The 72,089-nt window shown below is 39.0% G+C and overlaps 1 protein-coding gene across 1 annotated transcript; it reads right to left on the bottom strand.

The window, feature by feature from the left end:
- Positions 1–22,614: 22,614 nt before the first annotated feature.
- On the bottom strand, positions 22,615–67,339 carry insyn1 (inhibitory synaptic factor 1). Its single transcript, XM_080884659.1, has 3 exons — positions 66,806–67,339; positions 65,885–66,260; positions 22,615–23,549 (listed from the first exon to the last, which is right to left on the bottom strand). Exons 2-3 carry the CDS (start codon positions 66,026–66,028, stop codon positions 22,731–22,733), a joined length of 963 nt encoding a protein of 320 aa, XP_080740785.1. The 5' UTR covers positions 66,029–66,260; positions 66,806–67,339; the 3' UTR covers positions 22,615–22,730.
- Between the last annotated feature and the right edge of the window lie 4,750 nt (positions 67,340–72,089).

Raw genomic sequence — 72,089 nt, 5'->3', positions numbered from 1 at the left:
GTGCCAGGTGGCTATAGAGGGAATCTTTGGGGATGTGACTGTTGTCCATGTGGTGGACATGACTAAGCCAGCATCTGTGTTGCCTGAGCAGCCTGTACAGGCTGGTGTGGGACAGAGCCCGAGATGCAATGGAGGCAGTAGAAATGGAAGGTGTTGAGCCTGGTGCCACCATTCAATAGTGTGCTGATGTTGCAAGTGCAGTAGACTTTCATCAGAGAACCATCATAAGAGTACCCATATGGAAAAGATATATATAAATCTTATAAAGTTTGTATCTGTCTTGTGTGAAACTTGTATGAAAAGCATGTAAGAGTGAAAACAGATATAAGATCCCTTGAAAAATTATATAATGAAACGTGTATGTTTTGGATACTTACTAAAACAATGTATGAAAGTAATGAGAAAGTGGCCACTTTCATGAGTAAATCATGTAAGCCTTATATGATTTATATGGCCACTTTCATGAGTAATCACATATAAGTTTTTACTATTTCTTTTCCATATGGGTATGCACAGGGAGAACATGCAAAGTTGACTAAGAAGCTCTAGCTGGAGCTTTCCTGTTGTGAGGTGATCCATGCATCCATATGCCACGCTCACCCCTGTATATGAAGAACGATATTAATACTACTCAACTGATTATTTTTGTTTTTAGCATCATTGCAGTATGAAAATATACAATAAAATTTAGTGAAATGCACTGAACAGCAAAATTAAATGTAACGTGTGCTAACATTTATCTTTAAGTAGGTGTAGAGCAGACATTTTGACTTGTGATATTAATTAATGTACTTGTTTTTTATCTATATACACTGTCAAGTGTCTTCTTTGAAAAATGTAGTCTGTTGAAGCTTTCTTTATTCGCTTACCCAATTCCATTTTGCAATCAATGGTGCCCTTGTTTATTCATAATTTCAGCGCACCCTTTCCTTTACTGCAGTGCACTTTTTCTCTTCCATAAAAGCTCAGAGCCATCGCTCTCCATCTAGCTGTTTGCTGTGTAGTTTAACTCAATGTTAGCAAGAGAGGTAAACCATTTAAGGTGTTAAGAAACATGTTGTTTTAAAGGATTTTAACTAGGAAGGACAAATGGTTTGGATTACCAGATGTCTTAAAATGTTATTTTTACATTCGGTGCATGCCTGATTTTCCAAATTCAGCAAGTAACAGGATTACATATTTGTAATCTCAAGTTTGGACAAAATAATCAGTTATAAGTATATATTTCCATAAGAAAGCATACATAACTGCAGATCCTGTGATGACAATTGTAGGTGCCTTGAACCTTTTTGCTGCATCGGATGTTCTTTTCTGAATTTACTGACTGCTTGAAATGTACACCACCCCCTGATGATATCTCTTATACTAATATGACTGATCTCAAATTGTCTGAAGATCTTTTTAACTCCTTTGGAAGACTCATAGTACCCAAAGTATTTGTTATGCAAGGCCTCAGAGAACTTGGAGAACACTATACAGTGGAAAACAGAACCACAGACACTTTTAGAGGTTTAAATAAAAAAAAGTTCTACTTGACTCTCCTGAGATTCTTAACAGTCTCAACTAATCTCAAACACCTCATTCAACTTTTATGTTTTCTTTTTCATTTAATTACTCATTGTTTGTTATTTAAAAGATGGAAATAAATACAATTATAAATTGCTGTCATTAGATTAAGAATATTAAGTTCATAGATATTTTTTGTTTCCAAGATGATTATCTGGAAAAAAAAAACATGAAATGCATTTTTGTGAAACAATAACTGTATGTATCTGTGCATTGCTAATATATATATATTTTTGTAATATATCAATTCCTAAAGCACTTTCTGGATGGATGCAAACTGCATTTCATTGCCTCGTAGAGCAGGGCGATATGGCCAAAAATATTTATCACGATATATATTTGAAAATTTGCGATAACGATATAACTGACGATATAATTGATGCGAGACAAAATACAACTCCACAACATTACTAGCGCAAAAAGACAACCTTCCATTTATTTTCACTTAAACAAGAAACTGGTTTTTATGTACATTAAAGCTTTATAAAAATGCAACAGTGCAAATGCAAATTCCTTGCTGAAAGTTTAACCAAAAGGCATTTCCAGTAGAAATGGGCTGACATATCCTGAGCATAACCATGTATAATATCCACTGAAGTTAAAAAGAGGTGCTTTGCAACATTAAAATGCAGTGTGCAGTATGTATTTTTCGGACCATAAGGTGCACGGGATTATAAGGCACATTAAGCGAAACAAAGCAGTCAGATAAATCAAACTTTATTAAACTCATTCTTCTTGCTTCCTCCACTTCTGTACCATTGATTTATTAATGTTGAATTCTCTGGCAGCTGTTCTATTCCCATGTTGTTGCAGTATATTAATGACTAACCTTGTATTGTGGATGGATTATCTCAGTTGTTCTCCTGACTGAAGTTTGGTGTTTACAGCATCCTGCCATGCGATTGCATTTGTCTCTAACCATGAGGAACCTTCACGTTAACTTTTATAAGTGGAAAAGTGTTAGTGTTCGTCCTCCAGCTTCACTGTTTATGTTATGCTAACATAGCTGTGTCGCTAGCGATCACGTAGCACATCATACCAGCTAGCCCAACTTCAGTAACCCTACAAACGTCACTGCTGTTTAGTTTCCTGTCTTCATTTATGTTGGAAGTGATAGCAGAGCTGTACGTTTGAATTTTTTCAGAAATCTCTCAGTCAGAACATGCTATATCATGCTTAGGTAACTAGCGAAACTAGCGAGCTAACTTCCGCTAGCTTGCTGCTAACTTCTAACTCCGTTAAATGTAATAAATTTTGTTTTCATGGATGCCTGGAAGTTAAACTTCATAGTTACACCTGGTAAAGCAGCAATGCTGATCGTTTTATTAAAGATGAAAGAATTTAGACAGTTTTTAACTCTCAGTGATGCTGCAGTGTTGTTTGACCTGAAATATACGGAGTTTTAGACCCAGATTACTCCCAGATTTAAGAGCATCTTAGTCCGACAATAACGACGGCCGCTTGCATGTTCTGCAAAAAAATGTGCTTTGTCGTGTATCTGACGGACAAACACCAAAACAGTTCCACATCACTGAAGTTGCACAATTTTTACAAACCAATTCTGGTTCATCTGTTTCACTCAACAATCGGCCATGTGCGTATGAAAACAAAGGCACTGCGCATGCGCGTTTTACTCATACTCTATCGCGATATTTCATTTTCCTATCGTTGCCTAACATTATACCGGTATTACCGTGAACGGTATAATATGGCCCAGCCCTATTGCCTCGTACTTGTGACATATGCAATTACAATAAATAAAGTTGAATTCTTAATGTTGCATTAAGGAAAACCAATAGTTTGCTTCATTTATTCAATAGAAGTAGTGTAATTTGTTTGTTTTCAAGTGTCAAAGAGGAAACTGCAGTCCCCGATCACATATAGTTTGGGACTCTGAAACAAATTATGTTCATTAAGTAAGAAAATGATTACAACCCATTAGTGAGGCTGCTAATCAGCCCACTACTGTAACCTGCAGCTGTGCCTGCCTGTCTGAGCTGCTCTTTGCCATTCAAACCGTTTCCCCATTCAGGTTTATACATACACCATTTCTACTGTGGAAAAATATAGCACTGTCAACACTATATATGTTTCATTATTTATGTTTGTGTCCTGGACGTCGTAATGAGAAGATTATTGGTATTAATATATTTATCCCATATTTATCCCTGTGACCTGCTATGTATACAGTGTAATCTCCTATAAAATTTAAATATGACTGTCCACAGACATTTAAACATTTTAATGCAATAAAACTTCAGCAATACTCTCCTGTTTAAAAAAAAAAAAAGGCATACCAACATTCTTCTTCTTCTTACCCCTCTACTTTTGGAAATGAACACCTTTAACACCTAGAGCACGCAAACTAAACATAATTATCATAACTACCTGAGATTGCTCTCACAGTGCTCTCCTTTTTAAAATTCAGATTTGCAGCTGTGGCAAATGTGTTATTTTTTCCTTGTAATTTGTGACATCATTTTTTAAATATAATTTCACTTTTTTAAGTGTTATTAAAGGTAAATAATAGTTTAAAAACTTTGTTGATTTGACCTTTAACAGCTTTGTATTTATATAGAAGGTCAGTATTTGTTTGAACCAGTCTGTTGAGGGTAGGGCTGGGCCATATCATACCGTTCAGGGTAATACTGGTATAATGTTGGGCAACGATAAGAAAATGAAATATCGTGATAGAATATGGGTAAAACGTGCATGCGCAGTGCCTTTGTTTTCATACACACATGGCGGAAAAAGCATGACGGCAACGGAGAATGAAAAGGGCGAAAACGGATCGTTGAATTAAACGGATGAACCAGAATTGGTTTGTAAAAATGCTGCAACTTCAGCGGTTCACTGGTTTAGCTTTTGTCCATCAGATACACAACAAAGCACTATTTCTGGTATCGCATGCTAGCGGACCGTCGTTATTACCGTGTTTTTGGGAAAATACGGCACATTTAAAATCAATCCTTTGATTTTTCTGAAAATCGACAGTAGCCCTTATAATCCCGTGTGCCTTATGTATGAATTCTGGTTGTGTTTACTGACCTCGAAACAACTTTATGTGATACACGGCGCTCGAAAATCTGTCACATTTTAGTACGACTTTGCTACGCTACGAACCCGCACCGCTTGATGGATTGTCGGAGCATTACGGCTATCGTAGGCAGGAGCCTCGCGGAGTGATACGTACTGTACAGTACGTACGTAATATTATGGCTCCGGTAATATTATGTTGAAGCACGTGCTTCAACATAATATTACTATGTTGTATGTGTATAACCTCTTTTTTTTAAGTTTTGTGGATATTATACATGGTTATGCTGAGGATGTGTCGGCCAATTTCCACTGGAAATGCCTTTTGGTTAAACTATCATCAAGGAATTTGCATTTGCACTGTTAATTTTTTATATAACTTTAATGCACATAAAAAACAGCTGCTTGTTTAAGTGAAAATACATTGATGGTTTTTTTTCTTTTTTGCACTAATAAAGTTTTGGAGTTCTAAAGTATTTTGTCTAGTGTCAATTATATCGTCAGTTATATCGTTATCGCAAATTTTCAAATGTATATGGTGATAAATATTTTTGGCCATATCGCCCTGCTCTATTTGAGGGTAATTTAACCCTGCTGTTGTTAAGAGCAGAGATGGGCAGTAATGCGTTACTGTAATCCGATTACTTTTTTCAAGTAACGAGTAAAGTAAGGGATTACTATTGCTAAAAAGGTAATGCGATTACTGTTACTTTCCCGTAAGCATGCCGCATTACTGTGTTACTAAAACCGTGATTTTTTTTTTTTTTTTGCGAGAGCGTCTCATGACAATGACGTGTGTTTTATGTGCATCTATTTAAAAGAGTGAGTAAACACAAAAAACTATTTTATTTTATATGCTGGAATATGCAGAAAATAGGTTTAAATGTTAAACAAATTTCTTCCGGTCAGAGAATGTTGCATATAATTTAATGTTTGCTTGATGCATAAAGTTACAAGATTGTTTTAAAACTTTTTTCATTTGATTACATTTTGTATGATGGATTATGCAGAAAAAAATAGAATTGGGCTAAAAGATCTATTGCTTTATTACCTATTCAGGTTGTAAATCATTTTTTTAAAAGTAACTAAGTAACTAATAACTTTTTGAAAATAAGTAATCGATAAAGTAACGGGATTACTTTTTTTGGGGGGGGGGGGGAAGTAATCAGTAATTAGTTACTGATTACTTTTTTCAAGTAACTTGACCAGCACTGGTTAAGAGACATGTCAAAAAGGGTTTGATAGATTCAGTGAAGTATGGGAATCCTGGTTCATGGTTATGTTTACTCACACACCGGAAATGCACGGTCAGCATTAATGTTGTTCATTGTGCTTTTCCTGTCTGCCATGAGAAAGAGGTCTATTAGGTGTTTAAAGGTTAACGATGAGTATAGCGCCATAGATGCTTTTGTGGACACACCACCTGCTGTACACTGTTCGTCATGGTCACTGATTTGTAGACAAATGTCATGGAGAGCTGTGGACAAATGGAAAACCTAGTTGCTGAAAAATTACAGGTAGTGTGAAATGTATGAATCATACATGAATGTATGATTGGCTCACAGATTATCTCAATGTCTGAGGGGTTAATAATTTATGGTCTAAGTTAAAAGTTATATATACACTGATTATTTTTATGTATTTATTTATTTTTCATTTCTTAACATAATGAAACTGCCTGGCTTGCATGGTCTTTACCGAGGTTACCAAGTTTTGCTTCTGGGTGGATAAGGTAAAAATCACATATGAACGGTTCTGCTCTATGGAATATTTTATAACCTTTATCAGTATTCTAAATGTGTGCACATAATTTGTAAATCTCCTATTTTTAGAGATGGCTGTGAAGATGTGGGCTTTTAATTATTTAGCTGCTAAAGCTTATTATCAGGGCTGTTTAATGAATCAGAATCAGAATCAGAAACTTTATTGTCATTGTCATGAGAACAACGAAATTAAGAATGGTCCCCGATCATTGCATCATCCCTAGCAATATCAAAATATAAATAAAACAATAAAATTCAATAAATAAAATAGATAGAATACTTAAAATACTAATAAGATGTAACAGTAAAACATTCACATACATTCCCACACACATGCTTCAGACCGTGCATAGATTAACACAAGAGTGGCGTGATGGACATTTTTTTGTAGTATTCAGATGTGTTATTGCAGTTGGATAACAGCTGTGTTTGAGTCTATTAGTCCTTGCTCTGATTGCCCTGTACCGTCTGCCTGAGGGCAACAGTTCGAACAGGGAGTGGCCAGGATGTGAGGTGTCTTTTATGATGTTTTGGGCCTTTTTAAAACAGTGGGCGTTGTGTAGAACTTCCAGTGTGGGGAGAGGGCAGCCAGTGATCTTTTGGGCGGTGTTAATGATCCCTTGGAGTGCTTTCCTCTGAGCCCCTGTGCAGCTAGTGTACCAGATGCATATGCAGTAAGTTAGAACACTCTCAATGGTGGCTCTGTAGAAGGACACCAGCAGTCTGTGTGATGTTATTCCTCCTGAGAATTCTCAGGAAGTACAGTCTCTGTTGGGCCTATAATGGGGTATTAAAGTATTAGTCTGTTCTTTAAGAAAAATAATATTTTGTCCTGCTCCTGAAAACATTTTTTTGTAAATCTTAACAGAACCATTATTGAAGTTATATTTCCACCTGGGCAGTGGGTGGCTCTCGCCATTTAAATTATTTTAATTTCCCAACCATTCGAATGTCACGAATATGGTCTTCCGCTTTGGGATTGGCTGCCTGCAACAGCTAGCACAAGCTGGTAGTCTGTGTGCCATAGCTGATTGTGCCCGGGCTCCCACTCCTTTTTTTTATTCTCCTTTTCATATTGAGGAAAACTGTTTCTACATTATACCACTTCCCTCTAGCAGCCTTCTATTGAGGAAATGCAAGCTGATCTCCAGTGCTATCAGAAGCAGGTGTTTGGATCTGCAGGAAAGGACTACCTTGGTGTGTTCATCTCATCAGAGAGCAGGACTTGCTTAATGACAGACTGGCTGAGAAGAAACAAAATGACTTTATCTAGTGAGGTAGGGAGCTGTGAAGAGGGCGTGGGATAGGGAAGGTGGCTAGTGGTATGACACTTCAGGGAGCACACCCCATCCCGGACATGCCCATAAAATGTATGAAAAATGATTAGGCTGTGACTAATTACCCGTTTAGTGTCGCCGAAAGTTGTTAAACAGACCATTGCCTTTTAATACCTAAAGTAAGGAATGGGATTAATTAAGCAGAAATGTATTCTTCTACTCTGCCAAGTCTCTTTCTCACAGTCTGTAAAAACACTATGTGATGGGGTTTGCACCTCAGGGAAATAGCTGGTAATGGCCTGAGAAAGGGATCTCCTTTTCTCAATTCAGTACTTTTTTTTGGGTGACTGAATGAATGAATAAGTGCATGAGCAGCTGCCTCTATAAAATGGAGGGCATAGGGAAAAAAATTAAGTTTCTAAGGCATAGGATTTATGACTGCACAACTGTTCCCCTCAAATCTATGACTACTGAATAAAAAATCCATAATGGCTTATAATGTATTATATCATAATATACAGTGTACTAGACATATAAATGATTAGGGCACTGAAATAATACAAATTGTTTAAAAAACAACAACAACAAAATAAAACAAAACAGTGTGCTGTTATAATATAATAATACACATGGGGTCCTTCTGCATTATTTTAAGGTCCTTACCTCACAATATAAAGTGCTTCGAGGCCACTGTTGTTTTGATTTACATACATAAATAAAATTGAGTTGAACTGAACCTGTCTAGTCACATGACGGCCACGTACTGTCACATGAGTGAGTGGTATTCACGCTTCATACCAACAGCAAGCATTTCATAATCACAGCACTAGATGCACCATCACCCCTATTTTAGGGTGAATTATGAAACACTACAGATGCTTGTTTAAAATGCTTTAAGACCTAAATAGTGTTTGAACTTGAGGCTACTAGGGTTCTCAGTTATTTATACTGTTTGAATGATATAGCCTAAAAAGGTTATTTAACCTCCTAAGACCCAAACTCTTCCACGGCATGCATTTTTAATTTCTCTTTGATTATTGGGCACATTAGGGCCCGATGAATGTAAAAACAAAGAATTACCAGATTTTTTTTTTTTGCCTGATTTTTTTGTTTCTAAGAGAAATGAGAGCAACATATAAGGATATTTGTTTGAAATTGCGATAGAACAGTAGCATTATAATGTCCTTGTAAGTGGATATCAGGCCCTTGTAGAGCAAAATTGAGTATTGTGGTCTAAATAACCCAGAATGTGATGTCCACATATGTGGACGCCAGGTCCTAGGAGGTTAAACACACACATATGTACACAAGACCATATTGTATGGTGTAACCTCTGTGTACTTTATCAATTTATAAATTCAACTAAAAGAATTGTAAAGAAATAAGCTACATATGTTTCCTTAAGATGCTCTGATCACCAAGAGCCCAGTTAGTGAGTTACCTGTCAGTCTGGATGAGTTCATGTTATTTACACCTTATTTGTGGCTTAAAGGTTAGTGTGACAGTTAAGTGTTGCACTAAATTAATGTAACTCTACCCACTATAATGCTAATTGTAACAAAACTGTGGGAAATGTTCTTACCGTATGGTAAAGAATTATCCAGCCTACCATAATCTATAATGGAATCTGTAGTGGAAATAAGAAGATCAATATCAGCTGAACAGGTGAAAAAAGTATGAAGGTACAATACTTGACACCTTTTTAAAACTACTTTAAAAACTTCTTTGGAGTTTTTCAAGCAGTTTGTTTTATTTTTTGTTTATTTGTTTGTTTTGAAATGTCTAAAACAGCTGCTAGCAAAGAAAAAAAAAAGAGTTCAGCTTTCACTGCTCTTTTTCAAAACTTTTACTATAAGTCAGAGCAGTGGGAATATATTTTCCCCTAAAGATTTCTATCAAATAAATTGATAACGAGTAGAGTATCTAGATGTTCAAGGTCTGTATTGGCTAACCGCGTTAACACTGAAGTATGCCAGTATGTGTGTAAGAAACAAAATCAAGATGAGTGTTGTGTGTGTATCATACTGTGAATAATTTGTCTGCCCCTCATTAAAAGTTAGCAGCTACCACATTCATTATTTGACAGTTTCTCATACAGTGCCTGGAGCATTGTGTTTTTAATTGCAATACTAATAGGCCAATGGCTGTGACAAACATGATGTGGTGCAACATTATCAACACAATCGGCTGTCATATAAATCCTGTAATTAATGAAAGTTGTTGCTTTTAAAAGTCATGTAACATAAAAAGTACAAATTTTGGTCAGTGTTGTTTCCCAGAATAGCTACATATTTAGCATGTAAAGTTTAGTGGCTGTAATCTGCTTTGTATGAGGAAAGATATTATGCACTCGGTGGCATAGCTGAGTTCGATTTTGATCTAGTTCTCCATTGTTATTGGTTCAGTTTTTGTTTGTATGAAAATGAGCTGTAGCTGGATGCGCCTTAAATTTCTTGTTCAGGAGTATGTCTTCCTGTGCCTATTATGATGACAACATAAGTTATAGCTATATATAGTATACAGTTTAATGTTTGCTTGACGATAATTCAGTGTGGAGTGAATTACCAGTTAAACAGCGCTTCTATTCCATCCTGTGCATATTAAGACAACATAACATTGATCTGGTACAGGTGTTGATTAAACTCTCCACACAAGAGCAAAACTCATTTGATAGCTGTTTGCTATTTGGAAGTTTTCAGCTATCAATGAAACAGTATAATAAGGTCCATAAGTATTTGGACATCTACAGACTGTACGCCACCACATTGACTTTTAAATGCTGTTTCATCACATATTGACTGTTTAAAATCCAGTGTAGTCATGTACAGAGGCAACATTACCATTCAGACTAGAACTTTTGTCTTCATGGAAGACTTTTCTTATGCACACTTGCTGAGCTGTAGTATTGGGGGTAGAAATCTTTGACAGTTATTACTGCATAACTGACTATTTAGTTAATTAAGCTTATAGTTGAAACTGATTAGCTAAGGAGCTGTATTGAAGTGATTTATTATAGTGCAATGCACGTATTCAACTGTGAATGGTATGGACAAGATAACAGGACTCATGGAACAGAAAAAAAGACCTCTGAACCGGTTTTGGAGTAGGGTCAATGTAAAACTATTTGTTAGCACCAGCATTTGCATATCATATCTGGCCAGGCCACTTATGCCCTATGTATTGCAGTAGGAAGTGTAGTAGTTCCTTCAGTAGTCTCAGGATGCTTATTATGTCAGGATTTGTGCTACAAAAGTTGCGATACTCAGCAGGAATTGCATAATAACAACACATTTCAGATCAGGAGACTCTGTAAATCAGATTCTTCAATTAATGTTAAACCACCTTGGATGAAGCTGGAACACAAATTAGGCTATACTAGCCAAGGGATCATCAAATAAGGCTTTATCTTGTTCATCTATAGCAACGAGTGAACATACGTGAACTAATATCAGCTGAGCAGTGCATAAAACCAATCAGTATCTTAGCTTTTACTTTTTCTCTTTACTCTTATTTATTTATTTATTTATTTATTTATTTATTGCCACTATATACCCTGGTGAAATGTCATTTAGATATGAATGTATGAAAAATATAGATAGTGCTCAAACTTACAGAGCACCCACTACTAGCGTATGCAAAAAGGTATTCATAATTCGTACATTTCCCTTGGGAATAAGATGTTGATACAGCTAGCTTTTTATAGCTCTGTGCAAGGTGGTAAATTCAGTCTGGAGACAGCAGAGATAAGTCTGTCAGCTGCAAGATTTACATTTTACATGCTCTTAATGTCCTGGTTTGACTGCAAGGATGCCAGAAACTCTTGCCAGATTGCCAAACACCAGGCCAGAAAAGGGCCCACACAGCTACTTTACAGCTGGCCTTCTAGGCTTTATAGTCCATGGTGATGCACTGAGGACACAAGCAAAAGAGAACATTGATTGGCCAGCTGGACAAGGCCAAGATGCCATAACTTCAAACTTCCGACTGATTGATTTTTATCCAAGTTGCATTACAAGCCTATTGCTTCCTTAGGATCAATTTTAATAGAAAAGCAGTAGATCTTTGTTTATAATGCAGCTTGGCAGGTCACCAGTTGTGCTACATCACTTATTCCGCTTTATTTAACATTTTTTTTTAAATGTATAAAATTTAAATTATTTAATAATTTCAAATTAGTATCTATAAAGAGGGCCAGATGTATTTTCAACATAACAAATTTTTGTATTGATTTTGACTCTGTACATTAGCAATCATACAATCAGGTTTGATTGAAATGCAGACTTTGCTCTTTAATTCAGCAGGTTTAACTAAAGATTTGCATTAACTGCTTTGGAATTGGAGCCATTTTACAAGGCTCAAAAATAATAGGACATTTGACTGACAAGCAATTTTATGGCCAGGTGAATCATATTCTATTATAATTCAGAGTTCATTCTAAGTTTTGAACTTGCACATGGTAGCTGTTGACTGGAATTCTGAAAATGACATCCAAAAAAGATGCTAATGCAAGTGATCGCAAGTGGTTGTCACTGGTCTAAAATTAAAATGAAACCTATCAGAGCTATAGCAAAAACATTAGGATTGGTTAAATCAGTTAAGAGAGGGAATGCACTCGTCAGCTTATTAACAACAACATACCCGAAAAAGCGCAGGAGACAGCTAAAATGGATTGCAGAATTCTGTCCTTGGTCAAGAAAAATCCTTCTCGAAATCTAGTCAAGACAAAAAAAATTATCAAGAAGATACGCGTTTCATTGTCACAGTCTGCAATCAAGAGAAGCCTTCATTTATGTAAGTGCAAAGGGTTTACAAGTTGCAAACCACTGGTTAGACTCGAGAACAGGAAGGGCAGATTAGACTTTGCTAAGAGGGGATCTTTGTACAGATGAAACCAAGATCAACTTGTACCCAAATGATATGGATAGAAAAGTATGAAGAAACTGAAAGGGTTAGAGTTTGGAACAGTTTGTGATCTGAAGTACAACCTCATAACATAAAACCTCGTCATTAAACATGGGGGAGGCAATGTTATGGCATGTATTGCTGCCACTGGAACCGGCTCAGTGGTGTTTATTGATAATGTAACTTACTGATAGAAGTAGCAGGATGAACTGGAATTCTGAATATGACATCCAAAAAACATGCTAATGCAAATGATTGCAAGTGGTTATCAATTAAAATGAAACTTATCAGAGCTATAGCAAAAACATTAGGACTGGCTAAATCAGCAATCTGATGATGTGACTTGCTGATAGAAGTAGCCCGATGAATGCTAAGACCCATCCAATTTTACAGCTCAAGAAACGTTGGTAAAAACATTTTTACTGTTTTGTGTGTTTTATTCACCTTTGTAATCTAACAGTAACTAGTTTTTTTGTCCAGTAAATATAACAATAATTGCATGGTATTATAAGAGTAGTAATGAGCTTTAATGAGTTATGACTGTAAAGTATGGCAGGCCAACAAAATAATTGGCTAAGCCTAAAAAAAAATCAAAAAAAAAAATCTGTGTGCTTAATTATGGACTAAACTTACACGAAAGCACTGAAGTTGTAATTAATTTTGTTTATTCCTTCAGTTTCCTTCTAGCACCTTATTTAATAAAATCCCTCAGCTATTAATCTTTTGACATACCTCTGAGCTACTTTGTGCACTCATGGTGGCTCACTGACAAACCAAGCCTGACATTTGACTAATTGCAGTCATTTCAGAGTGATCACTGCTATAATGTATTGGAAATGCACAGCAGCGTAACACAACATGCAGGCACTTCTCTCTGTCTGGTGACCCACTTTATAGTTTGAGTAAAGGGGAAGCTGTTAAAATGCTAAAAGATTCTTCTCATTAAGTACAGTTGTAATTATTGCAATCAGAGCCTTTTTACAAGGTCCACTCTCATTTTTGCAAACAGAATGCAGGAATCAGTCTATGGTACATGGTCGTGTAGCACAGCTGAACTGTAGCTTTCTCCCCCTCCCTTCTGCTCCACAATGGAACAGCAAAAGAATGACTCTTACCTGTCCTTGCCACCTTTAAAATATCTGCGTTTTTGATGAAGACCTCAGTTAGAGCCTCCTGGGCTAGAGCGGAGAGCTCATTACAGCCAGAGGAGTGGAGGATAGCGGAGAGAATGAACAGAGGGACGTAATTGCGTGTGTTAGTGTGAGAGAGAAGGAGAGAGAGTATAGGGTGTGGACTGTGGAGAAAGTACTAAATATGAGAGACTGGGAAAGCCCTTTGTAAGGTGAAATAAGGGGCACTTGGGGACTTGCCGTATACATTGCACCTGTCTTATCATCATTTGACTCTTATTTGTTGGTCTTGCAGTGCTAAACTGTCAGCAATTCCCTGCCTTCTTGGCCTTTACCTGTAAGATCTCATGGAAATGCTGACAGACTGCCAAACCAGAGCTGTCTAGAAAAGGCTGCTGCTGCTTTTACTTGACTTCCATGCGCTGTCAGAATTAGATCTATATGCACAGACCTGCACTTAGGTAGTATTTCAGACTGACACTCAATTAACAATGGATTTCTCTAAATTATTCTTTCCTTCCCGTAGTTTAGTAAGAACTTGGTAATATCTGTTTTGTGTTCATGGGGGTTCCCTGTAACATGCATCTCCCATTCCCGCAGTGTGTCAGTAATGTTTCCTGTAATTATATATTTTTCTGGACCAATTCAATTGTCTCTTGATGTATTCCTCGCTCAGCTGAGCATGTCATTACACACATCATTTGTGTGCAATTTAATGCAGTATGCAACAAGGTTATATTTCTATGGTGGTTCAATTTGAGGGCTCTTAGTTTTTCAGCCACAATCATTTCTCTCTGTCTTTTTTTTTTCTTCTTTCAACTGGCTTTCAAAAAATTGCCTCCGCAATGATTCTGCACTCCTGCCTTGCTCGGTCATGCCACATTTTAAATTCACATTGGAAGATATTCCAATTATCAGTCAGGTAATGTGATGAAAATGGTAACTTTCTGTCTTTAGCCTGGGTGTGCTGATCAATTATTATCAAGTGCATTACATAATGAAATTATATCCATCTGTTTGGTATTTCTCTTTCCCCAGATGGAGCAGTTGTAGGAATGATCATTTTTCGTTGGCTTTTGACTCTGTGCAGTAACAGGAAAACTAAATACACCCTTTAAGCTTCAATCCGGTTGTTCAGTGATGACGCGACGAATCCTACTTCCGGGTCTAAAGTAGTCTGCGTTTAATATGGCTTTTGTGTTGTTAACATGTTTAATGTTATGTATTTTCTTCTATTTGATCTCAAAAAGCTCCTAAAACAGTCAGTGATCCCTGTTGACCTCCCTCGGCTTTTATTACCGCTAATCATTTATTTAAGCTCAGTTTTTAAAACCTTAGGATGTAACTACAGCCCAGCCCATGCAGCAGTATATGAATGACTAACCTCGTATTATGGATGGATTATCTCAGTTGTTCTCCTGGCTGAAGTTTGGTCCTTTTACAGCATCCTGCCATGCGATTACATTTGTTCCTGACCACCGAGAACACTCATGTTAACTTTTATCGAGTGGAAAAAAAGTTAGCTTGTTTATATTATGCTAACATAGCTGTGTCGCTAGCGGTCACGTAGCACATCATTATACACCAGCTAGCCCAACTTCAGTAACCCTACAAACGTCACTGCTGTTTAGTTTTCTGTCTTCATTTATGTTGGAAGTGATAGCAGAGCTGTACGTTTTAATTTGTTTCCAAAACCCTGCAGTCAGGACATGCTATATTGTATTTAGATAGAAGCTAGCGAGCTAACTTCCTGCTAACTTCTAACTCTGTTAAATGTCATAAATTCCATTTTCATGGATGCCTGGATGTTAAACTCAATTGTTACACCTGGTAGAGCAGAACGCTGATCATTTTATTAAAGATGAAAGACTTTAGACAGTTTTTCAACTCTCAGTAATGCCATAGTGATCGTTTGATATATGGACCTGCAGCGGAGTTTAGACCCAGACACGGCTAGTGACGTCAGACTGAACAACCGGATAGGAATTAGGAGGTTAAGTAGCTGCCAGATACTGTTAATTAAATGCACTTGATTTAGTCTTTAATAACTGACTAAACACATTTAAAATATGTGTGTCTGTTATAAAAGCAGTTTAATTGTCTGGACTATTCAGGTGGGGAAAAAGCCTTTTCTCTGGAAAACTGAACGATAACTTCAGTTTTCAAAGTTGCATTTGAACAAACCACAAAACTTTAGGAATTACTAACGGTGGGTATGCACAACTCTATGCGTAAATTGTCTGCACGAGTGTTTCACAGAAAAATGTGTTTTTAAATATTTTTGCGTAATTATGCTTAATTTTGCTTTTTGGTCATCATTTACAGTTTTGCAAGGAATCATAACACGCGAAATGCTCAGAATTACAATAAAAAATGCACGTAGGGAAAACAAAATACTAAACGGAAAGGAGTAGGCTTTAACCTCCCTCTGTCCATTTTTATCCGCTTATCCGGGACCAGGTTGTGAGGGCAGCAGCATAAGCCCAGAAGCCCAAATGACCCTCTCCCCAGCAACTTCCTGAAGCTTATCTGGTGGAACATCAAACACTTCTCTTTAACGATAAGCTCTCTCTTTACCATCTCTTTATCTTGCTTGACTAGTGTGCAGCATTTACATTGCAGCCTCAGTCAGTTTAAACATATTCTGTTATTCCATATCTCATTTCATTGTATCTTACATGTAAAAATGACTGTCATTGCTAGATGTTGTTATCTATGGTATAATATTTTGGCTTCATCGCATTGATGCTTGAGAATCTGGATTTTTTTTTTCGTTTTTCTTTTCTTTTTTTTAATTGCATGTAGTTTCTCATGTGGAGCTAACAGAGATAACAGACTACATGACCCTTGTCCTTTACCTATATTCTTCTTTTTCTTTTAGTCTGTTAGTGTTTTTCATATCATCTTTGATTCAATTTTTTAAAACTTGAGATTGAGTGTCTAAGGGGAAATGATATTCAGAACTCCTGTTATTTTTAGTCTGAAAGTTTCTATTTATTCATTTTGTTTTGTTTCCATTCCTGTGGAGATACTTTGGAAACTTGTGCCTCTTCTGACTTCCTCCTTGGACCTCAGACAATATTATTGAATTTTCTACCGCCAGACTGTCTCCTTATTACTTGCCTTAGATGTGCAGTCTTCTTTCTTACAACATCATCACCAGTTTCTCAGCTTTACCAGGAGGTATGCATGTATGCATTTCCTTATATAGAGAAATTGGGTAAGGCCAGCATGCGGATAGTTAGCAAATTGTATGGAAATTCCACAGGTTATTGGTTCCAACAATTCAGATTTGCTAACATACCCATGGTGGTGAGAACAAAATGTCCTCAATGTCCTGTGGACGTGCAAGAGATGTTTGGCTGCACCTCTCTTTCAAAAACCAAACCACAACAGATTAGCAAACATACCTCATTTCAACTGTCAGTAGGTGGAGGGGAGATGATCATTTGGGCTTGTTTTTCAGCCACAGGGCCTTGGGTGCCTTGCAATCAGTGGGTTGACCATGAACTCCTCTGTATAGCAAAGTATTCTAGAATGAAACATGAGGCCATCTGTCCCACAACTACAACTTAGTCAAATTGGATTGTGCAACAGGAAGATGAGCACAGCACAAAATCTACAACAGAATGGTTAAAAAAAAAAAAGAGAATCAAGGTGTTGCAGTGGCCCATTAACCCTCCTGCCATCCTTTAAAAAACTCACACCCATCACCCTAGGGACCATTCTCAGCCACGCCATAAAAAGACCATATATCCATATTTTATTCCACTTTAAATTAGCCAACCTTGTAAAACTACTTCTCCCTGAAATATTCATGTAAAGTTTTAATTATATTTTCGTTGTTTTAACCCTTCAAATCCCAGTGTTATTACATGAGCGCCCTGTGTTATAAGCCCCAAAAACCAAAAAACGAAACTAAATATTTCCACAAAAAACCAGTTGAAGTAATATGTGATTGTCATTATAAGTAGGCCTTTAGATGGACCAAAGATTGGCACCAACATACATTTTGACCTGCCATTATTTTTTTTGCATTTTTTTTGCAATTTAAAAATTAAAACTTCAAGGCCCTGAGTCTTCATTGACATCCAAGAAAAGAAGAAAAAATAAAATCATATGATGATAATTTGGGGTTGAAAAATAGCGTTTATAATGGAAGTCAATGGGCAGAAAATGGTCCCCAGGGTGATGGGTGTGGGGATTTCTGCTGCTCAGCCATTTTAGGCTGATTTAAGGAATTCACACTGGAATATTAACATTGACAGGTAAAAACTATCCTGTGGCAAGTTTGGTTATATTCCACTGAACACAGTGGAAATGGCAGCCATTTAACACATAGCAGTGGCACAAAAAGGTCCCAAGAAGGCAGGAAGGTTAAAAGTCCAGACCTCAACCAAATTGAAATGCCGTGGTGGGATCTAAAGGGACCGGTACATACTGTAAACAAATGCCCACAAACCTCAGTTAACTGACGCAATGTTGTAACTCCATCCTGTAAAAATAACTGTTGCATTAGACAAGTAATTTTACTTTTTTCCATATCGCAGATGATAAAAGGACAATTTGCCACCCAAAATTAAGAGTGATAGCGGCAATATGTAATTTGATTTCCTGTCAAGTTTGTTTCTAGGGTGCACATTAATATAGTGTTTCCTACCCATAGTCTAGTACAAACTCTAGAATTTATTGGGTATCTTTACTTGATCAAGGCCATATAGTTATCGTCTCTTTGACCTAGAATAATAATTGGGCTCCTTTGACCTTCCATTGTTTTTTATTACATATATATCATCCTGATAAATCATAATGGCATGGTGTATGCAAAAGTGACTCTCATTAACTTTAATTACAGTGTGCCAAGTCATCTGAAGGCACTGTTTCGTCCCAAGAATCACCCAGATCCTCCCTCATGGCCACAGGCCCTGTCCTTCATCACCTGTGAAGGTGTATCTTATCTATTACTCCTGAATGGCTATTCATTAATCATTCCCTGATTCCAATCAGATGGTACTTGATGGTTAACATGGCTTTGTTTGGCCATCCTTCAGATGGTGGTATTGGTTTTTGGTTGACCATGGCACTATAGATCCTGCAGCCTATTGCTACTGGTACTTCTGTGTGCATAAGAGCAGCATTCCCCTATATATGTAGAAAACTGAGCCATGTAACTATGTGCAAACTGTTCGTCAGGAGTGTTGTGTTCTTAGCCTGACTTTGATATCCAAGTGTTTTAAATATTGGTTGGAGACCATAATCCTCTACTCATTGACAAAAAAACTTTCTACTAGTTTGACCAGAAACTGAGATGCAAAATTACCATCCCATCTCTTTGTCAATCACTAGAAGATGCTTGATGTGACTAATTGCCACAAATAGAAAATGGTGTGTGCAATGGAAGGAGATTGCAGGTAAAGAAAAAAAAAGAGGGAGATACAATAGAAATAGTTTGCTCTTGTGGCAGGATATCAATGGCACAAAGATGAAACAAATCAACCTTAGGTAGCCCCGGCTGTTAGCCAATCCATAGTAATCAGTGAGACTGCATTGAGCTCTCCGCTTCACGGACCCTTACCAATCAGCAGAGAAAACACAGATCTGTCATCTGTTTTCCTGTGCTCACTGATGGAGACAAAGGCCAGTGAGAGTAAAGTGTGGTAATTATTAGGGGTGCAACGATACACAAAATCCACGGTTCGGTTCGGTTCGATACTTTGGTGTCACGGTTTGATGTTTTTTCGATACAAAAAAATGTTCATGCCTTTTTAATTTGTCATTTATTAAAATTATAAATATAGATTTTTAACTTGAAAGTACCGTTTTAAATTTAATGTTGCTGAAACAACAAAATAATAATAATTTTAAAAAATCCATCTGATCGAGAAATCACTCATCTTTGGAAAAGAGAATTTATTACAGAGAAATGGCTCTTTCCAAAATAAAAGCTATACTATCCGCTTCTTCTGGGCTATATTCTCAGCAGCATATTAAACATATCAGGTCCCCATAAGGACAATCATGTGCTAACGGCTGTCTAAATGACTCGGGTAAAGTTTGTAGCATGCGTGCTTTTTGTTTTTGTCTGCTTTCACTTGTCTTTGCACTAAGATGATGTCAGCGTAAATGTGCAGTCATATTCGTTGTGTTCCCACTAGTGCTGTCAGCGTTAATCTCGTTAAAATGACATTAACGCCATAACGCGGCAAATCTCCGTTAACGAGTTACCGCGGATCGCCCCGTGCGTGGGGCTGGACGGCGTCAACACGTTAACAAGCTAACTGTGCTAATGCACTAGTTCCCACCAATTGAGCATTGCGTGGCACATCCGAAATACTGTTTTACTTTTGTCCATGACACACTTACCATCAGGGTCATGCTTCACATGAAAACCAAGATAGTTCCAAAGGCCAGATCTGAATGAGGGTGGGGGAGGTTCAATGTCGGGTAGCGTTGAGGCAGTTGCCATGTTGCAACGAGCTTAGCTTCTGTCTTGCTAGCTTGTGCTGTGCTCAGTGGATCTGCACTCGACAGTGCAGCCTCGGCGGAGTAGTCGAACGCAGATAACACAGGCAGCATCGTCAGAAGAAAAGCTGATAAAGTAAATAAAATTATCTTGTATTGTTCGATACATATGCGTACCGAACCGAAAGCACTGTATCGAACGGTTCAATAGGGGTGCAACGATACCGTTGCACCCCTAGTAATTATATATGAAGGGTGGGTAAGGAAACTGTGGCCCATGTATATTTCTGCCATAATGACCTTTTAAAGTCTTTTGTTCCCCACATTATTTGTCAGTCATTCAACAGTGTCCCGCTGGCTATCATTAGAAAATTGATTAGGGATTTGAACTAATGCATGCCCACTGCTAATGTCATAATGCAGATGGCATGACTCACTTCAGCCTTGTTAAGGAGATTTTGTCTAATCTTGTCTTATGGACTAGTCTGGCCAAATGACTTCCAGAGGGATGTGCTGTGTCTATTTGTATTGATCCCCATTAATTGCTATGACAGGGAAATATAAAATTGTATGTTAGGTGTAATTCAGAAAATACCATGCATCTCCTCAGAGAGTGTGTAGACATAAAGGCAATGAAGATACAGACAGAGACGCACATGCACACACACATTCACAAACACACATCTGTTTTTGTGTCTGGTGGCATCATGAAATGAACTTCCTGGTAGGCAGATGATTTGGCATCAGTGTGCTCAGGTTTTCATAACCTTTGGATGCCTCCCACCCTTGTCCTACAGAGAACCGAGGACAAAGCTCTGTCCTATTAGAGATGAATAATGAGCCTGTTGGCAAAAGAGACGTTGCTAATGTTTTGCCCAAAACTCTAAAATCTGTCCCCAATGATAATGTATTCTATGCCTGTGCCAAACAGGTCTATATTTGAAAAAGTGATTTCATTGCAGATATGACTTATAAAACCTGTAGAGTGGAAACGCATTGTAATATCTGGCAGGTGTGTAGGCATCAAAATAAGGGCTTAGTTTGTTTTCCTGTAATTGATGTCTTTCCTGTGTGGTGGCATAGCTTTGTTTGTTTATGCTAATAAACAACACCAACTTGGGAATGTGGAATAATTCTTTATAAAGTCTTTAGGGTAATCCTTTGAATACAAAGCTTATTTACTTCATATTTTTTGCAATATTTCATGTTTGTTTTTTTTTATTAAGTGGAATAAGAGAGTGTATGGTAGAATAGTATACTGCAAGCAGAGTCTTCCTACCGTGAAAGGTTATGGTCATCAGAGGCAAAAAGGTCAGCTTCATGGGAGACAAAGAGGGTTTTCCTATAAAGACTGCAACATTTAACTTTTTCTTTTGAAACTCCAAGTCAGGGACCATACTCACAAAGCTGTTCCCCAGGGTAGATTATTGCTTTGTAGAAGAAAATCTTTGAACGTTAACGGTCTCTGTTTTTTCACCATCAACTCTCACTCTTGGACACACAGTTTTTGAAATGTCAGTTCTTTAGGGCAACAGTTCTAATTTTTGTTTCGCTTAGTGTAAGTAAATAGATCTGACTGTGAGTTTTTGTTCAGAGATCCCAGGAGAGTGGCATGCATGCTCAGCAGAGAGACTTCTCACTGCAACCTCCCTCGAACATATTGATCAGGAATGCTTATTGGCGTCAGCCCTGTGAATAAAATGCTGCTCTATTGAGTTCAGTTCCCCACTGGGCAACTGAATGAAGAGACAAAAACCTTTAGCACTTTTTTGTGGACTGCTATTCAGCTCAAATCCTAAGCCTAATGACGTCACCGGTAGGAAGAGAAAAATTGAAAATGGCACCTTTGTAAACTGCACCTTTTGAAATGACAATGTATATATCTGTTTTTCTTTTCTTTTCCCCCCTTTCTGTCAGTTTTATGTTATGTGTTGCAGCTTCTCCAGCAGATCGAGAAGAGCGCCGGATTTGGTGTTTATAAAATCAAGGGCAGATAAATAGTGTTGTTCTCCGGCTCTTCACTCAGAATCATTTGTTGACATCAGTGAGAAGAAGAGGCTTGACATGTGCATCCAGATACATATCCCTGCTGGAATCAACCATCCCATTAACATTTAAAACCCTGGAACATGAAAAATGACAGTGTTTATACAGATTCAGAGTACAGAATGAGCAACCTTCTGTATCCACATTATAGCAATTTTTAAGTTATAGTGTGGTGTGAGGAGTGGGAAATAAACTTTTCATATTTTTATTCTTGTGATTTTAAGCACTTAAATGTTGTGGGAAAAATGATTGTTTTTTTAATCTCTGAAATCATTTGAAATAATCCAACATGTTGAGTCCACTCAGTATGTGTTTTAAAATTAGAACCTTTTGATCTGCCTCTAACTTTTCACCCTTTTGATCTGTTTGACTTCAATTCATCGTGTTTTCCCTGAGCCTCAGAATGACTTTATGTAGTCAAGTGATTTCCCATATATCATTTATTTATTTAGTAATTAATTTATTTGTGTATTAATCTATGAGCTATGTATTTAATATTAAATAATGCACAGTCCTTCATGAGATTTTACGATAAACTTCGGGCTTTCTCAGTGGTCCTTTGTTTTCTGTTTGGTTGGAATATAGGGCAGTACAGTTTGGGTGCTCTTGTCAGAGACAGTTTGTGTGCTGCTATTTCGTAACAGTTTTTTGCGGCAGCCGGGGTTTAAGAGACCTTTCCTGGGTAGTGTGTGAGCTCCTGTCGTCCCCTTCACAGGTGAGGAGACATAAGAAGGGTCCAGACAGTTATGGAGGAGTGAGTGCTCAGAGGAAGAACGTTTGGGGGCAACTGAGCTGGCCAGGAGGCTGGGCTCAGTATCGCTATCTGGTGTAGCATAGCCACTCTTATCCTCTTGTAACTCCTCTTGCTCCTCCTCTTCATCATCGTCACAGCACAATGCATGGTACAGAATTTTGTCACTGAAGCGGACTCTTTCTCTTGTGCCAGAGGTACGGGAAGTCTTGTGGCTGTGCGTGGAGCTGCTGGCCTCCTCGCTCGATGAATCTGGAGTAATAATGCGTGGCCCATTGGGGATGGGCAGCCCGCCATTCATCTGAGAGTAGACAGACGCAGTGGTGGGGGGTGGGGTGGGGGTTTGTGTTTGGGTGAGGTTGGTCCCACGACCCATCTCCTGCTGTGGATCTCCTGGTTGCCCGCAAGATCTGCGAGCGGCTGCACCAGCAGCCTCCAGATAACTGCAGAACTCCCAGCTGTCAGAAAGGACATCTGCATTGAGGAAGTCCAATCGGAAGGCCTCTCCCAAGCCCCGCTCACTGCTGGACGTGCTGCTGGCTGTGGCCACGGTCCAGTCATCTGGCTCCAGGTCAAAGTCAAAGTCAGACGTTAGTTTATCGATTTGACCCACCACCTGTGAAAGAGAATAAACAGTTTTAGGTAAAAGATTTTTTAACCTTAACAGCCACAAAGATCCAATCATAAATCTCTGAACAATGGTTCATATATTTAAGAATTGCTACTAAATTTTTTATGTTGTGCCAAGATTTCCAGAGAATGAATCAATAGCCAACTGTAGTGACTTTTACCTCATGACCTCAAGTTAATGATAAACTTCTCTAAAGCTAATGGATTAGTTTAAGCAATATCTGGTGCAATTATGTCTCTCTTAGATTGAATTGCATTTACTTTCCTAACTCCTGTTTTGGAATCAAGATCTAATTCTACTTCTTGTTAGTTTACGACCAAGCGCTTACAAAAATTCAACTTGACCTTTACTTTATGTTTAGTCCTATAGTAAGTAGCATAAAGTGCATTTTACCTCCAATATGTCCTTGTTATCATTTACCTCCAAAGGCCTCTGTGTCCAAAGGTAAGCTTACGAAGGCAAAATAATTAGGATAAAAGCTAAAAGTTACATTTCTGAAAAAATGATGCGTAATAATGTATATTAAGCTTTATATACATAGCAAAAAGTGCACGTATCACCTGTTCTGTTTTGGCTGGACTTTTATATGCTAACATAATTTTTGCCATTTTTGCATATTTATGTCATGAATGCATATTGAAAAAGAAATATTTTTGCACTTGTAGGAAAAAATGCAACGAGGGGATAATGGTCTTACTTTTTGCAGACACAGTACATGAATAGACCGACTCCAATTATATGAAATCTCTAGATGTTTCGCATGCCCCTGAATTGCCCCCCACTGGGAAGTTTAACAAAAGCCAACATTTACGCAGTTTGCCTTTACAGCTTGCCATTACTCTCTTTTGATCCATAAAGCTATAATTGTTTGTTCATAGTTTGGAAATTGTCTTTATTTCCACCAAGCTTTTCCTCAGACAGGTGTTAAAAAATTTGCTTCATGTTATATTAAGACAAAATTAAACAATCCTTTGGAATGAGCCTGTAGCATGAAAGAGACTTGAGACAGAAAAGGCACCACGTGCACCAAAGAATCCTCTCAGACCAAGCTGTGTATCCTAAATCCAGTAGCTGATTCATTTTAAAATGAGATAAACCTTCTTAGACCTATAGCTTTACAGTATGAACCCCTAATCCAGTGCTTTTGATGCCTGCACTTTGATGTTAATTGTAGTGCTATTGTAATGCCCATGTCAAACAAAATAAACTCAAATGTTCACCTGCTGCACAGAAATGTACCACAAAAGCATTTCATTTATTGTTACCTCAAAATTAACCTCAATGCCTTTGTCATCAGCAGCAGTGTTGAGTGTTTGATGAATAGAAAGCACTTCAGTGGAAATCATGCTGGTTTGCTGACAGCACCTAAAATCCGAGCCCTCTATACTTGACATTTTAGCACCTTTAATCAGCATGTTCTGCTCTAAACAACAATCTATTGTGAAATGAAAACACTCAGCATTCATGTAGCTTGTAAATGATACATTTCCCCAAACTATTCAGCAATTAAGCACAGTGTTTTGAACTCAGAAAACTTTTTTTTAGAATGTGTACACCTCGATTTGCCCTGTAATTGCTGCCGAACAGCAGAGAAAGTGTAGTTTCACCCTGAGATTTGTTAAATATGATCTGTTTTCGCCCCCCCCCCCCATAATTATTTGCAGTGCTTGCTTCTTTCTGACTCTTATGACTACAAAATGAGTATGCTTGTATCAAAAACTCCAAGTCTTATCTCTGTATGTGGAATTGCTATTGTAATTCATTCTTTGTCCAACTTTAAAAGCTGTAAATTCAAACTTGCTGCTCGTGTGCTCAATAAAAAGCTTAAGAATAAAACTGAATCAATCTTCCATCCTAAATTTGGCTCAAGCATGGTTAGATTCTCCTTGCTGCTGTTTTATCTCAATCCTGAATTTTTCTTGGTGCTGATAAGTCAAAGCACCTGCATTTTGAATCTGGCTGCATACCTCTGCACGCACAGCATTGGCTCATCTGTCAATGAGCTTCTCTGCAGATCTGCCAGTTATGGCATCGTGCACCTCATGAGTACCTGGACTGTGCTTTTCCACTGGCATGCTGCCCGGAGGGAACTAGGCTGTATGAATCCTCTAATCCTTGAATTACTCCACCTGTTTGCTGTGTGATTTGCAGACTTTTACTCATGGAGCTGTTAATGTAAGATGTTTTCAGGGCCAGAGGAGTCTGAATAGCTTTGTTTACTTGATTGCAAAACCTAATTTAATCAGTGTGTTAAAAGAATAGCTATCAGATGTATTTCTCAACCCTGCTATTAAACCCGAATTTATTATTGTTTGGTTAGTAGTTATTGCCATGAGCAACAAGTCATTTTTATATATCTTCTAATTTGCGTTTAAACAGATGGAGCACTTACAGCATACCGTGGTAAGTTCAGAGAAAGGTAACAGGTAATGCACAAATCGAGATCCTAGTTGCCAAATACATAGTGTTTGCTGTACCTCTGCAGTGACCCTGAACCTGCTTATTTTCTATTTTAAAAGGCATTCCTGCATGCTTCAACTGTTTAGCGTGACCTCTCCCTGCAGTATGTAGTGGGCTAATTTAGCTTGATAACAGTTTCAGCCTGAAGGATCTGCTGATTCTTTTTGTTACAATGCTGCACATGCTCAATGCAACAACAAAGAAGTCTAGTCTCTGCTTTTTTTCCTCCAGAGTGTGTGATGAAGGATCTATGGATGGAATTGGATGAGAAGATTATTTTAGCACAAAGGATGAATGAACACATAAGGAACAAGTTATTAACACTGTGCACAATGTGTTGGAAATAGCAGATGCATTATGAGAATGCATTACGAAGTAATTATGAAACGTGTAACACGGAACTTTATCTCATGTGGACATCACTGCACGTGGGTTATTAATCATATACTGGAAAAATAAATAAATAAATGAAAGCATTCCAGAGATCATGTACACAAACAAGCTATAACCCCCCCATGTGCGTATGGTTTTTATTGTCTGAAACATAGGCCTACAAGGTAAATAGTTGTTAGCTCATAAGGTGCTTATATTGAGTTCTCTTTTGTTTTTATTTCCTCCAAAAATGTAAAAATTCTGGAAGCTTAAAGTTGTGATAAACCTCTGGAGTCAGGCTGTGTATCCCCAACAGACTTCACGGCACATTCATACTACAAAGTTTATGATGCGGTGATGGCATATCCTTGTGACTGAAAAGACTCCATTTGCAACACAGTTAAGCAGTAATGTGTAGTATAAGCATGGATATAAAGTGCTGGGGATTAGACTTTAACTTCAGTCTATAATTTTCTCTCCATGCCTCTGCTGACAACTTCACTTACTTGCTTTACTGTAAATGCTGTCTTATAGAAGCTATTAAAAAGTATGATGACTATAACAATAACTATGATTTTCTGTGTGGGAATGGTAAGCAGAACATGATTTGTTTATTTTAGATTAACGGTTGCCCAGGAAGAATCGCACACACAAACTGAGTAATAAATGGCATTGTAAAATTTTTTTCTGTTTCATTGCACACTATCAGCCAGCAGTCACAAGTCAATTGAGAGCATATCACCTGATCAACAGAGAGTTGAGTCATTTCAAAGCTCTTTGAGGTGCTTTAAAAGAGAGGCTGCCTCAGTAGCATCAGGTGAGGTTTTATTACTGTACCTCAACACCTGTCTGAAATGATGGTCTGGGTAATTGAGGGTCAGACTGAAAGAGGGCACCCTCCAGCCTTGTCTGTAACAGAAAGGCAGAGTGACGGAAAAGACAGGCAAGGATTATCTAGCACAGATTTGTGTAAAAACTATTAATGAAGCCCCCCCTCAGGAGTGGTGATTTTTCTGTAATATTCAGCACCACCTGGTCTCTTGATTTATTTATTGTAGCTGGGCACCTGATTTCTTTCTCCCAAAGTGAGTGTCTTTTCTCTCTTACGGCTAATTAAAATTGTACCAGAACATTAGTACTGTAACATTTTTTCCCAGATCTGATGTTTAATATGTTGTTGAAAATTTCAGACAGAGGTCAAAATCAGCAAATGTGAAAATTTAGGTGTGAAATTGCCTCTGATGAGGAGGGTATATTTACCACATGTTCTAATCACTCAGTTGGTCTTTAAGCAGATGTTTAACTGGAATTGCTTGTTTTGATGCGCATTGATGGTTTTCTGTGTGGAAAGATTTTTGTTAGCTGTCTAGTAAACAGATGGGAATTACAATTCTTTGCAAGTCTTACATAAAAGTGCATTTTTAACATGTTTCTAATGATGCCAGTAGAAAGGGTATCTGGTTTTCCATATGCATTACATATTTTAGTGTTTACCAGAAAGTAGAAAACAGCTCTGAAATATGCTATCAGTAGCAATGCAGTTTGTACATATGTAAAAAATAAATCAGGTGTGAGTTACCAAAATAAATGAGACATAACACCCTCACTGGGTTCATTTGAAATGCACGCAGTATGAGTGAATTTTCTGTGGATCACTTCATTACGCTGTGTTCAAGTGGCCTCTCTCCATCTGTTCCTGTGCCACCCGTTCTTCCAGGAGTCATTTTCAGAGCAGACTGAGAGAAGTTTGCAGTGCTTGTTCGTTAATTATGCAGCATCCAGCGTCTAGCATAGCTTTGCTTTTTTTTCATGGGAAAATCTCAAATGTTCAGAGGCGCTATTCAAACAAATCTAAGTGTTATTTCTTTCTCAACATGTCACAATAGATTTCCAGCCCTCCACTGTGCAGCACTTTCAGCACTGAAAGCGGTTAATGCCAGTTAGGAAGTCTCAGCAATTATCAAAATGGCCTTGCATGCTGGCTTTGTAAGTAAAGGCTTCACAAATATTGTTTTAATGCAGTTAACTCCAGCAGTTTTGCAGCTCCTTCTTACTCTGTATCCTCTCCTTATTTCCCCTCAATTGAATTCTCCTCAAGCCGAGAAGAGGGAGGCATCCAAGCCACTCATATTTTTGTGATATGGTTTATCTTATCCCCCAGAACCTAATTTATCATCCCCGACTTACTCTGAAAGGACATATTTACCAGATTCACTAGCAAAATTGTCCAGTGACTTGTAAACTTGTGCAGTCTCTTCCAGACATCTTTATTCACTACTGGATAAAATGGAATTCTGGGAGCATTTTAAAATTTGTAATGTACTGAACATTACCCTGCTGTATGTGAAGAACATGCAAGTATTTCATATCTGCACAGAATGTTGCTTGGCTTGAGAGTTTAGACTTCATTGAGTAAAAGCTTCGGGAAGAAATTTACACATGACATTGTTTGCTTGGAGTGTGATTAGGGTTGCGCATCGGGGCAGAGTAATGCAGTACCATTGATAACAACTTAACCACAGTGTCTCTGTTTCAAAACGGAGCAAACTACAAACTAATTTATGAATCACTTTAATAAAGCTTAACATTTTTTCAGCTGCCCTTCAGAATATATTTTTCCAGACTGTGTGAACTTAGGTTAATGCAGAGGAATAGATGCTGCATCATTCCCCCCTAATCATATGCATGAAAGGAGACGGGGCTGCTTAACAGAGGGTTTGCAAACGTGATTCAGATGACAAATGAATATCCGTTACTCTACATGTCAGATAATATGCACACGCAAGCAAGGTCTTGAAAAATCTTGTGTAACATAAAAAGTGGATGAGAGACAAGATCCAAAGCATTGTCTAGTCTCAGTTTTGTTTTTTTGTCTTGTCAGATCCCCCAGTTTTTATTTTATTTACAGTTGAATAAAAATGTTTTCAAACATACAAAGAAAATCTGTTGATATAACAGGTGTGAAATACTTCCGTTGTGCTGCTTTGCCGTTAGCTTCCCCCATGTAGGGCAGGGATAGCTCAGTAGGTAGAGTGGTTGCCCCATGATCGGAAGGTCGGGGGTTCGATTCCCCTTAACAGCTACCCTGAGGTACCCCTGAGCAAGGTACCGTCCCTACACACTGCTCCCCGGGCGCCCAATGGCTGCCCACTGCTTCACTGAGTGAATGGGTTAAATGCAGAGAGCAATTTCCCCACGGGGCTCAATAAAGTACAATAATGTACAATAATAATAATGTTTCCTCAGCTCTCCTGCTAGGTGTGCTAAAGAACAACAGTGATTTGAACAGTTCATCACATTGTTACAGTATCTTATTTATGGTTTTGAATCTGGAGCAGATAGTTATCTGATCCAAATCAGTGCAGTTTGGTGCATCCCTCTAATCACAGCAGAGTCAATGGTGTCGCTGATTTACGGTATGATATATAATACATTAAGTATCTTGACATACCTAATTTCAGCTTATTTATCACATCAGAATTTTCCCCCTAAAATCTGTATTGACATCTTACCCCAGAAAACCTATTATCACCCAGTGTGTAACTGAATCATTGTGCCACTGATCTTGGACCGTTCTGTGGGACATGTTACAAAAATTAAAGAAGACCTACTTGAGATCGGTTAGCTTCTCATGCATTTCCGTTGTACAAAATTCCATAGTACTTTGTACTAGCCAAGTATATTGAGCATGGTCGGGATTTGAATACAGTTCACTCTGCAGACCAATGAGTCACTGGGCAGAAGACATTGCAGACAAGCTAGGGGGACCTGATTAGGGTCAGGCCATCTTGATTGCTCAGATGTATTGCTTAGTGTTGGCACAGGGATAAATGTCCTTTGAAGTGTTCGCTGGAAGCATTTGGTGTAATTATCCTGTCATGAGAGGGGCTATAAGCTTGAGACTTCATTAGGCACATGCCTGCTGCTTTTTCATCTTTTCTCAAAAAACATTCATCTTTATGGAGGCCTTAAAGTGCTAAACAACGCTGTGATGAGCGTACGGCCAGTACCTCCTGACAACTCACTAATCAAAAGCATCATTACAAACTTCAGCACATAATGGGCCTCATTTATCCCTATGGGGCTTTAGAAGAGGTGGGCTTCTGAAGTCCCTGTAGGCCTGGGCAATCAACCACTTTCTTGGCCAAATTTAGGTCATTAGACTGTTAGACTGGACTGTCTTGTATTCGAACTCTATGGCAAATTTGGAAGGTTTATCATATCATACTTCGAGCGGCTATGGGTTGTACAATCAGTGAGGGAGGAAAATGGGAAGATTGTCTTCCAGCAATAGGGAGGTAGCAGATGCAGCATGTGTTGGTGCTGGCAGAGCACACTGATCATTTATTGAGGTTCTCCTTCATTGCTTCTATCCGTGTTGAGAGGCCTAGTGCCGGTAATGACCAGAAAAAGATGGTAGGGCCACGCTACGGGGCTCCTCAGTCTGTCTGCTTCCTTGAGATAGCAGGTGGATTAGGCCTGTGTACCGTCAGGTCATGCTGGTCACATGCAAGGAAAAATGGATCATGTGAGTGCAGTCAGGCCACACTGACCCATTTTAATGACTCAGAGTTTTTATTAGCAACATGGTGTCTTTCTGTCAAAGGCCAGTGAAGGTGTAAAGCGATAGTAGTTTATATGTGTTTTTGTGGGTTGGGTTGAAGGGTAAATGTATTTGACCTGCACTGGAAAATGGGGGGAATCTCTTGGGCAGAGGGTAGAATACCACAAACTGCAAGTCTGTCTCCATGCCAGCCAATAAGCAGATAATAAGTGTATCCCGACGAGGGGGAGATGGGGAAATACACAGTCCATTCTATAGCTGCATGCTTATCCCATTTTATGCCAATGACTAATCATAATTTCAATGTTTTAAATAAATTTAGATTTAGCGTACTTACAGTTGATCTGATTTGTTACAGTAACAATTTCTCATGTAATTCCCACTATGGCAGTAAATTGGTGTAAACATGTTACTACATTAACATATCACAGCAGAATATAAACACATTTTCTGGGCTGTCAAAGCTCATTTGCATCAGGCGATGTGCATAGTCGAGCAAACAGTTAATGTTGATGGAATATTAAATATATACCCATCTCATTACTGACTGAATTAATATGTTGAAATAATTGAAGTTGGGTGCATCTTGGGGTTTGAGTTATTTATTTGTGCTGTATTTTAGTGGAGAGCACCGACATATATAAGCAGCAACAGTGGTAGTCCAAGCTTTACATCGTTTGAAATGGTTTTGATCAGCATTGGCCAAAATAGTCAGGCAAACAAAGATGTATATCTGCATGTTAGTCTCCATCTTCTAAATTTGTAAATTCTAATAATCACTTGTAAAACACCTCAGAATCAAAATGATTTTATGAAAAGAAACAGGAAACAGATGCATGAAGGGGCAGACAGATTGAAAAGCCAAACAGAAGGTGAAAGACTGACAGGGAAAATAATCATAATCTTCATGCAGTTTTATTTTTACTTTTAACTTATTTTTTTATTCTTCTGTCTGCTTTACTCCTGCTTTTCTATCCATCTGTGAGGACATATTCATACCTTTAAAAATATGTTCTACAATAAAACACCATTTGCACCTCTCACATTACCACTGACATGCAGATTCACACATTGCCATTGATCACCTGCTCTCTTTCTGTAATTAAAAGTCCTTACAATGCAGTCGTCTTTCCTGGGTTGTGGCTGAAAATATTGCCTAACAACACATCAGTAATGAAGCAGGAGTTACTTTTTTTCCCCCAACTCTAGGAGTGTAAATGGAATTGCAAACCCAGCACACCAAGTTGCTAAAAAACTAACTTGAAGACAAAGGGGTTTTTTTAAACAGGAGACAACATGTTTTTTTTCTCTTTCCTTAAAAGAATCTGTGGTCAAATCTATCAGCTCAGTTAGTGGAGAAGTAGAACAGGCAGCTGTATGTGTGGTCAGCTTTTGAAAGATCTGATATGTGGATGTGTAAATCTCAATGACTCCACCCACACAGCTTGCTGTTAATCACCCGTGTATCATGTATGCCAGCAACTGAACTTTATTGCAAAATGTCTCATCTTCTGCCAAGACAATGGGTGGTCTATAAAGCCTTTATCATATCACAATATTTCAAGTACAGGTGATTACAACTTGCAGGCAGCAGCATTTATAAATGTATGCAAATTGAGGACATTTCCATCCTTCTTTTCCAATAAGCTACGGCCATTAACATACTACCTAATTTTAAGTGTCAATCTCTTGAAATAAGGTGCTGGGAGCAGCAGCATTATAGCGCAATAGTAGCAATACAGCACAAGTCAAATTTAAGCACAAACGTAGATGGGGTAGTGTTTTCCCCAGAAAGTATAAAATAACTGCTTAAAACTTTAACATAACAAAAATGAAGGTAACTTAAGCCTGTAACTCTTCAGGAACCTCATAAAATTATAAAAGTATTTTCTGCTTGTAATGATGTAACTCTGAGAAAAGTCTGGGAAAAGCCGGGCTTTTTAACCAGTTGCTTACAGCCCTGCTTTACCACCATATAGTAATGATTTCGATCCACTGTTTGCTCTTCCTGTCATACGGAGTGCAACTAGCGGAAGCATTTGGTGGAGTCTAGTCTGCAGTATGTGCATTGACAGTTCATTGTGATAGTACATATTTTGAAGAATGTATTAATACTTTGGACAAACCTACTGAAAACTGCACAGAAATACCATTTTCATATCATGAAATGCTTTCTGAACTATTCCAAATTCATTACAAGCAACATTTGAACCCCTACAATATATATTACACATTAAGTACTGAGAAAGTAAAAGAAGCTGAGAAACAGTGGTGTCTGACAGTGCATAGATGTTCTCTTCCTTTTTTCAATCCTGTCTAAAACAGTAAATAAAATCAAGCAGCAACATCAAAACAACATAAAAAGGACGCCTTACCAAGTAGAAAGGTCTACTAACATGCACTGAGCGCAGGAGATTATGTTCCTCCACCTCTTTGTTGCTATGTTATTGGTGCAAAATTAGTTGCCTCATACTAGATAAATAAGTGATTTGTTAGGGTCAGTGTTTGTTAATAATCTTTGTTTGTGATTTAAGTGATTTTTAACAGCTTGTCATTGTATGGCCACAGAACATTTTCTATTGTATGTTTGCATGGAAGTTTAAAACAAGCCCATTGCTGATAATCAGTGTCAATAAAGTAAAAATGGTAATGTTTTTCTGTCCGATTGATTATAAATGTCAAACATTCATAAATAAATAACCAGTAACACTATCTATCAGGGGTGCAACGATATTCGTATCGATATTGAACCGTTCGATACAGTGCTTTCGGTTCGGTACGCATATGTATCGAACAATACAACATTTGTAATTTATTTTATCAACTTTCCTTCTGATGATGCTGTCTGTGTTGAGCGCTCAGTGAATCTGCGTTCGACTACTCCGCCTAGGCTGCGCTGTTGAGCGCAGATCCACTGAGCGCTCAACACAGACAGCATCGTCAGAAGGAAGAGCGCAGGGCAAGCTAGCGAGACAGAAGTTAAGCTCTCCTTGCAATATGGACCTCCCCCACCCTCATTCAGATCTGGCGTTTGGAATTATTTTGGTTTTCATGTGACGTATGACCCTGAAGGTAAGCGAGTCATGGACTAAAGTAAAACAGTATGTTGGATGTGCCATGCAATGCTCAATTACATGGGTGGGAACTAGTGTGTTAGCGCAGTTAGCTCGTTAACGTGTTGGCCGTCTAGCCCCATGCACGGGGCGATCGGTGGTAGCTCGTTAACGGAGATTTGCAGTGTTGTGGCGTTAAGGTCATTTCAACGAGATTAAAGCTGACAGCACTAGTGGGAACACAACGAATATGACTGCACATTTACGCCGACATCATCCTAGTGCAAAGACAAGTGGAAGCATACAAAAACAAGCAAGCATGCTACTAACTTTAGCCGAGTCATTTAGACAGCTGTTAGCACATGATTCTCCTTATGCTGCTGAGAATATAGCCCAGAAGAAGCGGATAGTATAGCTTTTATTTTGGAAAGAGACATTTCTCTGTAATAAACTCTCTTTTCCAAAGATGAGTGATTCCTCAATCAGATACAGGGCTCGCAATATCGCTAGCCCGACGTCCTGGAGCTAGCGATTTTTTTCAGTCGGGCTACCAAAATCTATCTCTGCCCTGCCCGTAGGATGGAAAAATATATGTCAATGCTTTTGCATTCTTTCAGAAATGTAGCTGGGTAATTATGTCATTGGCATCGGTGAGCCACTGTCAATATGTGACATATTGAAATCGCGTTTGAATTTGCGCTTGTTTTTTTTGCTTTCAATTTGCAATCGTGCGAACTGTGTATAGAGAGCGACAGCACCGATCTGTGAGTGATGATAATTTGTGCACCAATTCCTCTGACATCGTCTTATTAATTGTTAGCTTACTATGCAAACATGACAAGTGAAATCTCCCGCAGCAAGCTTAAACATGTGAGAGGTTGATCGCGCAGAGACTCGCTGAGCTTATGTGAGTGCATGTGTAAAAGCAGCAGGAGAAGTTATGACAAATCAGACTATAAGGCAAAAAGAAAGTGCAGCTTTATGGTTTCATGGACAAACGAATATCTTTGGCTGCAATATGATGAGCTAAATAACCAGGGCTGCACATAAGTGGTCCGCAGGTGTGCATTCGCTGTCAAAATAAAAAACACGCACAAGGGTGAGGGTTAAATTTAAAAACTGTACTTTTGAGTTAAAATATATATTTATAATTTTAATAAATGACAAATTAAAAATGCATGAACATTTTTTTTGTATCGAAAAAATATCGAACCGTGACACCAAAGTATCGAACCGAACCGAACCGAACCGTGAATTTTGTGTATCGTTGCACCCCTACTATCTATATATTTTTACATAATGCATCTGCCATGATGAAGTCTTGAACAAACATTGGGCTAAAGTACGATAAATCAACAGACTACTTGCTGCATGTTTCAGTTCACTGTGACTTTCAGTTCACTTGTTCTACATTTCATTTTGTTTTAACATAAGCTTAGTTTCCATTGCAGCTAAATGTTGTCTGACAATGGCTGAACTGTTCGGGGCTGCGAGAGCAGCAGCTAACCCTACTATTAATACAGGGCATGCAATCAATATGCCAGTGGCATTTCTAGGTTTCCTTGGCCTGCAGCGCTTATCTTAATGGAGGTGTGCTCCCATTTTCTTTTATAGTGTGAACACATATATCATTACCCAACAAATATAGCTAGATCTACAGGCCTTTGTGAAAACACTGAGGCACAGAGGAGAAAAAAACCCCAAAAAACTAATGCAATTTATTTTTATTTTAACCTTCTCTCTGAGCCTTTATGGAAGCAATGATGGACCTCAGGAATATTCAATTGCTGTTTCACTTCTGCTCCATCTTCTTTGGCCTTTAGTGAAGATTGGCTATCCAGTGTTTGTGGCAGCATTATTACTCAGAACCATACCACAGAGGATGATGCGGTGTGCATTAGTGGGCAGAAACACATTTCTGTGGAGAAGCATTTTCATTCATCCTCCTTCAAGCTTACCTGGAGTTTCCTTGAAATGATACATGCTTAGTCAGATAGTACATTGTCCTACTAAAAGAGTGTGACCATGTTCAGGTGCAACTGCTATGCCAGCCAAGGATGAATAATTTGTAGCTCCTGAAAACTTTGCAGCTGTTTGAAAGCAAACTCATACAATATGGACAATGACAATCTTTGCCAGAATGACAAATGCTAACCTGCTAATCTCTATCATAATAAATCAAATCATCTTATGACCACATTTTTAACTCCTGTTGTAGATCAACTCTTTTTTGGGGGCTACACTGTTTACCTGGGGAAAGAAAGTCTCTTCTGACCTCTTATCAACAAAGCATTTTCATCCGCAGCCCTTTAACTGTGACTCACTGTCTGGAGGAGTGAGGTGTTTAAAATAAGCGTGGTATCTTACCTTCCCACAATAACCGCTATGCTATCCTATTTACAGTGATATATATTATCTAAAGGTGTTATTGACATAATCCTCAACTTTAAAATAGTTCCAAAAACACACATCTAAAAAAGACACATCTCATTTAGTACAAATACATTTCCACAGTAAATACGTGATCTTTCAAAAGAAATGTCTCTTTAATAATTGTGCTAGTTTCCCCTGAATCACAGATTGAAGCAGAGAACCCTCTGCACTGAAGGCTTCAAGATATAACAACATGTGCCTGCTCTATTGAGAAAGACACTGCAGATTAAATTTGTGTACTCGTAAAATGTTTGTTTGAGCTCTTACACCCAAATGAGTTTTACTTGTTGAGGTGCTACCACTTATGAACCAGAAAATGTGCCCATATCTCTGTGAAATCACCCTGGCTTCTGTTACTGTGTTCGCAATGTCCAGTGGAACAAATCAATGATTGCTCTCTTGATGACCTAGAGAGAGTTTTGACTATAATTTTTTTTTATAATAGAATTGTTCTTGTGAACATCCATTTAATACTTTTACCATCAAAGGTAGAGCCCAGTGTTTCTCTTGCAGGTGTGTAACAGCAGCATCATTATGCTGGAAATCAAACAAGCTAAGACCATGCACTTACACATGCTTTGACTGAACGATGATAGCGCCCCTCCTTCCCCACCGTGGTTATGAAGTAGGCCACAGATATTGGCGTGGCTTGCTCTCCTACCTCTTTCTCTCAAAACAATTTGTCATTGCTTCCAGGGTTCTGCCATTTCTATCTGTGACAATCTGTAGGGCGGTCGCCTCAGAGAGTGACAAAACCTGTCACAGTGCGTCACTTTCACTCTCTCTTTGGCAAGCGGCAGGACATCTTTGAGTTGGCAGCACCTTTATCAGATATGGCAGTTCCTAAAGCTCTGCCTATAACAGCAGGCAAGTTGGAGGAAAAGAGCTGGTGACTTTACAGAGACCTATTTGCAAACAAAATCACTGGGAGACATTTCCCACAAGGCACCATCTGGCTGCCACATATACCTGCCTCCATCACTCCCTTGCCACCACCGGGTTTCCTATTTATAGGAACTCTCCTGTCCACCCACCCAAAGAATGCATCTTGTAAAACAGCAACTAAAATCTAGCAAACTGTAGATATTCCTTCAGGCAATCAATCATCAGGGTGACAGATGTCAACACATCTCCCCCTTAATGTGTGGATAACATCTTCTTAACAGTCTGCTGTCGCTAACAATGGAAATGAACAAGCAGCCGGCTTCTTGCCAGACTTCGCAGAGATAGCAAGTCCAGCAGTGACCTTCTTTGTCATTATCTGAACTCTTCTCCTATATTTAGCTTGGCTCTAAGTCGCGAGACAAACTGTGAAAACGACAGAAACGCCTAAACTGAAGGTACCGTGTATGATATAATGTTTGTGTATTCTGGATTTTCTTTAGCAGAATTTGCGATGATTTTGGAAGTCAGCTGTCAACCATCATTGAAGTATCAGAATTATCAATAAAGCAATTAGTGTTTCTGTAAGCGTTGTAGGTTGCATTCTGATTATTGGTATTATGTTATTGAACGTGCATCCCCAAACGAGCACAGAATACTGAGAGCGAAACAGACGTGCACTTGCAAGCTTGTTAGACATTTGCAGTATTTTGATATGGTCCACAGTGACTACGTTTTGAATGCTTTAAGGACACTCACAGCAATGTACTACTTTGATTGGAATGCTGAAATGTTAAATATAATTAAACTTAAGCAAATAAAAACTGCAAAATTCATCCTGACTAATAGATGTTCTCTCTGCCTCCATGCACTCTTTATCATGTTTTTATCTGCACATTTCACATATCCTCCCCTTTATTTTTTTCCTAATCCAAGGTTTTATCATCTGAGAGCAATACTGAACTTTAAACAACTTCCAATGTAAAATACAGCCTATGAATTAGTCATCAAAATCCAGATGTTTTGTCATTGTTCCCCATTAAGTAAAAGCCTCTTTCTTTCTTTCTCTCTCTCTCAGTTTTGGATAGATTTCATCAAGCATCTCGTCAAGAGAACAATTAGTCAATGTGCATGGATCAGTTCCTTTAATTACATATTGAAATACTACCCATAAGCCCAAAAACATATTGATTACGTGCCTGAAATGAGGCAAGAATACATATATGTCCCCCTTGGAGAAATATCACAGCCTATTTTCTGCTTAACAATTCTCTTGATTTGTGATTTAATGTGTCTATCTCTTTCTGTGTGTGTGTCTCTTGATAATTATATGTTGCCGAGTTGGCAGGGAAACACGATGGTGTTTGGAGAAGTGTTACCTCGGTCACACAACCCCTTTGGGCAAAAGGAGCCTGGTAAACACATCTCACAAAAGTGAGAGGAAAGAAAATATTTAACTAGGACAGTATTTTATTGCATATTTAAATAAATAAATAATTTAAAGAATACATTTAAAATTAATATATGCATGACTCATTTGTTTTATACTAAGCCAGAAGTCTGCCCTCGTGCCCTTTGTGGACTGTCAAGCTCAAATACGGCATAGTAGACAGTTTAGGGGCAAGAAATCCACGGCTACCCAACCCAAATATCTTCTGAAGTCTGAGGGGGAAAATGCTGTCTGTATTGACCTCTGTAAACTCTCCTGCTGAGTTCTTGGTCTTAGTCACTCATTTTGAGCCTCATTGAATAAAAAAATAAATATGTTTTTGTAAATCTTTAATAATGTTTGAAAATGGAGACTTAACAGCGGTATTGTTCAACTTGTCCATTGGCTACCAACTGGCCAACCACAATTGTTTCACAGTCAAACCCACCTCACCTTATCACATGCAGTTTTTTGCAACCAAGATGGTGACCTCATCTTAAAGCTTAAAGCAACTTGTGATGTCACAGTAGCTATGTCAGTCGTTCATACTGCCCCTGGTTTTGCTGTGGTATTAATAAAACCAACACAAACACACAGTGCAGCGGGGTTCCCTTTACCTGCATTCTCCAGGGACATTAAAAGGGGCAATTACAGCAGACAAATAACCAATGTACAGTGAAGGTGAACGACAGGAGAGGCAATTTCCCATTCTTTTCTCCTCTCACTTCATCTCCGTTTCATGCGTTGAATTTCTAGTCCATAAACACTGGGCCCATTGTACTGTTGTGTTGACACAAATTGGAAAGAGTGAAGAATGGAGATGTATTGTTCTACGTAAAGCATATTCATCTTTTCAATAAACTTGGCTTTGGCAAGGGAAGAGAGAGTGCGAAGTCAGGCGTAGCATGTAATTAGTTGGTAGAGGTATGGGATGAGGGCCTTGTTGAGCCATCTGTGGAAAACATTTTTGAGGATCGTTCTGACTGAGATTTTGTCGCTTCGTTGTCTTCACCTGCACTTGTCCATGACCCCCTCTCCTATATGCTTTGCTTGCCAGCAAATCCCATCCTCCAAATCTACTGTTTGCAACTCTGCATGATACAACAATCGGTGTTCGCCAAAGCACCTTCTGATACATTCTCCTCGCTTTTCACACACACCGTTCTACAAGGTTCCTGGAAACATTTGAAAAGGGGCTTCATTAATAATCCATGGATTTTGTGTTCATGCATAAATGCGGCGCCAACCTACAAGTGCAAGTCCGTAGTTGGCCACTGTTTTGACACCTTTCATGGGTTTCTCGCTCTCTTTCTTGCAGCCGAGCTTTGATTGATGACAACAAAAGGAGTGGTGAAATCTGAGGGCTGGATGGAGAGATAACTGGCTGGCTGAGAATGACTCAGTCTGTAGCACAGAGTCAGTCTGCTGCAGCCTGGAGGAAGAGACAGCAGTGCAAGAATGAGAGGGAGCAGGAAAGGGAGAAGGTATCACAGGGTAAATGAGGCCTTGCAGTTTGGTAGTGCACATAGCTTCATCATCCTTGGCTCATGTTTGGGAGGCAAACATGACTGGGCTAATGTTGCTTTATTTGAGGAGAGAAACATCACAGAGTCAGAGTGATGTGACCAAACACACAGCAGGGCCTCGCCAGCAGCATTCTATCTAATCAATCTACTGTGGGAGGACAGAAAACACACAAACAGCATGCACTCACAGAACACACACACACACAACACCCCCCCCCCCCAAAAAACAAACAAACAAACAAACAAACAAAAACAAAACAAAAACAAGACTACAGTATATACACACGCATTCTCATACTCATAGCTAAACTCATATCTTCTGGCAGATACTCATACACCCACACAAACACATGCATCAATCACTAGCTCTTTTTTCCCCTATAAAATAAAAAAACACTGTCATAAAGGCACAACGGATATATATGTACAGTGCACGCCAAGTCAGACTGACTGCCAGACTGGCTCATGTTACTTTGATCCTGATGGGAAATGGTGATTATTTGAATGGCAGCATGTCAATCTGACCTCAGGGTTATTGAGATGTTGTTTTTTAATAGACCAGATATAACCCAAAAAAAAAGCATATGGCAGCCCTGACTGCATCTATGACATCATCATGCAAATTCCCCTCTTACGTGACCTTGGATTTATCTGCACGGACTCAGAGAACACGTGATGTGATCAGGTCAGTCACGACAGAAAAAAATGTCCCCATCCCTTGGCCCTTTGTAGTCATCGCTTATGAATCGTATTTTTTCTCAAAAGGTGATGGCTGCCAGTAATGTTATACTGGTGGGAGGTGCAGTGTGGACATTGGTGTTGGGGGCTCTGGCGTGCTCTCCCTCTTTAAATAGCCCCAGATCTAATCTGCAGACAGCAGCAGAGTTCTGACAGATCTTGCCTTGGTGCCTCCTCCCACTAGGTGACACATTCTTTATTTATTTTTGCTCTCCTCCGCTCTGGTATTCACTCCATGGAGCACTAGCCCCTCAAGCTATTGTCAGTTCTGTTCTCCATCCATGTCTGAAAAACCAAATGGATTTACAGGGTTTACTGTCAACCCCTCCCTTTTTCTGGGCTTATGAATGTGGCACAATCTTCTCTTTCCAATCTTTTATTTCCACACTATCTATCCCTTCATTATGACTTGTTCCTTCTTCACTTTGGGCCACTCCACTGACACTGCCTTTTCTTTGTTTGAGCATTTCTTTTCCGAAATGAATGTAATAATATGTCCTAATCTGAGCATGATATAGTAGATTATCTTAATAAATAAAGTTTATAATGCATTAACGGTTCTCATGAGCGTTTTAAACCTTAATACAAGAGAGTGCCTCTTTTTTTCCCTTTAAAATCAGTAAAAACCACAATTCTCTCATTACTCTGTAATAAAAATGATAACGTAGGTCTAACCTTAATGAAGTATTCATTTTTAATCAAACTAAACCTAGCCAAAATGTAACTATCATCTTGGTAGATCGTAATATGTATTTGTTTTCCAAATGGAGATTGACAAATAATGTCATCTTGTTAATACGGGTGTCAGATCAGGAAATAGTTGTTGTTCTGAAGGGCAGTAATTTCGTTAGTCAGTTTGGAGGACTTGAGTGGTTGACACCAATGTAAAGCTTCTGCTCCCTTAGGCTGCAAATCCTAAAATCTGCAGTGAACATCACTTGTCGGATATAATCAATGCAAATTAATAAGTGGTGGTAAAATTGACATTTTCAGTTGCACATTTTTCATATACTAGATAGAAGAAGCACCTTAAGTGGAACCGCACACTTTATTATATGGCTGAGAAATGACCAGATCTGCAGATTATGATGGCACATAGAAAACTGTTCGCGCCATGCAATTCTAGTCAAAAAGCTGCTATCATTTTATAGTAGTGAGATATTTTCCTTATAATCTGTGTGAAGTCACTGTTCAGTATCAGGTTCACTATTGCACAGCCACAGTTCTCAAAAAGTTTGGGAGCAGAAATTTAAATAAAAACTGAATGCAATGATTTGCAAATCTTATAAACCCATATTTTATTTACGGTAGAATATAGAAAACAAATCAAATGTTGACAATAAGAAAATGTGCAATTTTAAGAAAAAAATAAGGCCATTTTAAATTTGATGACAGCAAAACATCTCAGAAAACTTGGGACATTGGCATGCTTACCACTGTGTAGCATCCCTCCTTGTTTTAACAACAGTCTGTAATTGTCTAGGAACTAAAGAGAACAGTTGTTGGACTTTTTAAGAAGGAAAGTTGTCCCATTCTGATGTAGGATTCTAACTGCTCAACAGTCTTCTTTGTATTTTCTTTTATTTTCTTTTTGTTGCTCCAAATTGATTAAATTGGTAAAAGGTCTGGACTGCAGGGAGGTCAATTCAGCTCCTGGACTCTTCTAATGCAAAAGCCATGGGTTGTGTGATTTAGCATTATTTCACTGAAACCTTCCATGAAAAAGATGCCACCTGGATGGGAGCATATATTGCTCTAATAGCTGTATACATCTTTCAGCATTGATGGTGCTTTTTCTCATATGAAGGCTGCCAATTTTATAGACACTAATGCACCCCTGTACCATGAGAGATTCTGTCTGAGTGAGAGGGTCCTTCACCACCTTTTCCATGTTTTCCAAAAAGAATTTCTGAGTTTAACTCATCTGACCAAAGAGCAGTTTTCCACTTTGCTTCAGTTCAATTTAATTGAGCTTTCCCACAGAGAGGATGGCAGTGTTTCTGGATGATGCTGGCGTATGGGTTCTTTTCATGATAGAGCTTTCACCTGCATTTGTGGATGCAGGTGAAATCTGGTGTTTCAGGGATATCTGGTGTTTCAAGTGTTCCCGAACTTATGCAATGATTCCCATGACAGAATCATGCCTGTTTTATTGTTTTTTGGCCTTTATGTGCAGAGATTTCTCTGGATTTTGATTTTTTTTAGATGATGACTCCAAAATGCTTTTCTTATATCAAATTCAAAATAAGATTTTTTTCATGCAAAGAGTTCTTGTTGAACCTTTCACGTTTTCTTTTTGTATTGTAAATAAATATGGGTTTATGACATTTAAAAATCATTCTGTTTTTATTTTCATTTTAACAGCATCCCAACTTCTTTTGGAATTTGGATTTTAAAAGCCCTGCAGAGACTGGCTTTAACTAAGGTGCAGACATGAAGTTGGCCATAAATAAGTGCAGTCACTGTAGAAATGCCTTATGAGGAGTAATACCTACTGTCTATGCTCCAAAATAAATTAGCAAACTGGCAGGAAAAGCAATATTTCTTAAACTATATTTTTTCAGACTTTGATTTCTTCATCCCAGAAAAATACCTCGGAGTTCACATCACGCAGGACCTGTCATGGTCCTGTCACATCAACACCGTGGTGAAAAAGGCCCGACAGCGTCTCTACCACCTCAGACGCTTGAGAGACTTCCAACTGCCCTCCAAGGTGCTCAGGAACTTTTACTCGTGCACCATAGAGAGCATCCTGGCGGGAAACATCTTAACCTGGTTCGGGAACAGCACCATGCAGGACAGACGAGCTCTACAGAGGGTTGTGCGGTCAGCTGAGCGCACCATCCGCTCCGAGCTCCCTGACCTGCACTCAATCTACAGCAGGCGGTGCTGGACCAAGGCCAGGAAGATCGTGAAGGACCTCAGCCATCCCAGCAACAGACTGTTCTCTCTGTTGAGGTCAGGAAAGCGATTCCGCTCCCTGAAGACCAACACAGAGAGACTGAGGAGGAGCTTCTTCCCGCAGGCGATACGGTCTCTCAATCACACCACCACACAGTACTGACCCACACATATGGTTCTTACACACACACTGGACTTTCTGGACTTTGGTTTTGCACAACACTGGTCACTATATTCTTCATTTCCGGTTAATACTTGTACAGCTGCTGTTATTGTGTATATATTTATTTATATTTAGATTTCTTCATACATTCTTATATAGTTCTATATTGTGTATTGTGTATTTTGTTGTACAGTTATTTTATTTTCAACTTTAATTTATATATTTATCTTTATCTTATTCTTCCCAGTTAAATTTACCCTTCATTCTAATTTGTGTTGTACAATTATTTCATTTTTAACCTTAATTTATATTTTATTCCTTCCTAGTTAAATTTACCCTTTTTAATTTTTCATATTTATTTCCTTTCTTATTCATAGCCTTTTCCTTTTTTGTTTTCTTTAGGTCACGAGCAGTTGTCCAAGCATTTCACTACATATCGTACTGTGTATGACTGTGTACGTGACAAATAAAAATTTGAATTTGAATTTGAAACAAACAATTGGCAATTGCGAATAAAGATTCTGAATCATACAAATTTGTTTGTAACATCAAACCAACATGCACATTTTTCAGTCTGTTTCTGTCATTTAAGGCAAGTAGCCCTCCATTAATAATTCCTGCTAAGTTTCATCTAGGGGTTTAAGTGTTCAGGCAAAAGTAACCACTGCATCAGCAGAAGACTTCAAAGCCACTAGATAATCCTAAGGCAGTGGTCTCGTCATGTGTTTCCTTTTTATCTGTTTCAATGTAAATACTGTACATACCACCCCTATTTATTCTGTGGTGACAAGCCTGGAAACGAGCTCATATACAATGCCGCATCATATCTTTGCTTTGCTTTTCCGTGTTTTAGTAAAGGCAGCGACCATGTGCACTCTGCTGTGATCAAAGACAAGAAAACAAAGACTATAGTTCTACTTTATACATTTGTGTGATGACGTGGTGAAATCCATTTCTATGAGATATTCTCTCGACCCTCCTCACTCCATGCACAATTAATTTGATACAAGCTAGAAGCGTAAATCCTAGATGATTATGCTGTGTTCAGGACAACAGCAATGAATATTTTCATCTTCCCAGGACTCAAGAACAGCAGGAGATGAGGAAATTAGTTTTGTTGTATTATGTAGATGCCTGCTCATTTTGCAGCATCGGCAGGATTCAGCAGTTGAGACGGCGGTATTAGGGATGGGGTGGGAGGTTAGGCAGTTAAGGTTGTTAACAGTAAAGCACACATCAAATTTCACAGTACACACTTTCGTCTCATATTTTCTTTGTTTTTTTGGAATGAGAGGTATTCCACGTGTGGTCTGTGGATGATTGTCAGATTGAGTCTCTTGGGCAGTATATTATTGGAATAAGAATATAATCGTTGCAGACCACCCAGTCTTCTCTCCTTAGACCACAAGCACAATTAAAGGCACAGTCTTGCAAGCTGGGAAGTGGCCAGCTGTTCTGGGTTAATAGATGGGTTTGGCCAGACGTCTGCGAGGTGACCGCTAGCTGGCAGCCTGCTGCTGGATAAGGTTGCAGATTGTAAGTGGACATGTACTTTGCTTCCCTCTGTGTGCAGTTGTCGCTGAAGATGATGAAGCACCCTGAATTTTCCCTCCTTCACTGTCTGCAGCTCTCTTGTCTCGCCCTTATTCTACCCTTCCTTACCCTTCTTTCACTAGCCAAGGCCGAAGCAAGCATGCTGACACGTAGGCACTATCCTACTGTACCAGCTCCCTGACTTCAGACCCCAGATGGAGTGTCTCTGTTGACTCAAGGGAGTTCAAGGACTGAAAGAGCATGATAATAAGAAAAGCAGAGCATGAGAGAGACTGCAGAAGGCAGAAACCATGCCCTTTCATAACCCACGTCCCATCTTTGAAAAGAATAACACATAGTGTCAACAGTGCTTACTTGGCACTGTCCTACTGTACTTATACTTGCACTTGCCCTCAAACCTGGAGTTAAATCAGTGAAGGCACAGTCATGATCCACTTTAACCTGGAATCACATGAAAGGGCATGCTAAAATATGTACATTGCTCTAAATATTCACCCAGTGTGTCCTGGTTACAGCTATTTCTTATTTCAGCACTGCTCTGCTTAGCTTAGTGGTTTCATTTGGCATCTGCTCTCATTACCAGAGCAAAAAAAAAAAAAAAGGAAGGAAGAGAGAACAAGATGGGGGGTTGGTGTGTTCGGTCAGGCACTAATCTTACTCTAGCTTTTCCTGTAGTTGTTGGAGTAGTCTTGTTATTGGTGTTGAACTGAGGCCTTGGTCAGAAATGAACAGTCCTGTGGGCTTCAGGCTGCACGAATAACTAGCGAGGGTTCCCATCCAAGCACTTAGAGTAGAATGAATTATCCATGTGTTACTTTTATGTTATTAAAAATCAAAGATTAAAACATGCTATGTTTGATTGACAAGTCTTTTAATATGCACAAAGGGTTACCATTAATCACAACACAACAGTTTTATTATGTCAAAAGTTTGTCTACATCAGCAGTGTCTGTAAATGTTAGATTACAAAAAATTCTGAATCCAGAAATATGATTGATCGGGAAAAACAAAATGCTGATTTTTTTCCATCTGCAACTCTTCAATGATGTATGTGACTATACTGTATCTGCTCAATTATTTACATAGTCAAACAAATGGCTGGGCTTCAGAAGTGTTCACTGCATCTAATGCAAAATGAAAGGAAATCAGAGTATGCTAGTGGAGCAATGAATAATAGGTAATGTTTGCAGAGTGTCTGATAGATCCCATCAAAATGCATATGAAATATTCATTTAATGGGCTACACTTTATTTGGATAGTCCAGTGGTGAAAATCGGCATCCCATTAAGTGACTTTAATGTGTCGCTAAAATGCCTAAGGTGTTTCAAAAGCTGCTCATAATTGTGTGAGAAGGAGTCAATATATCTCAGGGCTACAGTTAAACTTATGGTTCGGGTTACTTTAGTTGTACGATGTTCTGAAAGCCTGAAAGCTTTAATGCAGTAAAAAAGAGGGAGGAATACAGGAGCGGAGTCTCTTGCAGCTCTCTTTGGCTTTGCACTGGCCTTATTAGTATTCTGTCTGCAGCAGAGGACAATGGTCTAAATTTAACCAGAAAAATTTAAGGAACTGGCCTCACCATCTTTAAGAGAACAGAGCTGACCAGACCTGCATTGTTCCCACACCTGCTGGAGGACCAGTGTTTGTGTTTTTTGCCTGTGGTCATAATTCCAGTACTTGAGCAACAGTCCTGTATCTAGACTGGATTGGGTGCTTCTAATGACATGCCTCAGTGCTGTTGGCAGGGTGCTTCAGGCCCACACTTACACCAGCATATCCTACTGTTGTATTGCTGGGATTTTGCTCAGAGATGGCTCATTAATAAATACGTACTCTCTCAAGCTGCATGTCATTATTGAGATACACTGATTAGTAAGTAACTTGAAAATGTATCTCAAGACCTCCAGTATGCAGACGATTGTGATTGGTAAACTTGTGTTTACAACTGCAACCATTAATAAGTCAGCACTTAGTGATAGGTATTGTATATAACCAATTTTAAATTGGTTCCAGTACCAGACTTGTCTGCACTAAATTGCTGATAAACACCTAGACAACAGTAACGGGTATCTGTTAGGGTTAGAATGTTACATATTCAAGAAGACATTTGTTTTCCAGCGGAAAGGTTCTAATTGATGACATTTTCTGCAGGTATCATTTTCCTCTCTCTGACACATCACAGGCATCGAAGAGATGATGAATCATGGGGACAATTCAGAAAAAGTCAACAATAATATTCTTCACGTCTTAACAACTACTCCTTTTACAAAAATCTTTGAGAGTAAAAGGCCAGTAAAAATCATTTTTTCACAACACCTGCCCAATAGCGCTTAAATAGTTACCAAAATGCTACTCTGTTTTACACAAACGCAATGGCTTGTTAGGCTTATTGAATCAAGAGCAGGCTGACATGAAAAACCCCACCCCAAATAGTTTAAGCTTAGTGTGAGATGTCTAGACTAGTACCAATAAGAATGTCAGTGAGGAGTATCTATTGATAAAGTCCTAACAGTACGCAAATAGGACAAATGGAATAAATGCGAGAAAAAAGAAATCAGAGTATTCTATGTAATGTCAGAGCAGCCATAGCTTTTAGTCACTCATCTTTCTATTGTCACCCTGAACATGTCACTACTGCCAGATAGCAAAGGCATATCCTCATGCAATCACTGCAGTCCACCCAACTCATTAGCCTCCAGATATCCAGCACTGATCTCAGAAACTTACCGTTCTGCTCCGAGTAATGAAAGTGGCGATAAATGGAGAGCTATGTGGGGAGTGGGAGAAAGTGAAAAAAGAAAGAGCTTCCATCTATCAATTAAATGACAGGGGCCAGAGTGTATGTGGTGAATTAAGAGAATTCGATGGCCTATTTTTCCTCTCACAATGGAAATCATCAACACTAAATACAGCAATAGCAGATGAAGGCAGGAAATCCAATAAAGTATAAAATAGATGGAAAATACAGCCACTGGCTGCCGCAAAAGTTTATAGCAGGTTTGTCATGAGAAAAATTCTCTTCTGCTTTAAAACGAAGTGTCACTATAAGAAGTTGCTTAGATGCGGTGTGGTGCACCTTTCATCAAAGTAATGATGTTGCTAAATTGAACTGCTATGTCAGATAATTTCTTTCTTTATTGCCCTCAATATTGTGAGCACACACCACCACTCGCAAAGGCCAACATTTTCTCCAGCAGTTCTGAGCAATGAAACACTTCTGACAGTTATTTTGACAATCTGGTGTGAAAGGAGGGTAAGAAGTGGGTGGGTGGGCTGTGTGACAATGTTGTTAGCAGTGCCAGCGCTCCTTTTTCCGTCCTTTCCTTGAAGCTTGTTTTCGCTTTTAGTGGTTCGATGCCCCTCAATGAGATGATACCCGAGGCAGCCTCCATTTGTTTGTTTTTGTCTTTCCTCTTTTTTTTTTTTTTTTAAGATTATCAAACTGAAATTATCTGCTGCTTTTCCCTTTGTCTATCAAAGTGAGTTACATGCATATTGAGAGTGCAAAATAAAATCCAGTACATTGATCTTTTTGGATCAGAGGTTAGTAAAAAAAAAAAATCTAATAATTTTCAACCTTTGTATATCTTATTTAAATAAACTGTTCACAATGCCTGCATATATTATTTATTTAATTGTAATTTTGTTCAGGGATGTGGTAGAACGCATTTTGAAGCCCCACATACAGATGATGTGTTTTGATAGGCTATGTAGCTTAGTTTAGCTGTGAAACAAAGTTTATTCCTCAAGGATATCCACTCGTGTCCGAGAGTTAGAGATCAATAGTGTATCCTCCGCCTCTACTAGGCTCACTGATTTTTAAAAAAAGAAAAAGATGTATATTTGTGAAGTGAAAGTAGCATTTATTGATCTTTATCCCTTTTTTTGTGTCCAAGTGCATAAAATCTGATGCAATCAATTTTAAGTAATTACTCAGATTGCAATTTTTGCAGCAAACAGCATGACAGGTCAGATGATATGTATGAAAGAAATGTACGATGAATAGTATTAAGCCAAAAAACATGTATTAAAAACTGTTAACCCGTGTCAGTAATAGTAACCACCTCTACATTATCTATCATCCATCCACCATGATTATCTTATCTATTAAGACAGCCTCAGAAATGAGAAAAGCCATAGTTTATGGCTGGTTTGGTACTCCTTTCCACTTTGTGAGCACAAACTCATACATATGTATAGGCTTAGGCAGGCAGGCAGGAGTGGGCTGAGAACAGCATGAGGCTGTGTTTTGCACTGTGTATATCTAATTGCCTGACCACCAACAGTTATAGCCAGATTCAAATCCAACACTAAATGTTTCCTGAGCTGTTCCCTGCTTCCCAATCCCAAAGCCAATCTCCCTGGAGCCCCATGGTGGCGGGGCAAAGGCCCATCTACCTGTGGCGCATAGAGGCCGCAGTCAACCTTTAGCAATCTGTCAATCAGGCAGTGACTGTCAGAATGAATTTCAGCCCATCAAGCCCCTGCTACTTCTCCTGCAGAAGTTGGCTTCAGAATCCTTGCCCAACTGCCAATGCTATGTCCCTGCAATTAGGCTGAGGAGAGGTAATGGTGTCGCCCCCCTCCAGGTGTCTGGATGGGCTGCATCTGGTCAAAGGAGGATAGGGATGTTGACAGAGTGCACATTTCTCAGAGGTGTACTTGTACAGGAGTGCCACAAAGCCTTCATGTGGTTACGTCAAAGTAGCAATTAAAAAAAAACAAATCTTTTTGCTCCAGGCATCAATTAGTGGAGTTAAAGAGCTTTGTGTGAGATTTACATTCACAGCTATGTTATGTTCAAAGGTCATCCTGTCTCCAGCTTGTTTCAAAGCAGAGCATTAAGAAAAGGTTTTAAAATTACAATCTTTAACATGTCTCTTACTCTTTTATTTACATATGAGGCCTGATGGTTAGATGCCTTTCCCTGAACTTCACTGACAATAAAGTAAAAAACACTTTGTAACAAGTTATTAAAGAGTTAAGAATTAGCACCAAGTTATCTTTCTTTAATACATTTTAGAGCATCATAGTGACAGCTCAGCAAAGTTGGGGCTTTATCTTAAACAGAATGAGAGGGCACATACATCAGAACAAATTTGTATGTTAAGTGCTGTATGTACTATGTGCACTAATATTTTATAAATATCACATATTAAAAGGAAAAAATAATCTCCAGTAAAAGTCATTGTGACTTTAAACGCTTTTTTTAGTGTTTGCATTGTCCTTCGTAATTTAAACGTACAGAAAACACAGATCCCTTTAAAGTGTGTGTGCGCTATCATAAATTTAGCCACTGGCAGCCCATTTAATATTTCCTCCATTTAGGTCATAGCAGATGTCATTGACTAAATGTAGACCACTGCTATTTATGGTTGTTACAAATGACTGTGCAAAGCATTAGTGACGCAAGACAGATGGATCCGATGCTTCTTGGGGGCAAAGGACTTGTGAATTCCAGTATCAGTTAAAATATAAGTAACGTCTACAAACAAGCAAGCGCACAGATGGGTAAAGAGATTTTTTTCTTTCTCCTTTGTGAACCCTGGCAAATATGCTTTGATTAACAACCTCTAGTTGTCAGAAGCTGGAATGACGTGTTAAATGGATAGCTGTTTATTTTTATTCTTATTATTTTTTGAGCATCTGCAACTGACTTGCAATCATAGAATTATGGGATGAACTGCTGACCCTCTGGCTCATGCACCCCAAAGAGACACCCCCCACCCTTTTTCAGAGCTGCGGCTCTGAAAAAGAACTGTTGTCTGCAGGCCAAGAGATAAGCCTTCACTGTGTCTGTCTCTCTTTTCTTTTCCCCCCGTCTGTCTGTGGCTCCACCTCTCTCCTCTTCGATTTCACACTGCCGCCTTCTCTACTTCATCTCTTGATTTTTAGTCTGTAAATATTTTCTCTCCACAGACAGACCCCTATACAGTCTGTTTTGGACGTCGGATGCTGTGCTGTTCTGTATCCTCGTCTTCTTTGTTTTGTGCTGACAGATGCCTCCCCAATCAAAACCACCAACGGGTGACCTGTGTCTTCACCCTCACCTGACTCTGAAAGTCCTGACTTTGGGCAAACCACTCCATCAAGCTGCCCTCTTTGCAAAAATGAACAGCTGATTCTAGAAGTTATAATTTCAGCTATGACCTTAGCAGCCGCTCCTGAGGTCATCAGTGCAGCTCAACTCTGCTTGATCATTCCTCACCACCTCCTTACAATCCATATCAATGGCTCTAAAGCCAAACAAGGACGGCCTCTAAACATTAGGACAATTAGTCACGTAGTTTGCCTTTTGGGAATTCACAGATGCACACAGAATTGGTAATAAACCTCAAGCAGCAGAATGAGCTTTACGATTTATGTGGTAGTACAAAAAAATGTATGACAGTCATTCCAGTCATGATTGACCCTTACGGTGTGTTCACACCGAACGCGATGGACGCGAATAGAGCGTCAGGTTTAGTCCTTGATCACATGGATTGTAAGGATTTTTTTACACTGGTCCACACATTGATAATCATACTGTTTTAATGACTAAACTATAAATCTACCATTTTTATTTTCAAGAAAGACCGCAGAATGGATTAAATATAGGATATAACATTTCTTCATTGTCATCATATGTCACCATAGCAGCAAGTGTGGTTTAGTAACTTAACACTTAACAAAACCCGTCCATATCTTCTTCCAGCCAAAAGGTCATTCTTAGTATCTCTACCAACCATCTGATTTCCATCTGTATTTGTATGTCTGACTAGAAGCCTCAAAACTGTGACTCATAGTTGAACTGAGGGTAGCAGAGAGGGTCTACTTGTCAGGCTCTTCTTTTTTTTACATTCCTTACCACACACAGCATGCAAATATAGATTTTACTGTGTCAAAGTGAATGTATTGTATGTGTTATGTATGGCTTTACACCTGAGTTGGTGTTTATGAATATGAATTTGTCATGCATAATGAATTCTCTAATGAAATGACCACAGTTAACCATGGACTACCGTAGCAGGGTGGAGGGTTTGATTATATTGTGTGATGTATTTTCAGTGTAAGCTGAAAGAATAAATGAAAGTACTAATTACACGAGGTCAGTACAATCCTGCTAATCAGTCAGTCAGCCAGTCAAGCTTTAATGACAGGTATCAAGATGAACATCACATCAATAAAATCTTAAAGTGGCTTTTCTGTTTTTTTTTTTTTTTATCTTAAAATCAGTACACTTAGTCATCCAGAAGACCTTAAAATGCAACTGTTGTTATTAAGGGTTCACTGTTTTTCTATTGGAGCATGCATAAGTGCATGGGTTACATCAGCCCATGCACTCAGCAACAATTTTTTCAGTTTAATATATAATATCTGGGAAAATATTTTTAAATTACCTGACTACCCGAGAGCACAAGATCTTATTGAATTCATTTTGTCATGTAAAACATTTAGTAACATTTAGTTTGGGGACATTCTATGTATTCTATGTACTACTAATCAGCATCTTCTCATTAACGTTAGCATTTATTCCTTTCTTTGTAAGTTATTTAAATTAAGATACCTCATTGAGTGATTATATGCCTAATATTCTCCAAATCCTTATTTCAGAGATGTTAAAATGCATTAATGGTTTAAGTAATAATTTAGATAGCTGGATGGTCATGCAATTGATAATTACAAATCTAGCTAATGAGGCTGAAAGTTTTTGTATATAATAGAGTCATTTTACAACAGAAAGGGCTTCCCAGAGATTTGAATAAAAAAAAGTGATCACTGGAGACACAAGTGGCCATAAACAGTTTCTTTATGTGACACTACAACACAGCTGTCACTTATTTCACACTGAAATGAAGCGCCGGATCATTTGAATCCTGCTCAGGGCAAGAGACAGAAGATATTTTCTATAAAAATGCATTAATGAGCATTATTGTATCAAAAAAGAGTCCATGACATAAAAGAATAAAAATGCTTACAACAAATGATTACTGTGCCCACCTTTCTCAAAAAGGGGTTTTGTTGTCCTTTAGTGTATACGTTTTTATTTATAGTCAAACATTTGACATAATGCAGACATTGGGTCTGTGGATAATTACAAATGTGAGTTTGCTTGATGCCATGTAAAAAGGCTGAGGTTCAGTATTTGCACGATTTTATTAAAATTGGGTTCTGGATATAAAGCACGGAAAAATTATATTTATTTTAATCTTCCTGTTACTTTAACCTCTTTCTAGGAATTAATATATATGGGGTTTTTTCACATGAAAAATGTATGAAAATATATCATTGGCATAGCACAATTATGAAAATAGAGCAGACACATAATTGTTATTTTTAATCTATTTTTGCATAATCATAATGAGTATTTTTCCAGTGTTTATCTCTCTAATCAGAACCTTGTAACTTATGGTCCTCACAGCCCACACAAACCTGCAGTCCCCTCGCCAGACAATATCCTTAAAAATAACAGCAGACTTAAGACTCATTATATTTTTACCCTCTTACACCTTGCTGCATTGCATAAAAGTCCGTATTCTTCGTCATCTTATCACCATAAACCGCCAACTACACAGGTGACTGCGCAGATGACAAAAAAAATTAATCACCCAAACAGTTTGTTGACAAGTTATGTCCCCTTCTGTTCTTAGCTGTGTGTCTGAATAATTAGCCTGTCCTCTCTGCTGTGCGTGTTTCATTTTTGCCTGCCCTGCATTAGATAGTGTGTTGTCATGCTATTGACAATGACAGTGGTGGCAGCCATCCATGCCGTGCTTCTGTCAGTGTGAGCTGCCAGTGCAAAGCAATGAGAGAAACAGAGTCAGAGGACGGCTCCAAAAACACAGAGCTGCTTTTGAAGGCATTGAATTTAAAGAGATTTGAAGGTGCTGTTCTTTAGAATGACTGTAGTATGTGTTAACATTACCAACATTATGAGACAGCCGAGATGTAATGACCTGCCATTACATCTTGCTTTTCAGAGAACAAAGTGTTTCTTCTATCACAGAAGAGCTGAATTTATTCTGGAAGTCTAACTCATTCTCATGGCCAACTTATTCACCTGCAGCCTCAGCACCTGCTCCACCAACACTTACTGGCACAAGCCTCAATCTATGTTGGATAGATGGCTTCCCTTTGGATACCATCCGCAACAAAACCTAATACCAGCTACCCGGTATGCAAGCCAACAACTAGCCACCTCGCCAAAACCGTTAAAGATGTAGTACACAAAGAAGTAGAGAGGAAAAAAAAACGCATTAATGTAGGAATGTAGAGTCATACACACGGACTCTCTTAAGTACTTGTTAATTCATTCAGCTCTCAGCATGCAAAAAGGCTCCCTGAGTGGACAGGTGCTACGCCTTGATGAAGATCTGTGTGTCATTCTGTTTTGCTTGGCTTGTTTTCTATATGAATGCTTAGATTTTGTGATTCATAGATTTAGTAAAGATGTCTATGAGGCAACTTTGCAGGATTCACTGTTTTTGTGATGATTAATATGGTTGGCTCTGTAGTACTTGGAGCACTGTGTAGCTGGAAGGTAATGATATCATCCCAAAAACTGCACATCACTTAAGGTCAGTAGACATCTGCATTCTTTCTCATTGTGAAATATAAAACTTGACTTGCATACTAAATGAAAACAAAAAAATTGAGATTTATTTGATAGGAAGGTTCTGCATAGGTCCACAATGGAGATTAGCATAGCATCAGACATTGTAGGCCACCTGCTTAAATATTCAGACAGATCAACTCTTTACAACGTGAAGTAATTAATGACATTTAGATGTTAAATGGATCCTGGGCTAGTTGGCATTAATTAGGGGATTCAAAATAATCCCAGTAAGAGAATTTAATGTTATGGTATTTGTAGAGTTCCGATGCACACATTGCAAGGTGTGTTACCTTTGTATTTCCTATTATTCCCAGAGCCTGTGATCTTGCAATCACAGAACCGAGTGCAAATTCAGCTAATCCTATTTGCCACCACACACAGTTGTGTCAGTTTTATGCTGAATTTCCAAAACAGTGGAAACAATATAAAAAAAAATCTACTTGAAGTAAATGTTACGAGTCTTAAATTAAATTTCAACCTTACCAGACAAACTTAACTGGCCACTAAAATCCTGATCTAAAGAAAAACCTACTCTCAGACTGTGAAAAGCCCCTAACAAGCTCTTCTACTTCAAATTTAAACAAAGCATTTCCAAAGTGAGACAAACATCGACTAAAACCAACCATTTTAGGTAGGAACTTCATGAAAGAACCAAACAGGATGACACTAGGCATAAGCTTATCCCTCAAGAACATTTGCATTTCTAGTTAGCCGTTGGGGGAAATAAAGTAGCTGAGGTGTTTAAACATTAAAAAGGATAAGGGTGTTTCTCTGAGAACATTTTTCAAGATGTAATTTAATTTCCCTGTTGAGCAGACACTGAATTAAGAATTTAAACTAGTTTTTTAATAGTATTTGTAATCTGTTTTACTGTATATAGTACACCACATCTGCTGTGATTTGTATCAGTAAAAGAAACAGATCTTTGTGTATGTTCAAAAGAACATAAGGCCTGCATTGCACAGTAACGTAGCATTTTTAAATTGTATAGTTTAGTGAGGAATTGTTTCTATTCTAAATACTCAGTTGCTAGAAATGGGTCTGGTAGTTTTGTTGAGGAAAAGCACATGGTGTCCTCAGTGACTTTTTACTCCCATAGTGTTCTCATGTTGCCTTGGCAAAATGCTTTTCAAGAGCCAAATTGAGCCTTCGATAGGAGACATGCCTCTTTTATACACTCTGTTATCATAGTACTGAAGCAGTAATTTTTCTGCCGTCATTTATCCCCAGAAAATTCTCTACAGGTTCTGTACCTATATTCATCACATATCCAAAGTTATTTTGTGTAATAGTAATGAAATTAAAAATATGCAATATAAAAAACAAAAAGATAGTGGAAAAAAATACACTTGAGTACATATTGTCAGAAACTTATGTTTGAATGGTAATAAAACGGCCAGATTCAAAATTAATGTATAACTCAATAACTTTCTTACAGAATAATTGACCATTTGTGTTTTGTGATACTAAAAACTGTACAAGTTATCACATAAAGGTGTTTATGGGATAATGGAGAATAAAACCTGGCTTTACCTTACCAGAGGACTTTCATCCTTCTTAAACTCACAAAGTGTAAATTCATCAACTATATAAAAGAGCGAAAGAAGTAAAGACAACACTGGCTTGTCCCTGAATATGATAAATGTTCCTTTATATAATTATTTTTTGTGCAAGACCTTATTTGTTTAATTGTGACAGATTACTGCCAAATTTTAGAATCCTTTTTATTATGATTCATTCTGAGTGATACAGTTAAGTGGGCTGTTGCTCGAGCACTTTACAATTAAAAACTTTGCTCAGTAAACTTTCCACTGTACAAAATGATACTTTTGGACTAATTAGTAAGTCAAGTAGGGATCTTCTTCTTGACTTACCTTGTTGCCACAGCAGCCATGTAACCCTAGCATCCTCCTCTATCATACCAACCATTGCAGGTACCTCTCTCTCTAAATCCATGACTCTTTTCTGTGGTCTTCCTCTTTTCCTTCTCCCTGGCGTCTCTCCCTCTTCTGTACATGACCAAACCACCTCAGTCTTGTCTCCAGAACTTGGTTTCCAAATTGCTCAACCTGAGCTGTCCCTCTGATATTTGTACACATGAAAAAATAAAGTTAGATAGCTTTACAAACTAATAGCTGATACTGATTAAAAATAAAACACCCAATTGCATTGTCACAGCTGCATTCTGGCTCTATATTGTAAACAACACATTTTTAATTATACTAAGACAGTGTGCAACATTACACATGCCAAGCCAGAATTAGAAGTGAGTCATACTGTTGTAACTTGTCACACAGTTTCTGGCAGGATTTTCTAACATGCATAACAAAATACCAGATGCACAATAATTTTCCTATGGTGGAAATATCAGAAATGCTGAATATCAACAGCACTAAAACACCTGTTGTGTGTTATCTGAGAGAACCTGTTTGGTGTTATGTGTCAGGACGGATGTGTAAAGACTTGAGCCCTTGAAAGGCTTTAGAAATGGTCCAGTTGCTTAGTAGTGTGCCATCTAACTTGAGCTATTTCTGCTAGTGAAAACTGAACAATCTCATTCGAAACTGGGTTGATTTACGATGCATCACAGACTATGGCTAAAAATAAAAGGAATGACAAAAAAAGCCTCCTGATGATCCCTCAGTATAACACAGTTCCAAAGATTGTAGCTGGATTAAGCTGCACCGCTGGTGAGTGGGTTGGTCCATGCTGCCCTGAGCGTTTTTACAGGCAATGGAAATAGAGAAAAATATAGCGCCTCTTCAAAATCTGATCATAATAGTAATCGGTTTATTTTACATTATGTGTATCTCAACAGTAATAAAATCACATATCCACACCTTAGTAAAACGCAATCTGATGGCCTAATGGAGAGAAAGCTGTCCCTCTGCATACAGTATGCTTTGACACAATGAAATGATGTAGCTATTCTTGGAGGCTGCTTGTGCACTTCGATGGATGCCATTTTTCACACCATTAACTACAGTCTACTGGTTTTATTCACAGCACAGAGATAGGCCAAAACAATCCTAAACACGCCCACGAACGAGCACAATTGCAACAATTGATCTAAGCTGTTCCACCCAGTCTATCGCAATTCTGTGCAGCAGGAGAAACCATTATCTCCATCCGCCCTTCATCTCTCCCTTTCTCTCTCTTTTTTCCCCTCAGTATTTCTTTGCTTTGCCTGTAACACCCTTTTTTCATCCTGTTCGGCTCTATCCTTGCCTTGGGACAAGCAAAAGGGTTTGTGGCTGAATCACAAAGTACAAACATGCATGGTAAAAATTTTCACTGTAACTAGCCCACAGTAGGTGTGTTAGCTGATAAAAATCACTGAACACAACAAGCACAATTTTTGGAGTGTTTATCTCAGCAGAGGTCTAACCTAAAGCCCTCATTACAGTCTGTGCTGAGTGCAGGGTTCATGGAGGGAGGCAGAGCTCAAAGGGCCAACTAATCCAGTGGGTCTCATAGGCACGGTGGGCTAGTCAATATGCTGGGCCTGCATCCGAAAGAATGCTGGAGCTCCACAGCAGAGCTAGGTAAAAGAGTCTCTGGGGAATGCTTTGCGTGGTGCAGTTTTTATTCTTTCCACAGCTCTCAAGGTTAGATGCCGTTTAAGTCTTAACACATTGTTTACCACTAGTCCTTTCCTTCTTTGATCCCGTTGCAGTTCTCAAAACCGCTTACTTTTAAATATTGTGATCGTGCAATTAAACTAAAAACAAAAGGTAATGTCCTTTTATTAAAGCAGTGATCTTTTTGTCACTTGCTAACAACTGTGGACATATCCGAATTCATTTAAAATCAGCCAATTGTTACGTGCGCGTGTTGTTGGTTTGTTTCTTAATGTGTGTATGCAAATTCACCTGTGCAGGGGCTCGGCTGTGATTGGTGGACCTAAGGAATGGCCTGATGTAACTGGTTCCTGCCGTGGACGTAACTATAAAAGGACGACTGAAGAGCTGCGGTGTGGGGGGTGTGGAAAACTTCCCGTGCACTTGCCTCAGGTCCAGACGGAGCAGCCGCAGCCGCAGCCGTAGCCGCAGCCGCAGCCACTTAGTTAAAGTCGGGCATGTGTGTGAAGTGCGGATCAAGTAGGGGTGAGCTGCCGATTATTTTGGGAAACCTTCTTTTCTCCTGTGTACTTTGACCAGGGAGGTCAGACTGTGTCACTTCTTTGTTTTCTTTTCCTTGAACAGGTCAAAGGGGAACCGAAGCCTAGGTTGGGTTTTGTTTGTTGTGTTGGCCTTAGCTCACCCTGAAATCATACACTTCCACTACCGTGTACTGAGTGCCACTGCTGTGAATAAATTATTGTTAAAAGTCCGATGCTGTGTCTGTTTGGGCGTGGGAAGTCGCGGGACACCCCGCTCTTGTTACGGTCATTTCGAGCCGGGTTGTAACACAGTCAGCAGATGATCTGGTTTTTCACTGAATCCAAAAGAGCAATTTCTTCAGTCCTGAGAATAATTGAACCCTTGCTTCCTTCCAGGAATGGACAAACTCATGGGGAGCTCAGCTCAAGGCAGCAACACAGATGTGGAGATGGCAGGGTGTTCTGAATTCAGCCCGAAAAAAAGGTACCTGCTTTTTCTTGTTTTCCTGAGCAAGGAGAACTCTGCTGGAGGCACGTCACCAAGTTTAATTTAGGAATTTAATTTGCACACACAAAAGAGGTCAGTCAAGGAAGAACAAATTGACAGACACAGCAGGCGGGTACTTGTCATTTCTTCCAAATGGCTTTTAATAAGATGAAACACTTTGGCCCAGGTATGTCAGGTTGAAGGGCACTTTTCTCTCTGTGTGTTTTTACGCTTTTACTGTTGGCAACTGAGTATCGTTGACCTGCAAGGAGCAGCTGGTCGGCATGTTCACATGTCAGAGACTTGGCCCAACCCTGCCTCAATCTAAAGTAAATGGATTCTGTAGTGGAGAACAGGCTGGGCCATCCTCAGTGGAGATCACTGGGCTGTGGTTAACTGGGTAGTAAAATCCACAATGCAGTAAGCCAAGTCAAAATGGTTGTTTTGTGGAAAATGATACATCAGAACACAGCTTTGTGACTTATTACATTGTAATTTCTTATTGTAGGCGTCTGTTTGGACAAACAAAATGAATCCCATCCACGTGCCAAGTTGATTAGCTATCATGAGTATTAATAGAAATAGACTGTTTTTTTTGGTTTTTGCTCTGTAGTAAGTCCAGCACGATGGCATGGATGTCTTAGAAAAACATTTTAGTTATTATCCTGAATTTTCCCAAGATTTCATTTATCATTACGGCTATATTTTTTAATTTGTTGTAAAGATATTTCATTAGACACGTGTCAATTGGGGTCAGATCTAAAATTTGGAAATAAATGGAACTCATCTATTTTATCACATCACTCTGCAGTGGCCCATTTTCCACACAGGGATTTCCTAATGCCATTGCTATGCCCTTAAATTTTGCAAATATTCTCTAGTAATAGGCTCAACAATGTTATGGTATGAGAGTGTGTTTACCACTGTCCTCTATATTGTTCTACTCACTGAGTTAAAGTGCTAGTGATTGCAAGAGCCACTCTTATGGTTAAATGTTGAAGTGTTCTTGCTAAGCAGTTTTCTGCTCCCTGCTCTGCTCAGCAGCAGCAGCAGGGGAGGGAACAGAGTGAGAAGAGGATATGGCTTCTTCTTCTTCTAAAAAAAGAGAAAAAAAGGCCCTTTGATTTTGGTTTGAGTCTCCCTTGGGCTGCCTCTGGGTTTGGAACAGATTTCATTCAGCGCTGAGCATGGTAGCTTCAGCAGAGGGGCACTGTGCCCCCACCCCCACTTCGACATGTGTCATAACTGGTTTCAGACTTGATCAGGAGACACAACTGGCTTGTTGGCTTGGCAGATGGCTCTGAGGCTGAGGCCAGGTGCTTGGTTACCTCACTATCCACACCAGGCTTTAATAACATGGCATTTACGTATGCCTCGCACATGAAAACAATATAGTAGCCTTCCCGATCAGATAATTTACATGGCAGTTTTCTTTGACAGACTCCATTTTAGCACAGATGTCTTGATTTGACAGCCAGGCCAGAGGGATCATGCAGATGGTATTGGGTGATGAATAGAAATTAAATAGACCACCCATTTGTGCCGCATGCATCTGCCATTTAGAGGCGAACTTAGCTTGTTGAGCACAAGTTCTCTTGTTAAAAAACCAGCAAAAATTAAAAAGTAAAAGATGCTGGTGCTAATCACAAGGAAAAACGGTGATGACTGCTTTTTGTTGTTGTTTTTGTTTGTTTTTGGTCACTTGGAGCCTTTAATGACACACTGAAATCCTTATTATAAGATTCTGAAACGGCTTATTGACCAGTCCCATTAATGGAACTGTTACTTAATACATCATCACTGGGGGGGGGGGAAAAAAGCTGACATTTGGAGTACACAGATTTCACCTGACGCTTGCCTTTTGTTGCTGCCTCTGTCCTCCTCCTTCAGGGTAGTTAGTCGCTCTTAAGCATTACATGAACATATGCATAAAGCTACCAAAAGCTACCATCACTCTTATTGCCTGTTCTTATAGTCCTTATCTTCAACGCTATGCTGCTCTGTTGTTTGTTAATTGTCCCTTGGGGATAAATAAAGTCTTCTGATTCTGATTCTGAAAAGGCTGACTGATCGAGGCCAGTTCTCTGGATGTGTTATCCTTCTGATAATTGCCTGTTTTTCTAGCTTATATTCTCTGCTCTCTTCCTGATTAGCTTCCTGTGTTTAAATATCTTGAGCTTCAATATAATTTGCCAAAACCTTTTACGTTAGTTGATGCCACTGGTGCTTTTTTATTAGTCCTTTATTTATCCAAAAATCGAATTCCCAAGAGTGACTCATGGCAGACGTCATGGCAACAAAAGTCAAAATACATGTACCAACATAAGTGCATTTAAAACAAATACAATACACTTTTCCTCTGCCTCATTTTTATTTCTGTAGCACTTCATTAAATTCTTTTAATTTTAATCTCCAATTTCCCAATTTTTCCAATAACCCTCACGGGTGCACTCTAACATTTGCATTTCTATATTTGCCTTTTTTTTTCTTTTAAAATTTTTATTTGAGCAAAAGTTAGAACTCAATAACTTTCAGAGGTTACTTTGCATTCTGTTTGCTGCCATTTTCGCAAAAAGTCCAAGGTTGACATGATATCCAAATGAATTATTTCCTCTAGTCTCGCCACTCCTGCCAGTATTATTACTACAAATGGAGTAGTTTATCAGTATATTACCTTCCAATGTCCTTCCTTTAGGTCCTTTTCATTTTACCTGTCATGGAGCCTTAATGGGATTCACAAGTAAGACAGGCTGCAGTTGACAGTAATAGGCTTTTGAAGGGAGCAATCTTGAAAAACTACTCGTGCTCCGTGTTACATCTTTCTTCAACATGTGAGGAAGATTTGCTGCCTGAGACATTGCTGCAGCATGGAAAGGAAAACCTTGATGTTTTACACACTTCCAATTTCAAGATTTGTACCATAATCACATTTTTATGTACACTAGGATTATTCAGAATTTATACTGGATAAGTTCACGGTTATATTGGAATGTGCTTATGGGTAGTTTTAGTAGTATTATCATAATCGGTTATATTTATGTGAGTATATAACCATATGGCATGGTTTGCTAAAATGTTTAACACAAGATCTGAGGAACTATATGTATTGTTCTGTGTGCAGCTGGTGCTTTTTCACTGGCTGCCATGTTATTTAATTTGTATGACTTAAAGGTGATTGTAGTGTTAATGTTTGAGCCAAATGACTAGCGTGGAGAAGAATTCTGTATATTGTGTGAAGATTTTGCAGAAGCATGCCTTTATATGAAAATTTGCTTGAGATTGCTTTTTAATTTAGCAATCATTGAGTCTTTCCTGAAAGTTTCCTGAAATAGCTCCATCTTTGTGAAATTTGTTTCCAGAAATATTTTGTTTTCATAACAAATAAAAAAAAAACTGAATGGCATGCACTTACTATACTGTAAATTTGCATAATACGGATTTACATTAAACTTGGTGAGTTTGTTTAGGCTGTATGGGTGCTCAAACTGTATCAACAATTGCGAACCTATATTTGCTGTCATTTAAGATGTTGAGCACATCCTCTGTTGAAAGAATCCTTATTGATGGGGATGGTGAGGTCTGAAAGTCAAAACCAGTAAGACCCAAAAGTGACCCCATGTTAAGTCTTTTTCTCGCTTTATGAGAAATGGTAGTCACTCGTGGGAAGACTGAGTGAAGGTGGAGAAAAGCACTGAGTCATTTTTAAACTGTGCCTTATTTTCCTCGTGTATAACAGCACATTGACTGGGTTTAGTGTTTAAACAGCAATTTAATGGATGTTTATTCGTGCCAATTATCTAGTGTTATATTGAGTTGAGAACCTAGATGGTGATGACGTCTCTTGGTGGAAGGCTACAATTCTGCAGTGATACTTATTTTTAAAAGAAAACCTATATTTTTCTCGAAGAGATTCCCCTTAGAATTTTTCTTGGATTTTCCTCGGTGCTTTTTAAATCTTATTTTATATAGAGTATTGAAAGTGTTCTCCTTTTTTACTTTACCGTAATCGACTAAAAACGCAGAGGATACATTATTTAACTGTAGGTACATAATACTCTAAAATCCAGACAGTATAATTAGAAAACCTCCCAAAAGTAAGTGTTTTAATTCATGTGACATTTAACGTCATTGACTAAATGATCTAAATGAACACTGCAGGCAATATGGAGGAAAAGAAAATTAAATGTAGGTAGATTTTTTTTTTTTTTTTCTTTTCTTTTTTTTTTTGGCAACGTGACTAATAATGTGTTAAAATTAGATGTTTTAATCGTTTCTTGGTTTCAGCTTTTGACCAGCTGGCACAGTGACATGGTACATATGTGATCTTGAGCTTTGAAAGCGGTACCATGAAGTAAGTTTAGTAACACACTCGTAGGTTCCCAATATCTGGGCAGCTTTTTCCTTTAGAATGTCAGCTTTAACTCCTCAGAGCTCTTTCTTCAGCTCCCCAAAGACCTTGTGGGTGATAATCAGTCATTACCGCTCCTCCACTGAGTTATTTATTTCACTACATTCACACTGCAATTCATCATTTATTTATATGACAGTTGTTGTCTATTATAGTGTTCCTTTCATGTGGCCAAGAATGAGAGATTTTGTGGAACATTAGGCTTCCATGCATCTGATAGCACAACACTGATTCTATTTCTCCATTTCCCTTTGATACAGACTCCCACCCCAAAGGTCAGTTAATTGTAGGATATTTATACCAGTATCACAGTTGCTACTTCAGTTAATATGATTCCTTAACCATTTTAATATGTGGGAATGTGCTCTTCCAATAAAAAATGACATTTGAGCCACTTTGCAGAGCCTTCTCTAATGGGGTCTGGGATAAGAATGGTAATATGCACTGGAGCTGGCAGAGGCACAGCCTGTGTTTTTGTTTATAAATAGCTCCAGCCAGCATTATTCCACTTGCAGTTGTCCCATAACCATCAATCACTTCGGCTCATGGGCCGACTTCTGTTGTTCACCAGAGAGAAGGTGCACTGCAAGCGGTGCCCTTGCACCTCCAACTGTGCAAGTACATAAAGTAGAGCGTAGTGAGTAGGACAGAGCTGGGAGTCAGGGAGAATGTGGGGGGGAAAGGTTCCTGTGGGGTGATGAACTCAGTTATGATAGCCACCCACACCCCCTCCTTCTTCGGGTGATTATATGCACCAACATCCACCATTTTGCCTTTTTAACACATTTAGACACACGTGTCGATCCCAGAAGCAGGTGGGAGGCTAATCATGTCATGAGCTTGGAGGATATGGAATGGGTCGGACAAAACTGTTTACTGAGGTTTCATTTGTCTCTGTCTATATCTGCCTTCATCTCTTTCTGCAGAAGAGCTTTCCAAGAAGAGCTCACATCTTTGAGGACACTGCAGGATCCTACAGAGATTTCCCACATAAACAGATGTACTACTGATTATCAAACATCACGCAGATTTTTTTTAAGTCTACGTGGTTGTACGTGCATATAACAACACTCACAGTGTCTCTTTGAAGATCCTTGTTCAGACCTTGTGGCGTATACACACGCACACACACTAAAATGCACATATTACAGTGTTACCATGGCAGTTTCAAAAATACAGTAAGAATCCAGCTGATTCTTAACAAAATGGTTATGTAACTATTGCAGCGCTAAGTCATGTATCTTATCTAAGCCTGTGTCTGTATTTCCTTTCAGCCTGGCTTTGCTGCTTTTCAGCAGCTTTTCACATCTACTGTACCTCCCACAAGACGCCAGTGAACACATGAAGGACATTTGTAATTGCCCATAAGCAACTGTGTTCTTGTGGGCTTATTTTAAGAGCAGAAAAGCCTTGGTGTGGTTGTAATAAACAACATTCTTTTGTTACAAACACACAGAAAAGTTAGATCTCATCACTGTCAAATCTTAATCAATATCTCTATGCTAGAAAAAGAATTTTACACTTAATTTAATGCAGCTTACAAGAGAAGCACGCCCACCTGGCACCCATGATCTCCCTGCCTGCTTGTCTTCCTTACTATAGTCCTCTCTAAATGAAAAAGCGTGATATTTATAAACTTATTTTGATGCTCACCTCCCGGAGTTCCTTGGCCACATCCTTGAGCTCTTTGAGAATTCCTTCCAGCTGATCAATCACCATCTTCATGTGGCTGCGGATGCGTTCTCTCGGGCTGGGGGTCTCAGAGGTGTCCCGGGCCTGAGCTCTGCTGAGGGACATCCTTTACAGGGTGACGTGGAGCCAGTGGCCAACAGGCTGAGGGCGTGGGGGAGCCGAGTCGGGGTCCATGTCTTTGGCTACAAGGAGCCTCAGTGCTACTGATCCGAACAGGGGCCCCGGCCACGCAGGGAGACCTCAACATCTTAAAAGCACCTCGGCAGCCAAAACACCTTGCCTCGCCAGCACTCTCGGCACAGGGTCACACTCTGGCATCCATGCCTTCTTGAAGACACTTCCAAAAATGAAGAGAAAAGGAGCATGGGAAAAGTCAAATGCTGTAAATCCATCGAAAAAGAAGAGGGAAAATTCATGGGCTAAAGCTGGTATGAAACTCTTACATAATCATGTTGAGCCAACTCATCTCATGTGTCAGTGTATATATTTGAAATTGTTCTCAAGGAGATGCTATTTAAAATGCCTGTCTATACAGGGAAAAGACTTTTTCTTTCTTCCATTTGTCCTGAACACTCTTTTTTACATGTAAAACACAGTGGCATAATGGCAGGCTAACATACAAAAGTGAAAACAGGAAAAGGGTTCACGATAACCGTTTTGAAATAGAAAAAGAAAACTCCCAGCAGTGGCTCGATTCTCAAAATGATCGTGTTCTATTTTATTGGTAGCGGGCCAAGATTTGCCTTCTAAAAATAGTCCATTAGTGAGGGCTACTGTTTAAAAGACAGAAAGGACAGCTCCTGTTTAAAAAAGAGATTATTCCTCTGTCAAGTGTGGTGTAACCTCCTCTGAGGAAAAAAAAGACTCTCAGTAGAAACTCACATCAAAATAAACTCTGCTTCTCATCCATTTTCTTTGCAGTTGATGACCTAATCATGTTGTCCTTCATTTCTTGTCCATGACAGGGAGAAATGTAAAAGTGGGTCTTTTCACACAGTGTCAAATCTCCCCCAAAATGCAGGGCTCATTCCAGGTGGCGTGGGATCAAAATGAAGTGATTTCTAAGCCAGTGCAGTGTGACTTGCGATGCGAATTTGTGGAGGCATAACAAAAAACTCATTGTGCCAATGAGACACAGTAACAAGCTGACTTGAAGGCAAATGAGCACCTTCCTCTGGAATTTCGGTGATAGCTTGTCTTATGTAAAAATGTTTTTGAAGTCCTTTCTCAAAAGACTGACCCACAGCTGTCCACAGGGGTGTGCCCAAAAACCAAAGGAGCAGAAAGAGAAAAGGATTCTCTCGTCTCCTTCAGTTGTTGCTAAGGGAACCCGGTCTGCCTGCTTGTGCTGTGATTGGATAATTATTTTACTTCTTATCCGTGTAATGTATGTTTTCTCTGTGGACTCTTTTCAGAGAGGCAGAGAGCTCCGTGCCATCCAGCAGGACAAGATAAATCCCATGAAAGCTTCCCAAAGGAGCCCCAGAGAACAAGCAGGGGGGAGAGCTTCTCGCCAAATCCAGGGCGATGCCACTGCCACAGGGTATGCTGGCCAATCACACATGGCACCTGGTCATACAGGAAGGAAAGCAATCACTTATTCGTTCATGTCTCGTCTTCTTTTCTTTTTTAAAGCTTGCTCTAAATCATAGCAGCATGAAAAGCAGCATCAGTCGGGTGAATAAGACTCAGATATGGTCAGGGATTAACTGCGTTGATTATTTCTTGCTTCTGTTAGAATGCATCTCGTACTTCAGCAGCACTTGCCTCACCTCCACATGCTCACACACGCTCACACACGCTCACACACGCTCACACACATCCGCTGGGACGCACACCTACTCACCTTTTCTATGCATCACTTTGCTGTTGCTATGCCCAGAGCTTACTGTCCAGGCACAGCAGAATCACTGAAGCTACACACAACCTGCTGGTTCTTTAGAAGTCCCTGTGTCGCACACACCAACATCTTCTCTCCTTCTTGCCGTTCTCACTCCCTCTTTTTCCTCTCTGTCTTACACACGCAGACACACTCCCTCTCTCCCTTACACACACACACACAGAGTTCTCCCCCCTCCTCCCGTACTTACTGTCTTGACAGAGGGAGAAGCTTCTATTAGCAGGGTTATTTCACTCTGAGGCTGTGGCTCATCAGAGGAGGAGTAGAAGTGGAGGATGAAGCTGTGGAGGAGGAGGAGGCAGGAGGCATGAGATGGGAACGATGAATGGCCCTGATAGCACTCTGAGAAGGGAGAGCGGACGCCGAAGATGACTAAGAGCCAGAGTGGCAAGAAGAGCCCCTGCTTCGGATTGTGATGCTGCTGCGGCCGCTACCATCACTCAGATAGCTATGCTGCCGTAACACACCACCCGTCATCCCCTTCAGCATTCGCCTGCATCGGGAGGCAGCAGACAGATCAACTGAGCTGCTACTGTGAAAAAGGAGCTGTGTGATTCTTATGACAGCCTCTCCCTCTTTGTCTATCGGCCTGGTTTGTCTCTCTCTGCCTCTCTCTCACACTTCCCTCTCTTTCTGTCACTCTTTCTCCATCCCTGTCCCTCTGCCCCTACGCCCTCACTGTGTCCTCGCTCACTGCCGGATGAAGGGAAGCTGATGCCAGAGTTTATCGTTGGGCTCAGGCTCCTGCCAGCACCACTCGGCTCTTCTGCTTGGCTCTGTGGAGGAGGGGCTTGGTGCTTTAAAGGGACAGTGTATCACACAGTCCCTCCTCTGCCTCCCTCCTGTCCTGTCTTCTCCTCTCTACTGGTGTCGACACTCCCTCACTATCTCCTCTCACACTGCCTATCTAGCCTTTGTCACAGTTCTGTCGAGGGTGTTATCTCTCTTAAATCAAGATGAAGTCTTCCTCTGCTGCCAGACAAGCAGTCTCCAGGGACAGGGTGTCCAAAGAACCCTGGCTGTTGCATCATTAATATACAAAGCAGGTTGGTGTTTGATGACCTCATCTCGCTGAGAGACAAAAATAGGAAGGGAGGACCAAGCTGACTTTTTTCCCCCTCCCTTGTCCTCTTTATCAAAATTTATATTTCTACACAATGCATAGCCACACATAACACAACCAGAATCAACCTAAAATGAAACTAATATTTTAAAAGCCAATTGAAAATGTCAGCTTCCTGAAAATGCAGTTTTTGGCAGATAGCTGTGGCGAACAGACAGAGGCTCTGTGCAGATGCTGATATATAGCTCTGTGGTCACAGAGGTCTGGTAATTGTTTTTAGAGTTCAGACATAAGGTCTGAACGGAAATACAACCAGAGCAACTATATTTAAAAAAAATAATTAAAATCATCAGCTGTGACTGTGTGACGCTGATTTAAAAAAAGTGATAATAGCTGCAGTGTCTACAGAGCATTTTTAAGCCACATTAGCTGTATGCAATGATGTTGTCCTCAATCTTTTTATTTTGTTTTTATAGCTAGCTAATGTAACCTCTAACATATAACGTTAGTTTAGTCATCATAATCATAGTGTCGATACTGTTTTCACACACCTGCCTTACAGTAAACAAGCAACTCAACCCTATCACTTCCACCTACAGTAGTATGCCCCAAAAGTTGATTCTGTTCATCTGGACGCAGCGTTTTCAGTGGGAGAAACATTTTGTCGCTCATCCAAGTGACTTCTTCAGTCTATACTGGTATATATAGGCTGCTATGTTCAGTATACTCGTATGGCTTCACATTCTTTGGTATAACTGTCATGGGAAATGCCGAGTTGATTCAGGGTACTTGGGTCTTTCATGCAGAGGAATTTGTTTTGAAGTCTTCTGTGGTTTCTAGTACCAGCATCACAGACATTATGCTGATGCTGTAATCCTAATTACAGTATTAATTATCTTTTGTTGTTTTCTTTGATCAATAAGTGATGTAGTTTGGCTTAAAAATAATGTCATAAAGAAATGCTTCAAAGTCTGCATTATACTTTCCTAAGTACACAGTCACGCTGTGTCATCCTAGGACTTCATCAAATTTTTAATATGTCATCACGTTCAAAAGTACATTGTGGTTCCATGTGGCGATAAGGGAGTGGATCCTGTTCCTTTTCTTTTTTCATTCACACATGACTGGTGCAGTGTTGCACAGACAAGATGCTTCTCACAAACTGCTCCCTGCAACGAACAGGTGTCCTTGAGCATGTTTCCTTTGTAGCTTCACTGCTTCGTTTCTCTGCACATATGGGAGGCTTCCTTCTTAGAACACAGCAACAGTTTGCAGCACTTTTTCCCCCCAGTCATTTTCTTTCTTTGTGACATTGCAAAAATCCTTTTTTGCTTGGGTATGCATGGTGTATTTAATAGAGCTGTGCCTAAAAGAGAGAATGTAAACTAATGACCTCTCAGTAGAAAGGCACAGGTGCACAACGCAGATAGCTCCATGACAATGATGCCTTGGCTGGAATGGAGTTGGATTATTCCCCCCTGTAAAATATATATTTTTAATGCTAAGATCATCACAAGTTGTGAGTTTTACTAGAAATCTGGAGTGAGTCCAGCAAAATATTGGTTCCACTTAATATTTCTGCCTTGGATTTATTGTGCCATGCCGTTTATAGAGACGTTTTATGGAACGTAATTTTTTTCTAGTTGGGCACAGGCTGACAAACACAAAGATGCATATACACAGAGATACACACGAATACGTGCAGGCAAAGACCCACAAACGTACACACCAAATACATATATAAACAGCAGAGTGGGTAGTATCTGTGAGAAACTATAGTAATAGTTTCCAACCATAAGAATGAAGCCAGGAGAAATTTTATTTGCATTGCATTGTGTATTTCCAAACAAGTTCCAAACCAGTAAAGTCAAAATATTTCTCATTTAAAAGACTCAAGATGCTTTTTTCAGGCTGTGGAGGGGATTTGATATCTTCATTACAGTTGGATGTCTAGGTAGGAGGAATACTATAGTATCTTGGAGTAAAATATATAACCGGAGGAAACAGAGAGGTTGGCTATATTCTAAAATAATGAATTCAACCTACCAGTGCCACAGAAATTATATGTTGTCTTTCCTTTCTTTGATTTCCACAAAAAACAAATGCATTGTTTCTTTTTGTTGGCCAGGTTCAGTCTTGGTAGTCTTGTCATCACCTTGAGGTTGCCAGGAAATTGGCAGAGACTTCAAGAACTTACTGTCATTTGGATAGAGGTAGGCTAGCTGTTTCCTCAGTTTTCCATATTTGTTTGAAACTTTGTCCTGGCTTGTAATTGGTCTCATATTTACAGTTCTACACAATAATACTGCAAGTACATATAGGCTACCCCATCTTGGATAAAACACTAGCACTCTCTGGGAAAAAAAGATTTGCATTGCATAATGAAAAACATCTGCAGAGAAAACTGCCCCAAAAGGTAACAGATGTGCAAACAGTTGTGGCCAAAAAAACTATCAAGCCATCAAAAACTTGGATGGCAAAGTGTTTTGACTAGAAAATATACTTACATATTATTAAGTTTAATAAAGATACATATACTGAAAAAATCTTAAAAGTAACTTTGTTTATCACCTTGTTGATCTGTATGGTATTTGTTCTCCCTCTATGCTTCTGATTGCACACCCTCCATTCCCTAGCAATAATTTTCTTTTCCTTAATTATCAGCTATTTACTGCTGATACGGAGCCATGCCTTCTGCAAAGACATAAGTCTTATGTGCGTAAACAAAACTTGCTTTTTAGTGGACCACAACTCTTAATGCTTTCATTTTTTTACAGTAGCAGTGGCTGACATTGTCCCTCTCCTATTCCATTGAATTTCAGAATACAGTATGTAATTATGCAGCTGCCCATTCATAATAAAGTGGTCCTTCTGGTTTGATGCTTAAATAAACTAGCAGAATTCGATTCTCTTTTTAGCAACTATGTTTGTTACTTTGTGTGTTGGACCTCCGCAGTAACAATCAATTTCTTTTGGTAGAGATCCCCCATTCTGATCATTCATCAAATAAATCCCGAGCTGGTGTTTTACTCTACTCTGATAGATTTGTTGTAATATTTTTGAGATTTTTAATCACTTGGAGACATATGAGAAAACACTGCCTCCTCCCTCATCTGCCAAGTGATAAGCTACAATCTAAGGTATTGTTCTTTTAATTAATCCTTATCCATTATGCTTTTCCCTCTCCTGACCATTGTGTGGCG

Source organism: Rhamphochromis sp. 'chilingali', assembly GCF_963969265.1.
Source record: "Rhamphochromis sp. 'chilingali' genome assembly, chromosome: 6".
Taxonomy (NCBI): Eukaryota; Metazoa; Chordata; class Actinopteri; order Cichliformes; family Cichlidae; genus Rhamphochromis; species Rhamphochromis sp. 'chilingali'.
Note: the sequence above shows the minus strand (reverse complement) of the source record. Positions and strands in the feature narration are given on the sequence as shown.

Excerpts from the sequence above, each read along its gene's own strand:
- insyn1 (XM_080884659.1), bottom strand. The coding sequence starts at position 66,028 with ATGTCCCTCAGCAGAGCTCAGGCCCGGGACACCTCTGAGACCCCCAGC. Across the intron at positions 23,550-65,884 it reads TGGCCAAGGAACTCCGGGAG|GTGGTGGGTCAAATCGATAA; the intron begins GTGAGCATCAAA and ends TCTCTTTCACAG.